The sequence below is a fragment of the Trachurus japonicus genome, chromosome 22, assembly GCF_045865225.1.
Source record: "Trachurus japonicus isolate A0001 chromosome 22, Traja_1.0".
In the NCBI taxonomy this organism is placed as follows: domain Eukaryota; kingdom Metazoa; phylum Chordata; class Actinopteri; order Carangiformes; family Carangidae; genus Trachurus; species Trachurus japonicus.
Window position 1 is genome coordinate 16294250 of NC_140928.1, and position 56911 is coordinate 16351160.

At 42.1% G+C, this 56911-nt stretch overlaps 1 protein-coding gene across 14 annotated transcripts; it reads left to right on the forward strand.

The window, feature by feature from the left end:
- The first annotated feature begins 2998 nt into the window (after positions 1-2998).
- Positions 2999-56368, forward strand: eml1 (EMAP like 1). 14 transcript variants are annotated; one of them, XM_085768309.1, is made up of 25 exons: positions 14544-15023; positions 33622-33804; positions 34885-34938; positions 38062-38200; positions 39414-39470; positions 40340-40465; positions 40674-40702; positions 42606-42632; positions 45484-45613; positions 46510-46659; positions 47765-47834; positions 48138-48248; positions 48341-48436; positions 49306-49440; positions 49606-49705; positions 50181-50332; positions 50803-50928; positions 51195-51326; positions 51540-51607; positions 51737-51825; positions 52165-52262; positions 52631-52718; positions 53778-53873; positions 53980-54110; positions 54216-56368. In XM_085768309.1, exons 1-25 carry the CDS (start codon positions 14957-14959, stop codon positions 54339-54341), a joined length of 2580 nt encoding a protein of 859 aa, XP_085624435.1. In that variant the 5' UTR covers positions 14544-14956; the 3' UTR covers positions 54342-56368. The 14 variants fall into 14 exon arrangements, with proteins under 14 accessions (XP_085624441.1, XP_085624442.1, XP_085624448.1 ...); XM_085768310.1 differs by having other exon boundaries at positions 48141-48248; XM_085768315.1 differs by lacking the exons at positions 14544-15023; positions 39414-39470 and adding an exon at positions 2999-3218.
- Positions 56369-56911: the final 543 nt, after the last annotated feature.

Consider the following 56911-nt stretch of genomic DNA (forward strand, 5'->3'; position numbering starts at 1 on the left):
AGGCCACGTTTGGTTGTGTGTAAGAATTTGTTGCAGTCAGGTAGGCCTTTGGTTTGGTTGGCTACATTTGATCTGTCAGGTGTGTTCTGCGCAACTGTCATGTAATACGTGGAACAGTCCATTAGGCTACGGGGGCGTCCATTTGCACAGGTTAATTTTGAACGGCTTTGGAAATGGCCAGAAAATGCAGATATTAACAATTTCACATAAAATCAATATCGTTTGCTAACCATAATTACAAACTTTGTTGACTTGGGCTTAAGCAGGAGCAGAGAGAAAATGTTTTTTTCCTATGGCTCCTAAGGGTTTAACCCCCCCAGAGAGGATTTAGTGGTATCACCCAATTTTAAACGCACCACCTGGACGTAAAAAAAAATGGCGTGCACGTGCCTAAAATCGACACGAAGCCTATTTCGTCTAAAGATACAAACAAATTTGCCATCTTCAGTCCAAAACAGACGTTTTGTAAACAAACAAACGTGTCCCATAGTTTATCAACACTACACAAAGCCCAAAGAGAGACAATAACACCACACCTGAGTGACAGGGGTAAATGCAGGTGCAGAGATGTTGTCGACTTTTGGAGGGAAAACACCGCCTCGACTGGTGTGTGGAGGTGTTTTGTGTTTGTCGGGGATCATCGGGGACAAGTTACCTGTTGAAATGGTGGGGGAACATCTCAAAGCTCTCCAAGCAACTCGAAGACCCGTGGCTTCACAGAGTTCAAGGTGAGTCCGCATCAGTTTAACATCAAGGCGTTAACTTGTTCATCGTTATTGTGTGTGAATTGCACTGTTGCCGTCTGTTGTATGGAGAGCTCTGCTGACATCTGTAATGAAGTGGTTTTGGTGCTGTTGTTGTTCTTGATAAATGCAACCTCACCACTTTGCAAGCTGAGTGAACAGGATCTTAAACATCACTGCATTTTTAATTTCTCACACATTATAAGTAGGATAAGCAATCATCAGAATGACTTTCTAGCTAGGTGTGTGCACCTTTAGTCCTCCAGCCCACAAGAATGTCCTCTTGTTGTTGCCATAGTTGTTTTGACTAATACTTTTCCCTACAGCCTCATGGCTCTTAATTGCTCCTTATTGTTCTGCTATCAGGGCTTTATCACTGTAGCACCAGTTTGTAATGTTAATGTTAATGTTCTCCTGGATTTAAATAAAGACAAAAGCTTTATCTGTTATACTTAATTAAGGTCAGTGTGTTAGCAATGACTCTTGATGAGTGCCATTATTTCTTAAAAAGGCTGTGTACTTTAGCAAGTAGTTGCCATAATCAGATTCTGGCTATGCTTCAGATATGTGACTGTTAACAAGTCTATGAAGCAAACTCTCCAACTAGAGGTGGGCAGAGGTTTTACAATACCCAGGTTATTGCAATGGGCACTGAATCGTGTTCCCAGATTTCCTGCTTCTCCTCATACCTACCGGACCTCAGTTTCTTGTATTCAAATAAACTGTGCAATGTTTATAACCACTGCAAGAACTGAAACCCCCATTAAGCTGCTTTACAACCTAATTGAGCATAATTGGCGCCACAATCTGGACTCTTGAGTAAGTTGCCTCAAATGAAGTAATTACGTGTGATCACTATGGTAAAAATAGTCACAGTGGTGGATGGTCCACTTTCTGTTTACCTGAGCATGAGGGGTCAAGAGGTCTCTTTGGGGTGAAGGCTTAGGTTACGTTTGCAGAAGGGCCTTCAAGCTCTTCTGCAAATAAGAGTTGGTGATCAAACATCAAAGTCCTGGTCCTGGGTGTGAATGCTGGGGTGCTGTGTTGGGTTTGGGGTGGGGGCTTGTGGTCACTGACAGGTCTGGGAACAGATAATGGATCAGGAACCCCCCTCTACATCTCTGCCCCTTGTGTTCCCTCTCAACTCTCCAGATAACACCGGCCCCCTAACACTAAATCCATAACCTCTGTGACACTGGTGCTGCTGGACAAGTCTACCATCTGACCCCACTTAGTCACATGCTGGACCCTTCCCTCGTGATAATCCTCTCAGTCAAGTGACAAAGGGTCAGCTGAGTAAGCTGAAAAGTAATGCAGGAATGAGTGTGTGGAAAAGGTCGGCGGTGAGCTTAATCAAAGCTGCACAGCGTTAAGTTTTTTTTTCTTTCTGAGGAACATTTTTGCGCTCTAGTGAGTCAGTGACCTGCACAGCATTATCAAGTGCCTGTTGAGCACTTTTCTTTGTCTCCTCTGTTATGAAAGGATTTGGAAGGAGAGACAAAGCTGGCTGCGATCTTCGATTTCCCTGCTTTTCCCCTTATGTTGCCTCTTAGCATCACATCTTTGCAAAAAAGAGAACTTAATCTGTGTTACTCTGCTTGTCTGGCTGTCTGAAGAAATAGCAACTGACTATAAACACGGCTCCTTTTTATTTAGAGGAAATAAAACAGAACTCAGAGATTAAGTTAAAACTGCTGTCCTAAGTACAGAGTTACTTGACCCAGGAAATCTCTTGGTAACCAGGACGCTTGAGGAGCTGAAGAAAACAAAGAATTTTTCTCAACATAAGGGAGAGATACTGTTCAATGAGACACTAGCGCCCCTGACAGGAAACAAAAGTTACTGCTACTAAAAAGGTAAAAGGAAAAAAACAGAACTTTTAGTCTCCAGTGCCAGGTCTGGGCCAACGTGTCCCCAAAGGGACATAAGTTTACTCTTTACTGTTACAGGCTTAAGGGAAAGGTTTGGGGAAAATAAAACTTTCATGCTGCGGTTGTGAGAGTGAAAACTGACTGAAAACTTGTTTTGCTACAGACTGTGAAAAAATAACTAACTTTCTTTCTTCCATGTGGCTTTAATAGTGAGATATGTGTGAGAAAGTGGATGAAATCATATCCAAAAATGCCTGCCATATCTAAACGAAACATTATCCCAAGTGAGAAGTGTTTGTTACAAATTTAGTAACCAATAGTACAGTGTGTGATGTTTGATTGGCATATCTACTGGCCACTGGTCAGACTGTTGAGAGAAGGAGAGAGGGGGAGGACAAGGAGACAGAGAGTAAAGCAAGAAAGCTAAACACGGGGAGAGCCAAACAGCTAATCGGCTAAAACAGAGAGTTTGACCAGAGTTACAAAAACAAGGAGGCACCTACACAAGCAACAGACCGCAGAGACTCAAGACAACAAGAGAAGACACTGTCCTGATCCCCCTCACCCTCTGTGACCATGTCTGACTGTGAGGGGCTACCAATGGGTGAGACGAAACGTGAAGTCTGAATGAGTCTTGTGCGTGTGTATGTGTAGATGTTCAAAAGAGATATGAGGTGCACGTTTGCATGCTTGTCTGAAAATTGTTTGGACTTCTAATCTGCGTGTGTGTATGAGAGTGTGTGTGTGTGTGTGTTTTAGGGTGGGGGTCTTTCTCAGCCCATCCTGTTTTAGTCTAAGCCGTCCACTGGGACAGCTCACCCAGCAAGCATTCAGCCCCAAAGAGGAGCCGGTTCGGTTTGGGCCCTTATATGGAAACTTGGAGCGATTCTCCTCTGGGTTCATCAAAAATAATGTAGAGTGACTTTGCATAAGTTTTAATCAGAGACATGTTGAGAATAAAATAAAAAAAAAGAAAGAAGAGAGAGACAGTAGAGGAAGGAGGCCCGGCTGGCTGGAGGTTCAAGATTCCTATCAAAGCTGTAGGCTACTACTTCTCGTCTGCTCTGCCGTTCCACTTGTTGCACAGTGTTGCATGTGACCTGGCTGTTCCAGGTCTGCGTAGCCAGAAGCTACAACGGTGTGTTGTGTGTATGTGTGCAGGTGCCTGAGTGTGCATGTGTGAGTGCCTACATGTGTGTGTGTTTGTGTGTTTGTGGCAGCAAAGCATTAAGTGAAGGGTCATTTCCCTCAAGTGCAGCCAAGCTGACAGAGGAGCTGGAGCATTACTACCACCCAGCTGACAGACGAACAGAAACAATCAGTTAAAAATAGAAACCTTTCCCTTGTCTAGTTCTTTCACTTGCTCATGTTTCACTCTCTCTCTCCCTTTCCCCTCCACCTCCGCCTCCTACTCCTCTCTATCTTCCCTCCCTGTCCTTTTATCCCCTCTTTTTCCTGTTTCCTCTCTGGCTAAATCCATGCATGGTTCCTTCTTCGGTGTAATTGAACATCACTGAGCAGTTTAAGAACTGTTTGATCTTTGTCAGTTACATAAACCACAGCCTTGGCGACAACAAACAAGTCTGTGGTAATTGCATTTGATAGGCAGCTGACCACTCTCTGACCGCACCTCGGTTATCACATCATATAATTCCCCAATGCATTTGCCAGGAAATGGTATCAAGCTTGATAGGCTGAATCACTGTGAATCTTGACTGACACACTGAAGCATCCTCATGTCACCTCCTGCCTTTATTTGCTCCACTTTAATGAAATGCTCTCCTGTGTAGCTTTACAGAGTGACACATTTAAAGTATTTTTCCACAGCCGGTGATGCTCCTTATCCCCTTCCGCATCTCTCTGATGTTGTTGTGCTGCAGCTTCCTCCACTTTCCTTTTGTGGTCCTCCTCTGCCTTCTTTAACCTCCTCTTCAGCACATGTTGCACACACCTGCACAGCCTCTTTCCATCCCCGAGGAGGATGTTGATGCTACTGGTGAACCTGGGTTTGTTTTTTGGAAAGCAATGTTTTATCTTATGTGGCTGCTTTATCGGGAAAAAAAAATCTAATGAAAGATATCAATTATTCATCTGTACAAGTACATTTTTTGTGCGATGTTTTAATGAGATGTCTCATTACTTTTATTCAAGCATTTGGTGAATTTGGAAAGTAGAACTCCACTCCCTACGTTTTTCTTTGAACCTGTATTAAAACCAAGTATTGTTACAGCATCACCGTGCTAAGTATAGGCCGAGGACTGGTTTAATGTGAAGTATTGAGGAAATAAAGAAAAAAAAAACAGATTTCTGTGCAAAGGTGGACCAAAAATCCAAGAACCGTTGGCATTGAAGAGGTTAACAGGAGGTTTACATGCTGAGGCCAGTCATCTGAACAAAACAGCACTTGTAGAAATAAACAGTTTGGAAATGTGGCCCAGCGGCTTGAGAGTCTAGAAAGTTTTTTAGCTACAGTTTCAGTGGGTTCATTGAGCAGTTCACAAACCACATTTTAGTCCAAATTGTGTTGTCAACACCTCTGTTGTCACAAAGTCAAAGTGCAAATAATCTACTGATGATTTAAATACTGTTTTATCCTAATGGGACATTTATCCTTTAAGATTTTAACTGTTTTGTAGTTATAGGATAGGATCTAATTAGGTCCTATTTGTGACGGTTTCGAGACAGTAATGTGTTAGTTCCAGATTTGGCTTTTATTTCGATAAACACATTTGGAGTCCTTTATACTTGCAGCAAAGCGCAATATAAACTTGCAGTTCAACATGTGTCCTGCAGGTGTCAGTATTAGCCTACTTTATGGATGGTATCGTGCTCACTGAGTGAAGGCAAGGCAGAGTATCATAAAAAGTGGGAAGTTAAATAGAAAAAAAGGATTAAATAGGAGCGGTTGATAGAAAAGGAGATAAGATAGTAAAGTGGAGAGAATGAGATACGACCAGAGAGGAGTGAGTCAGAAATGAATAAGGGATGTGGAGGAGTAGGGCGGATGAAGGGGACGAGGAGAGAAGCGGTGGCTGTCTCCAAGCCGATCAGTTCTGGTGGAAAAAATGAAAAGCTGCACTGGCTGCTGCATTTCATGTAACTGAGACTAATGGAGGTATCAGTGGAAGCTGACAAGTCTTTATGTGACAGAAAAACCATCAGCATCCAGTTTCCACCGCCTGCATTACTATATGTGTGTATAGGCTGGAGTGACTGTGTTCAAAAATGCAGATGAGAGATGAAGACAGCGTCATGGCCCACTGACGTCAGCCCTCCATCTGCGTCCCGAATATGAGGACAAGTAGCTGCGCTGATGTCAAACCTATTTCTCATGTTAACAAACTGGCTGAAAATGGGTCATTTGTCACACAGGTGTCAACACAGTCACCTGCAGTTGACAATGAAGACATAGAGGGAAACGTGACTGGCACAACATATGCATTGGAGCCAACTCTGCAGGAGAAAGCAGATGGCAGATCTCCTCAGCAGAGTTTATTTTAGGCGATATCGATTGGAGGACTGAGTTGCTTTGACTTTGAAAGGAACAGGAGAGGAGAGATCGGCAAGTGCAAGAGGAAAAGTCAATTGATGCAGGAAAAATTAAGTAAAGATAAAAAAGAAAAAAGAATAACATGAAATGGAAAGCTTATCAATTTAAGAGACAAAAGAGAATTTACGGTGCGAGGCCGTGGGTGGTGGTGCATGAAAAGTGAGTTAAAGATAACACAGTGCAGATGGTGTATGGGTTTTCCACCCATGGCCATTTCACATACATGTATGTTCTATGTAGCTTGTACAGAGAGAGATGGAGAAGGAGCAGAGTTCTTGGTTGTTCAGGAAATGGGGGGAAGGGTGTACATGGATGTTTCAGCGGCCAAGTCAAATGTGATTAATGTTGTAGACGCTTGAGAGAACACACAGCACACACTCTGCCTTGCACAGTGTGTGTCCATGTTACACGCCATAGCACTCTTGGATTTTTCTTGTGTTGATCACCATCCTTTTAAGATGAATGGATCATTTTCAGAAACGTAGGAGGTTGACGAATTACAGCGTCTCCCACTGAGATGCAAGTTGCTGTTTTTTCTGCTGCTTTTTAATGGTCACACTCCAGTCCACATTAGTAGATTCCCATCCCATGAACTACACCAATCCTATTCTACTTTTCCATCCAAGTTATGCCTCATTAACATATAGATTAGAGCTCGGTGTGGTTTATAACCCCTTTCCCCCACTTCTATGGCACCATTAGTGTGTAGGCGAGGAGGTCAGGTATGAGGTATGAGGGAGGAAGGCAGGAAGAGGTACCAGAGGTTGACACGGATGCAAAGCTCAAGTAATAAGCTTTGATACAGTGTCATGAATTTATACGGTATAATAGTCTCCTTGTGACCATCTGCATGTCAGTCCCTCAGAGTGTTTGCCTGTGCGCTCAATGAAAATCTAATCCTGTTCTAGGCACATGTGCCATATCTATTTTGCACGTCTGCCCACTCTCTCCTGGAAGACGGAGTCCTCCTCTTTTGTAGTTCGCTCCCTTCTCTCCCTCTTGAAGGAAGGATTTAGAAGAGTTTCTCCTAATCCAAATTGAGGGTCTAAATATAGAGGCCGTTGAACGCTGTACACATTTCGAGGCCCTTTGAGAGAGATGTGTGATTTTGAACCACATAAATAAAACTGACTTGACTCGAGACGGGGACTCAATGAGGGACTTACTGTGTGTTCTCAACAGAGACAGGCGTATTGATACGGTCCATAAAAGATGAAACTACTGTACGGCTGGAAAAAGAAAAGTTGGATGTGGAAGATTGTTTCCTAACACTGGGTTATATATTTTGTACAACCCACAGGGACTTCTTTTCTCTCCACTTTTGGATTAGGGGTTCACCTTTTTTAAAAGCACTGCCTTTAGTAATTCACTTAAAAGTCGTTATTCAGTTGTCAGAGAGTGAGTCACTCTTTGGACTCAGTGTTACTATTCAATGGCTTAGATTGTCATTTAAACCTTGTTTGAGTTTGTGTTCATTTTCTACAATTCTCAATCAGTCATAAATTGTAAACTAACCACAATTCATAAAGTGCTTAGGTTCATGTTGGGCTACTTGCACTTGCACTTAACTATACTTATATTTCATAGTGGAATATGGTACGCTGCTATTTACTCGCCCTCATCTTAGTAACAGCTACACATAACATTTTACACACAAAATCAATGATGACCTCATAAAATATGGTGCACTGCATAATATAGATTAAGTTACCCAGCAGAATACAGAAGCTATAATTAGCTCAAACGTCACCAAACACCAAAGACATACTGTAATCAGAAATATAATTTACTAACATCACACTGCAAGTTGCTGTTTTTCTGCACAGTAACTATTTTTGTTTTGTACTTGAGGAAAAATTTGAATGCAGTACACTTTCACTGTTACGAAGTAGTTTCTTTGCTATTTGTGATAAAGTAAAGGATCTGAATACTTTAATCACTTTACTCAGCATGTTATCAGGATCTCAGCAGAATCTTATACTTAAGATTACACTTTATATTTTAAATGAACCCTTGAGATTGCATCCTGTGTCTTTATTGACACGCAGTTTGGGGTTCTTGTTGCTCGCTGACTATGATGGTGTAGCTTCCATTAATGGACTCCATTCAATTCATGGTAGAGATGTAATTTGTCATTCAGCCAAGTTAGGTTTACCACAACCCGTAAATCAAAACTCAGTGCATTTGAAAAATGGCAAATATGTGGCTTTACAACTGCTGACTCACACTGAACACACCTATTGTAAAACTCAACAGAAACCAAGATGATACTAAGTATTTATTTTGGACAGTCCAAATAGGGTGTTGGATATTAACCCCGTGCCATAGGAAGAGCATGCTATGTTTACCCTGTGATTGACAGGGTTATACATACCACTCACAGGACAGGGAAGAGGAGCTGGAGTAGGACCTGTAACACTGCTCTACAGCCTCAGGATTAGCAGCTATTTACAGACCAAAAGCAGATTCTCCTCTTCTACGCTTGCATGCCTCCACTGTCTCTCTCCTATAAAGTCTGGCTTTGACGCAGCATCCATAGAGATTTAACAGGGGACAGGATTTGCTGTTTTTCATGCCTGAGCCACCAAACGCTTTGACTGTATTTTGTCTTACTGTGACTGTAGCTGCAGCACCACATCAGTGCCTGTATTTACTGTATGTATCTTTATTCTTAAGCAATGGTCAAGCATCTAGTCATAGAGGACTGATGAAAACACAAAATGATCCACTGACAGAGTAAAAATCAGTATCGCTGCATAAACGGGAAAAATATGGTTTCATTTAACCAATCTTGTGACTCTTGAAAAGTGCATCATATTTCCACGACTCCTTCAAATTCTTAAATTTGGGTAAATGTGGGTCTTTGTAGATATTACGGAGTCTGGCAGTGGAGTCCTACATGCATAATGCTATTAGGGGCCATGTCCAAAAGACTGCACTAAAAACACAAGTGGTGACCCAGTTTTACTGAATCATAACATCATTATTTGGCATTGCAGCTGCTTGTGTGGCCCACACTAGTACACTGCACTGTGAAGCTGCAGTTTACTTTCATGCTGTGGCCTTATCTTTGTTTTGCGCACTGAAAACAACAAAACACAACAAAATACATGATTTACAATCTACAGTATATAAGTCACCTGCTTCTGTTGGGAACTTCTGCTGAAATATTCATTTTTAGAAGAGTTTGGTGCAGCAGATGGCTCAATAAAGTATTGATACACATTTGCATGCAATATGAACGGAACATTTTTAGCCATGCAAAAAGCTCTGTGGCTGGTAGTATTGATCTGTTGGGCCACCACTTTGCTCCAGACTGAAAAGCCAAACACTTACAGTCCCCAGAGGATACATCCTGATGACTTTATTGATTCTCGAACTTTTCCTTTAGTGCCACTATGAGGTTTACTTTTATGGTAACTGCCAAATATTCTATTGATTGGCGTCACGTGAACTTCTGTACGTTCATTTCTCAGGTTGAATTTTAATAACTATGGTGATCTCCAAAGTTTTCATCTAGAGCCATCGTGATACACACACACAACAGTCTAATTTGGTGACTGTTTAGTTCCAATAAGCTAATGTTAACATAGCAACACCCTAAACTAAGATGGTGTGCAGAGTTCACATATGCACAGCACTCATTATAAGACTGTAAGCATGCTAAAGCTAAAGCTAGCCCTCAGCTCACTGCTGTCCCTACAGCTGTCTTACTTAATGAGATGATGACCTCACTGGGATGAGCCATGGAGCATGTATCAAATTGTTGGTTTGAATGCGTTGTTTATAATGCTGTGAGAGTCCAATGCAGCTCCAAGTGCTTTTTATTATGCAGAGCTGTGAATAAAATGTTATCACTCTGCTGGATCCCCCCCACCCCCATTGAAACTAGGTCACATTACCACCACATAATTCATGATGACAAAAACTTTCAACAAAGGCTCTTCTTTACGGATTCAAGTTGATCTTGCCGGGTTAAACAAAACTATTTGTCTGTCCTTCACACACACTCAGTCACAGCAGACAGGGTCATGTCAGTTTACCTCTAATTAATGTTGGGCTGGACCTGGATAAGTGGATCATGAGCTGAAATCACCACAACAGAGCCCACACATGTAGTCTCTTTGCCTTCTCTTCCTGAAGCTAATGATGTCCAACATGAGGGCATAAGAGTTAATAATCCAATGATAAATCTGGACTCTGCTCTCGATGCTGATAAGTATTAGAAACGAGAGGTTATTTTCTCCACCAGGTGGGAAATGATGTATTTTCAGGAGTCGCCCAGCTGATTTTCTCTGCGCTCTCACATTCAGTCTGTGTCTCCGTTCCTCTATCTCTGCTCTCCTGTCCAGACAGTTATTAAAAAGAGTGGACCTGTCAGTCATGGACAGAATTACATTCACTGCTGGGCTGGTTTCTGGTTTGTGTTATGAGATGTCACAGTGTCATGCTTTAAGAGTCGATCCTGGGTTTATTGACCAGCGCCTAGGGTAAGATAAGATATGAAAAGATAAAACTATTAGGTTTCTATGGGAGAAATGACAAAATACAAACAAGCACATGCTGAGATGCTTTCTGTTTTGACCATTGTTTACTAGTAGGCTAGCTACCATTTCTAACCAGCATCAATTACAAATACAGGGGGCTGATGATTAGTAATGAACCAAATTTCATGGCAATATTTCTGGAAACAATGAAAGATTTCATGGCAGTTGCCAAATTAGATGCTGAGATATGTCAGTCTCATGGAAAAACTGTAATCTGTAGAGCTGCACTATTGGCATGGATACAAAAACATAACATTGGGTCAAATTAAAATTGGCCCTCCAGTCTTTCAGTGCTGCTGCATGCCCTGTAAGACAATGAGTCGGCATTAATGACCAGACTGTTAATGTCATGAACTCCATGTGAATGTTATCATCAGGGAAATAAATGAACAACACTTGTTTCATGGTGAGGGTTTTCTCTCTCTCTCTCTCTCTGCTGCTGCTGGCTCATGCTCTGCTTTGGCACAAGCTCACACTGGGTGACCTTTGCTACCTGCTGCTACATTTGCATTTTAGATTTAACACGTTCGTCTCTCATTTTTCAAGTCCCTCAGAAGAAGATAAACACACGTTGTGCGCTCACTTCCTTTAGTCAGTCAAGAAGAAGCCCTTGTAAATCTTATCTGATAAGGTTGGCTACTCTATCACTACCGTATTGTAATGTGTAACTACGTCTTTACAGAGAAGCATCAACACATTGCCAGCTTCACTGACCATTTATTGTCCCGTGTGTCCCAATAGGTTTTGTCCATATTCAGTGTTTTGCATGAATCAGGTTTGGTTGCAGGTTGGATTAATCTGGTGTAAGGCACAAAGCAGCCCAATAATCAGGGCAGGCACACAGATGGTGACTGGATCGTACAAAGGATTGACCTTATTTCCTCCTCCTCAGCTCTGGATTTGATTGTGTGTAATCCTGGCCCACTGACAGACTGACTGATCATCTGTGGATAAAACAATGTCAGCAGTTTCTGTCTGGGGAAAAAAGGAGAAAGAAACGAGCAACCCACTCAGCTCGAGTACAACCTTGAAGTGTCTCCAAAAAAACAAAAGCTGTGAAAACAGCGTCAGCAGGGCAGGTGAGAAAGCTCAGGAGGTCCGATGCCAAGTCTTGTTAAAGTGCTCTTGGGCAAGCGACCGTCAGCCCCTGCCAGATGTTTATGGTACGATATCTAACCATGTACTCTGAACCTGCAGGTCGTACTAGTGGAGCGTGTGTGTCTGTGCACCCAGTGGATTCACTGACGGGTGGTCTGAACGGGGGGGAACAATGGGGAGGTTTGGAGTGAGGAGGGGTAGAGAGCAGCAGCGGTCCCACCACCTGCCACCCGCTGCTCGGTAGTTGGGGTTTTTAAAGACCCATGGGGGTGGATGTTGGAGGGAATATACCCTGGTTTTTAGCTGTCTCACGTGAGACACGGACACACGCACAAAAACCAGACCTGTCCCTAATCTGGATCCCAAATCTGCTCCCAGAATGAGCTTTACAGTAATCTGACCTTCTTAGACAAAACACCACGCCGCCTGCAGTCTTCAGAACAAAACACAAAGGATGTTTACAATGTGTGCTGCTTGTACTCTGGCCCCGGAGCTGCGTGAAATTCCTCCCTGTATCTGAATCAAAACACTGGATATGGTGGCTGCTGTATGGTTTTATGGATGGATGCAAATTGCAAATAAATGCAAATACTTTGGTGCATTTTTTTTTTTACACATTGCCACTGTAAGAGCATTAAGTCTAGGTGCGCACAAAGAGCAGCGTGTACGAATGCTGTAGAGGTCGACACTAAATCTTACTTTTTTGTTGTTTTGAAATTGTAATATCCGTGTGATCTCACAAAACAAGTGTTGCAGTGTGCAAATGCAACGTTGACCTTAGAGTACGTCACAATGAGCACCTTGTTTCCTCACATAATCCTGTCTGCTGCTGAGCTTGGTGGATCTATGGCCGGCTTGATGTTATTGTGTAATAAGTGCATGTGTGTTGTGTTTTCCTGAGGGCGTAGAGAGAGAAGGCTGAGGTCAACAACATGGAGGTGGCATTGAACCATAAACGCATCAAGGCTTTACTCGTCTACCGTTAAAAAGGTGCTGCGCTGCGTCCGCTTAATCCCCCTGTTAAAGGTCAAATGCAGCCGGGTCGCCTTTTTTGAAAGAAGAAACGACTGTAGATATTCTGACAGATACCTGCACAGAGAGAGCATCACAGAGACGGATTAGATCGCCTCTGCTGAGATACTTTAAAAACAGTGAGAAACAAATGTATCCTTTCACGCTGGTCTCTCCCGCCGCTGCCTTCAGAGCATCCCAGCCTTTGTGTGATTTCTTCGCCTCCGTCTTGTGATCCGAGAAGAAAGGCGGGAGCGTTTCCGACATGAATATAGGCCACAGACTCTGTCTTCTTTAGGCTTATTATTTCTCCCTGGAAGCTTGAATTATAAATAATGCAAAGAGGCCCCCCTTCACATGTATACGCAAAACCCCCAGTCAGAATTAAGAAGTACCCAGTTTCCCCCCTTTTTATTCTATGGGATAGCCCCCGTTTCTCCCCTCTCTAAACTCCCACCCTGTTCACTTTTTAATTTGAACCTCCTCGCCATACCCCTCACCCTCCTCAAGCACTCTCTCTTTCTTTTTCACCCTCCGTCCCCCTCCCCCTCTACTCCATTTATTTCTTTCTTTCATCAATCCCCTGGTCTCTCCTTCGTTCTCTCTCCCCCTCTTGTCCTTGTTTTAAGGATCCCCTCCGTCTCTGTGCCGTCTGCACTGGGCCAGATAAGACAGACAGAGGACAGAATGATAATCATGTTTAGCCACAGTCGAGCTCCTCTGGCTGCGTTCACATCCACCGTTTGGTGGCGGCCGCTGGAACGACGCGATGCCAGTTTGTTATGGTCGTGTCCCCGTGTGACTCCATAGCAGGACATAGTGTGTCTGTGTGTCGCTGAAATGTTTGGTGGCAACTGCTCTCCTCTCCTCTCCTGTATGGTTCTCTCTCTTCCTCTCTCCTCCCCTCTTCTCCTTTCATCCTTTCTTCTCCTCATCCTACCTATCCCCCTTCTTCTCTACCATTCGGCTCGTTCTTGTGTTTTCTTTTCCTCTCTCCTCCCCCTCTACCTTGTCCTTTCCTCTCTTTTCTCCCCTCATCTCCTTTCCTCTTCTCATGTCTCCTTTTCTCCCCTCTTCTTTCCTCTTCTCTTCTCTCCTCTCACCTTATCCTCTCCTCTGCTCCTCTCTTCTCTTCTCTCCTCTTTCCTCCTTTCCTTTTATATTACATTTCCAGCCCCTCCCTTTCTTCCATTATCTATCTCTTCCTCACCTCTTCTTTCATCTTTTCCTCTCTCTCTCCTGTCCTCATCATCTCTCTTCTTTTTCCTCCTCCTCTCCTCCCTCTCTTCCTCTAATCTCTCCTCTGCTCTCTCACCAACCAAAAGGAGGAGGATCTTTCCGACAGGCCCAGCCCCCCTGCGCTCTGACTCGTCCACGCTGTGTGACAGGGGAAGGCTGGGCTGTCCCGAGCATTATCTAAACACTCACCCACACACAGCCCCTGATACACACTCGCGCACACACACACACACACACACAAAAACACACACACATTCGCAGTAACTGTCTGTGCCAGAGCTTCCCTGTGCTCTCGGCTCAAGCCCTCTTAAAGCTGTTTTTCTGCTGGAGATCAGTGAGAGCTAACGACACACAGCTGCCTCTGCTGAAGACAGAGGAAGGACAAGAGGAGAAGAGAGGGAGGGGAAAAGAGGGAGGAGAGGACAAGCTTGGGAGGAAAACAAAACCACCAGCAGCCTCTTAACTCCTTGCCTGTGTGTGTGTTTGTGTTTGTGTGTGTGTCTCTGGCGGTCTGCGGGGCTGTCAGTTCAACAAGGAGTGGTTTTCTGCTGTAGTTCAACACTTTTTCTCTTTTTTTTTTTCATTTTCTTTTTTTGGAGTCAGAAGGGGGAAGGAATAAGAGGAGGAAAAGAAGAGGGGTTGGAGTTCACATGACATAATCGGAGTGAATGGGTTGCCATGGTGACTCACCCAGGGAGCCTGACCCGTGCAGAGTGAATGGAGGGAGCGCCTTGGACGCCAAGTGAACGATAAACTAACGGAGGGGAGTCACCACAGAGAGAGAGAGAGAGACAGCGAGAGAGAGAGAGAGAGAGAGAGAGCGACAGAGGAGTCAGGAGAGAGCGAAGGAGTGGTGGATAACAGAGGAAGCAGAGAGAAGCTGAGCAGAGGTTGAGAATGGAGGACGGGTTTTCCAGCTACAGCAGCTTGTATGACACCTCATCACTGCTCCAGTTCTGCAACGGTAAAACTAACTAATCCGTCTTCTTCCTCCTCCTCCCCCCACTCTCCATCCCTCTCTTCCCTTCAGCTGCCTGCATGTTGTTTCGCTGGACTTGACATGTCATCAGCTGACTGGCTCAACTTGACACCAAGCAGAGTTGTCTGTGTGTGTGTGTGTGTGTGTGTGTGCGTGTGTTGTGTCGCACCGTGTGTCTGTGTTGCAGGCATGAGCTATTTTGGCTCCAGCTCCCTGGGCTTTGGTGAAATGAGCTCAACCTTTTATGCTGCTGTGCTGTGCTGTGCACGACTTTAACATTTTACTGTTAAACCAAGGCTGCTCTTTATCCAGTGGATTTACTGTAGTGGACGGCTGATTTAAATAGAGGACATTTATCTGAAAACAAAACAAAACAAAACCCTGTAGCCAAAAGGAAGTTTCAGTGCCAGAATAATGTCAACAGTGCATGACAGCCAAAAGAAGGAGGACAGATGAGGAACAGTCCTTTGCTCTCGGTGCTGCTCTGATTACTCTGGCTCTGCTTGATGTCATGAAGGCTATGTTATGAATATGTTTCTCCCCTGCTGGTTGATTGCGATTGTTTTTGCTGAACGAGACAAAAGAAGAATGACAGAAACAGTACATGGCACAGTGCTGCTCATGTTTCTGCCCGTTGTTGTAATGTAATTTATTTGCTGGCAGAGGGTGAAACAGTACCTCGGGGTGCTAATGTTATGGGTGGGAGATGGTGACTCAGGGAAGAGGCAAAGCAGCATGACACATCAGAATGACATCAGTTTAGGAATAATGTCCAAGAAGCTCGAGTTTCCTCTTGAAAAGCAAAAGATTCACAACTTTAGATGAAAAACTCAGATTTCAAAAGGTCCCACTTTGATAACATCCTGTGATAACACATGCCTGTATCCCATTTCAACATGTGTGGGACGTTTACTTTAAAATAATGTATTGTTTTCAACTATATGTTGCCCAGTTGACTGATACCATCACTGCTGGCATACTGACAGTTAGTGAGCCCGCCAAACAAAGAGGATTATCTGCTACACAATAACCTGTGTCCCTAACAGAGATTACTGTAGCAGAGGGAGTTTAAAGCTGCTCCACTCAACCGGTTGACTAAAGATAAAATGAAATGTGTGTATCATGTGCAGGGTGGATCTCTCCTAAAAAATAAAAATCACCTCCTGTCTGCCTCAGTTCACATCTGCATTGTTTATGTTGTACATGAAGGATTTTTCTGTGTCTACTTCAGTGGCAGTGACTGTGTGGAAGCTGGTTAGTGAGCATAAACGGTCATTGACAAAGCATAGAGTAACGTAATTGCCATTGGTGGATAATGAAAAAATCAATGATATTTACTGCGCTGTGTAAGCACTTTGCTTCATGGGATATTATTGTGTAGCAGTGCGAATCATGAACAGAGGTGTCCCCTGCTATGGATACAGGCCACTTCTTCTATTTCCATGAATCACTGATGTGGTGAATCCAGTTAAAAGCTTTTACCCCTCATGGATTTCCCTCATTAAATTTATAGCAGTCCAAAAGGAGGAGATGCAGATGAAAGGAAACAGATGAAATGGAGAAGCTTAAAGATGATACAAAGCTGGAAGATGTCTATAGAAGTGATGTTTTCCTCCTCTGGTGCATTAAGTCCTTTAATGACAAATCATAAATGGTACATCGGCTTCATTTTTGATGGTATGGAGTGTAAAGAAACAGGGGTAAGTGAGGCGAGGCAGCAGATTGATTTCATTTCAGGGTTTGAATGTTATAAAAATATGTGCTGGTTTGTTGATAACCTAAAATGGCTGAAGGAAGAGAGGTGTGTATACAGGTATGCGCCTTTTCTGCACAGGTGCTGTATTCCTAGGTGACAAGCAAAGTGCTGATGGTAGCAATGATAACACGTGAGGTGGGTCGGTCGGACTGACCTGAAAAACAGGTACAGAGGCAGCTTCACAGTGTAAGACATGTAACAACTTTTCTCCGTGGAAATTATTGACCTTTAAAATTCTTGATAATTACAGTGTAATGGCAGGTACAGCGTTGGCAGCAAACACTGACTGTGTGCATTGCCCTCGAGGCTCAGTGGTTTGGTGAGAGGTGATAGGAGTTTGCTGTCAAAACTGTGAAACGAGACGAGAAACTTTAAGCTCTTTTTCAGATTTTGAAGAAACAATCCGAGCTACGCGTCGACTTGGATTCAGTTAGCGCTTCTCTCTCTACTTTTTCACGATGTCATGTCTGCGAGCAGAGGGAGAGTCTGTGATTTGTCTGACACAGGGTGGTTGTTTGTAATCCCTCACAATGTCATGTTTCCTCCCTGCGAGAGTCAATGAAATAAGACATGCTGCTGAGGGGCTGTTGCCAGGGATTTTCCAACCTCCAGCCCTCTGCTTTCTCTCTCTTTCTTTCTTTACTTCACACACACACATACATAACCAACACAGACTTAATGGCAAGGAAGCTGTGCCTTGTTCCAACAGACTGCTTAATTGGGTGAACCCAGTGTGTGCATTCGAGGCTGATGTGTTTATGTCAGTGGCAGTGCACCCACACATGCGCAGGACCAGTGTTGTATGCGTGCGTGTGTGTGTGTGTGTGTGTGTGTGTGTGTTTGAGTGTGTGTTGGGCCTGTAGGCCAGGGTGACTTCATACTCCTCTGCTGCTGTCGTCCAGCTGAACCCAGATCCACTCAAAGAAAAAGTCAATGATGTCATTCATTCCCTCTCTCGGCCCGTGTGTTGTGGAGCATCCAACCAGACTAATGTTCAGAGACTAGGTCAGCTAAACTGCAGAAACCCGCGCGGGGCTGCAAAGCTTTGTCCTCAGGAGGTCGGCGCTAGCTCAGGCTAACTGGAAATTAGCCCCATTACACACTGTGACACACATGCTGATTGCAGCTGATGGAGGAAGTGAATCCTTGAGAGAAGCTTTGTTTTTCTGTGTCAAATCACATTTAGAATCAGCCGGGTCTGGAGGAGAGAACCGATTTGATCGAATTAGTCTGTGTTGTGCAGCTGGTAATGAGATTGCTCTTGTTTTTATAGAATTTACTAATGTCATGATAACAGATTGGCGGGATTGTTGCCCATTTTAAGGGGGAAAAAAAGTGAACATTTGATGATATCATCACTTTAAAAGCGTACCCTGGTGTTTCTTGGTCTAAACTTTCCCAGAGCAGTTTCCAAAACCATTTTAAAGCCACCTCACTAAAGACTTGGCACTATTTTATGCAATAAGTAGATTCAGATGAGAATTTTTATGTGCTGTCTCTGTATTGGTCACTTTTTACCTTGAGTTTGCATTACAAAAGCACAGCAAGGCTTTTTGGAAGAGCAGTGTCCTTGATTGGAGCTCTATGAGGGGGGTGGCCTTCCCATGCATTGAAAAAACTCCATGAAAGTTTTATGGATGTTGTACATTTTTAATAATCTTTCAGTTCAATATTATTCAGATTACAAATGGCAGAAAGTAGTGGAAAAAATATCCTTCAACATTTCCTAAACTCTGACTTGTTTTGTTTGGCCACACGTGCAAAACCCAAACAATTGATATAAAATGATATAAAACAGATGTTTGAACTCATGGAACGAGTGGATGTTTGTCAGTTTTGCTCGATAAATGAGCGAAACAATTGTCAACAATGTCGCAGGTTAATTTTCTGTCAGTCGACAGATCTTTTCAGCTTCATCTTACTCATGTTAAAAGCAGCGGTTCTCTTTCTCAGCACAATCACATCAATCTCAAAACAACACTGACTGTATTTGTTTCTCTTTTCTCCATCCTACATCATTTACACCTCAAGTGCTTTAACAAGTGCAACAATTGCTGCAACCAATAACACAGAGCATATGGAAATGTGACCATTGTTTTAAGATGGACTTTCCTTCTATACATATATTATTCAGGATACAACCATGCATATATAATGTGTGATTGCATTCCCCAAGCCCTTAAAGAAGGCCTTGAAGAACACACTAATACAGTCTGTTCTTAGAGAGACTTGAAAAATGTGAATCTAATTGGCAGTCATGTTGAGTATGACAGATGTGTAGCTGTGATGTGCACAACCATTAGAGCAAAAACAGGGGTAAATGTGATTTCTTGTTCATTAGTTCCTGATGCACCAAAAGCTCCTGATGTGTTAATAAGTCAATCTGTTAATAAGTAAATCCGGCTCACTTACGGCGCTTTAATACTGATGATCACCCACTCATGTTCTTCTCACAGTACCGGGCCTCTCCATGCTAACAAATCCATTCTCCTGCATTCAGTCGTGTGATTCGCTCATTTACCTTTCGAGATAATGATGTCTGCCCAGATTTGGATCAAACACTCCTTTATCTTCCTGCTACACACTCGTGCTGTATGGCCACGGGCACGGTGGCACAGTGGCTCACTGGCACAGCCCTCACCCCACCAGCAGTCACACTGTGGCACCAGAACATGCCAGCAAGATCTCAGCGGGGGGCAAAGGGTGGTAGATGGAGGACAGGAGGGGGGGGGGAGGGGGAACAGCAGAGGAAGGAAGATTTTAATTTGAAAAACCAAATGTTGATTTAAGTAGAAGATCTTTCCCACCAAAAAGCAGAGACGGAGAGAAGACGGAGTGCAGATGGATGGGACGGACACATGGGACAGGGTAGAGGGAAATGAGTATAGACGCGGTTCTCGTTTGATGTTTGCTGGAGGTGTTTTTGATTCACGGTGAAGGTGGCGTGAGACTCCATCCAGTCTCCGCCCCTTTCTTGGCTGTGCATCTGTGGGTATCTCCATCCAAGCCCCGACTGATGATGACACGTGTAGAGGGATTAGGATTAAAGTCTCGCTCACATAGCCAAACACAGTAGCCAAGACAGGATGGAGGAGGAGGAGGAGGAAGAGGAAGAGGAGGAGGAGGAGGAGGGTGACACTGACATTTGTTTCCCTCGATTTATAAGTTGCACTGTAACTCCAAATTCGTCTCATGCAGTGAGAGTTCAGTGTATTTTTTTGTGTTGTGCTTCTCTATGGAGGGATTTCCCATCTTGAAATTATACCAGCAGATATCAACTCCTTGACCTTGTCTTCTCCTTCACCTTTCACTTTCTTTATTCTTCTCTTTTTCTCTCATTCTTTCCCTTTATCTATAAATGCTATATGTGTAAAAACCCACTTTCATGCCGACCTGCACTCTGATATGTGCAAAATTGTCAATGGAGAGACAATGAGACAGGGGAATATTAAGAAACTTTGTGTGTGTGTGTGAGAGAGAGAGAGAGAGAGTGTGTGAGTGTCTATTATCTGTAACTGTAACACGTATCAGAGCAGCAGTATGATACATATTGATCTGAATGGGATAACTCATCCACTACTGCTGGTTCATTTAAAGGCTCACATTGATTTCCTTTAGCTGTGTCAGCGTGAGCACTCGCATCGCACTTCTTTTTTCATCTCCCTCAACGTTACTGGATTTCTTCACTTTCTTAAACTCTGACTCTTTCCGTCCTTCAGCCCTCACCTTGCTTTTACTTTCTTTCCTCTCTGTCTCGAGCCTCTCATATGTTCACCCTCGCACCTACGTCAGACTCTCTCTCTCTCCTGAGCTCTGTTTGATCTTGAGCGAATGCCCCAAGTGGATCTCAGGGTGCTTTTCTTCTTTAGTTTCTTTTTCTACAGATATTGAGAAGGGCGGTTTGGGCTTCTGTAGTCACGAGTCATGCTGCCCCCCCCCCCTCCATGCCCATCCCCCCCTGCTGCTTCCCACCGCTCCTTATCTCCCTCACCCCTTTACTCCCTTTTCTCTCCTGATAAGGCTTCAACCCGCACTTTCTCTTTCATCCTGCATAGTGAGTCATTAACCGCTAACATTTACACAGACTGACAGTGTGTGCTGATTAAACATGTTCATGCTACAGCTGCGTTAAAGTGTCTGCAGCTACAGAGGAGCTGCCTCTCCTGCTCCGTGGCGCGTTGTCTAAAGCGGCAGATTGTGCCGCAGGAGAGTCAAGCTGTGTGTTGTTAGAGTTCGGTGAGAGCCAGCAGATCTGTGGCCGCCTTGTTGCCAGTTGAGAAGCGAAGATGCCACTTACGTCACGATAAGAGTCTGGTGTCCATGTGGTGCCAGCCTTGACAATGACATCCTGCCATCCCCTAATGAATTATCTCCTGGGCCTGTCTTAGATGTTGGCTGTGTCAGCAATATGCAGTGTGTTGATATTAATATTATGAACAACATGCATGACATAGCTGAGTGAAATATCAACTATTGGAACAAGTTTAATCTTTGCACATATCTTTGACGGTATTGTGCAATGTATCAGGGCTGTATCCAGCAATGTCTGTCTTTATCAGTGAATCTCCCTGTTGTTTTCTCATTAAAATCAATAAGTTGTCTTCTGAAAAACAGCCTGAAATTGAACGTGATAATCAACGTCCAACCACAGAAAACTCGGATAAGCATCATCTGAGGAGATGGAACCAGAGACTCTTGTTTTGAAGCAGCTGTGCTGTGAAGGTCTTCTCTGTACAAATTAATTCTAAAATAATCTAAATGTTATAAATATAAATAGGTAATGATATTAATAAAATCAAAATCTAAAGAAATTTCCCTTTGGGGATTAAAAAGGTTCTTATTCTAAAAGATGAACCACAATAGAGCTGACATGATTAGTCGATTGATTTCAGTTAAACACTAAAAGCCCTGCTTTAAACTTTGTGTTGTTTCCCAAACACAATCTAGAAATCCAGCTGTAGGAACACATGTATGTGTTTAAAGGCTGATTAAATGGCAAACAGCAAAGTTATTACAGCAACTTATCTCCAACAAGTAACGGATTGATTCACACAAAAGAATTATCACAGTAATAAATACAAATCTTCAGCTGCTGACCTTGTTTAAAAAAAAATGAAATAGCTTATCTTCTCCTCATTGCAAAATGAAATGCAACAATGATATCACAATTTATCAAATAGGGTTTGTTTATCACCAGTAAGATGATGGTTTAATGAGGCACTCTCTTTCACTTCTACAGACACTGTGTTATATATATTGCATTTTATTCAGGAGTAAGGTCAGGAGTCATGGAAACCAAGTCTCAGTGAGCCAGCAGGCACATGATGCCATTTGCTGTTGAACTATCAGTGTGTGTGCGTGTGTGTGTGTGTCCTGCTTGTCTTTTCCACCACTAACACACATCCATGCAGCCTCATGCCATGACCCACTAAAACAATCAGGCATAAACTAGAGTGAGTTCCTGTGCTAAATATATATATATACTGACTGTGTGTGTGTGTAACTCACGCTTCTGGCAGTGAAACATGAAAGAGAGAAGCGCCGTCTGGCTATATGTGTGCGCATGTGTCCATCTTCAAGTTCACTGTATGTGTGTGTGTGTGTGTGTTTGTGTGTGTGTGTGTTTGTGTACGCATACTATCACAAGGTCAGGGGAGGAGACACTCAGGCTGCATTACTCTTTGAACTGGATGTCATGAATGCATAAAAATACCATGAAAGAGCCAGAAACGGAATCAGTGTGCAGCCAGAGCAGCGGAGAGTGGGATGCTTCCACTGTGCACTGTAACATTAAACGTGCTCAGCAGAGTGTTAAACTCTACCTGTGGGGGAGGGTGACTCGTAATAAATCTCACAAGTCAGCAGAATCCCGAAGAGATGCCATTATTTTTAGTCATTGCTAGTTTCCTGATGCGATCAGTAAAGCTGCACTGTCCAGTCCAGGCAAAAGAAGAGGGACTGGATTACAGAGTTTTACATATGAAGATGCGCTAAAACACTAATTTATTCAAATGTGTCTCAAATTGGTATGCAAATGCTTTCCATCAGAAATCATCTGAGTGCACACAGGTATGTGTTGCTGCATTCATGTGTGCAGATGCATAAATTTCCCTTTTTAATCTCTCAGTACATCAGCGAACCATTTAGGATTAATTAAAGATGAATTCAATTACTATGACAAGTTGAGCGTCAGTTCGATTATATTTATGGTAATCATTTTCTTCAGCTTATTGTCTCAATGGGCCCTAAAGTTGTGGCCCTTCGATTTGGTTGCTCCTCATCTTTAAACCCAGGGCCAAGATTTCATCTGGCCAGTTGTGATGTGAACAGATATAATTAACCTCTTGGTGCCCGTGGTGCAGCTCCCACAGGCTGCTCAGCACCCTAATTGGTCTCTTACATCTGTTGTTAATGGAAGAACCAAGCGGGAAGCCCCACTTCTGTGTGTGCGCGTGTGTGCGTGTAACAGATGGAGAAGGAAAGGAGGAGAATCCCATTAGAAATTCCATTAAAAATCATTGAACACAGGTGCAGAGATGAGAGGAAAGAGGGTGGACATGATTCTTTGGTTTGTTTTCCCCTCTGTTATTGTCACTATGTCAGTTTCAGTGATGGGGGTAAAAGGAAAATGGGTTCTCCTTTGACAGTCCAGTGTTGTTGTTAAGCCAAGCAACTGCATAATGGATGACTGGTCCAATCAGTGAGCTATGGGAACAGTTGAAATGATGACATGACCTTGGGCCACTCAAAACCACTTAAATCAGCCAGAACAGATAGAAAGCAGGACTTCTTCTTTTCTCAAATTTATATATATACTGTATATATAAAAATGTTTTTCATCCTTCACCCATATCAGGTCAGGAATTTGACATTTGAACAGCTTGTTTTTCCAGCTTTACAATCAGATCCAAACCCACTTTGTGCCGAGTGACTTGCACAATTGTCTTATCAGATGTCCTTTATGGCTGTGGACAGATTATGAGACAAATGAGCCTCTGGGCTGTGGAGATATCTGAAAGGCCCCTGCACCTCTTCCCCACAACAGCAAGACCCCCAGACTCAAAGAGTTTTGTCTGTTTTTAGTGTCTCTTTGCTTTTATATTGTCTTTTTGTCATTGTTTTGTGTCTCTTTGTACTTGCTTCACTGTATGTCTGTTATTCTGTGGCTCATCTTTGTCACTTTTGATGCTGTTTCTCTTTTACTGTGTCTTCTTCATGGTCATCGTTTCTGCCTGTTTTGTTTAATTGTTTAGTTCTTACATATCTCTCTGTAGTTGTTCTGCATCACTTTCTTATTGTTTTATGTCATTTTGCCATCATGAATTGTCTTTGTACAGTAGTTTGTTTGATGACATTTCAGACAGGAATGTAAGTCCCAAGATTTTGGGCCTGTTCAGTTAAATTCCATACATTTTTGTGATTGACATAGATCTGTCCTCTGCATCTGCACTATGTCCACAGTGAGCAGAATAAATGTAATGGGCTTTATATCTAAACATAGCAGGATGCAGCTATGTCAGGTGTCTTCCAGGGAAATGTCCCAGCTATTCTTATTCTAACAGACTGCGTGTAGAGGCAACATGTAAATAGTAAATGTCACAGACACGTAACAGTGAATGGGGGTTGAATTTAAAAATAGAAACACATTTAAAAGTGAAACACTTCTTTTCAGTCTTGTTGTGTAATGAACTTGTCTCCCGCCAACAGTGTCACTGTATGCCCCCCCCCCCTCCAGATGGCAGATATATACAATTGGCCCACGTTCACTCTCTGGCACACAGTGTCTCTGTATGTGTGTTAGACCAATTCTCACACCAAAATGGTTTCCCATAACAACACTGTTACTGGATGGAACAACACCAGTGCACGCACACACACACACACACACACGTTGGATGGAACAAGCGTCCCGCCTCCTGTTCCTTCCTGGTTGTTTGTTACTGAGGGACAAAGCCCTGTTTTATGTGGGGAAAGGTTGAGACTGAGAAAGAGCTTGTGTCAGAGCCTGGAGGCGCTGCCAGGCATGACTTAGTGCTTCTGTTCTCTTCCCTAAAAGTCACAGCAATAAGAGGGATGTCTTTCTTAATCTGTTCATTACTTTCACTCACTTGGTTGAATGCAGGCACAGAGGTCGTATAGAGTTAAGCATGCTTTTGTTGCTGTTTGATAAGAGCTCTCAGATCACTGGTTTTGTGATCAAAATTGCTGTTGTCACAACTGTGTCCTTGATTTATTTCTGTCATAGGAAGGAGAGTAGCAGTAGGAGAGAGATGGCTCATGATTTTGAAAGGTTCAGTACAGGTATAGACATATTTGACATCTTACAGGAAATGGTTGACAGCATTTCTCAAATGTGAACAAATCCCATGTTTTAATGTCTCTTAAATATTCTCAAGCTATCCCAGCCTGTCTTTAAACTTTCGTTATGCTGTTTCCTTGTCTGTGGACAAGTGCTGAGTACAAGCTTGTTTTTTTTAAAAGGTTTTGACCTTTTCTGCATGCAGGGACAGAGAAATAGAGCAAATGTGTAGCCGTTACGCTATACTCCAGTCAGTATATACAAGTCTCAATTTTGGTATTTCCTTTCCTCCTCCAGAGCTCCACAAGACGCCCAAAAGACATTTCATTCTTCATCAAAGAATTAGCAGATTAGTTAAAATCTGCTTCAAAACATAGTGTCAGGTGCTGTGGGTGGGACTCAAGAGTCTTGCAGCAGAGCAGAGAACTTCCCAATCCCATTTAAAGTCATGGCTCATGGCTGTCACTCAGTATGTGAACGCAGGTCTGGGCTCCCACTCCTCTCACACTTGTATTAGCTTCCCAAGGCAAGTTTGTGTTGGACTCACAGACCAGCAGGCTTCTGGTTCCTGCATTAACTTATGCAGTGAACACATCAATTTCATATCTGCACATTGCTCAGCTCTGCAAGGATACTTTCTAGCCTCAGCTTAGCATATTGATGCTCTACTCTACATATCACATACACTGAACTCTGCAGATACAGTCTACCACTAAAGGGTAATCTCTAATATTAGGTTGGCGACTTAGACAAGGATAAATATTAGGGAAAGACAACAGATGTAGTCTTTTTTTTTTCACTCTCACATTTCATACATTTCTAATCTTGTTTAAAGACTTCACCCCGCCACTGTTGCATGAGAAGGAGCGTGGCAGACAAATAGTGAGAGAGGTGAACGAGGTTAGAGACAGAAAGTGAGAGAGAGAGAGAATACAAATCCAGCTTTCTGCTAAGCTCAAACCCCCTGAGTTTAGGGATCACTAGCATTGAGCAAGATCTGCTCCACATATCCAGCATAATCCGTCTGCCACACCATGAACACTTGCTCTTTGACGGAGGAGAGTGTGTGTGTAGTGAAAAACGTGTGTGTGTGTGTGTGTTTTGTAAAGCAGGGTGTTGTAGTATTGGTGTATATACAGTACGTGTCAGAGTGAGGAAGGAGTTATTCTGCCTCAATGGACCATGTCCTCCTACTGTCTCTTCTTTTTTTAATCTCTTACCTCTTTCTTTTTGGCTTTCAGATCTGGCCACTATGTCAGAATAATTTTAGGGACTGTATGAAAAGTAAAATTATAGATAGTAAAAAATTGTTTTTAATTTGGTCCTCCACAGCATTAATTGTATTCATTTTGACCCCAAACGTGACCTTAAAATCAAAAGGGAAAAGACCAACTTTATACGACACATTCAACTTCCATTGCAACATTCAACGTAAACGGAAAAATAAATCCCTTCAGGAGCCACTGTGCACACCGGAGCAATTATTTTTGACAACTTAAAGGGGAATTTCCGTTTTTCACAATCTGGACCTTATTTCTAGAATAAAATACGATAATTTACTCACCCAGATAACTTTGGTGTCATTACGAGTCCTTCCGACGAAATTAGATCCAGCCAATATATATTGGCAATATATATATCCATATAATGCGAGTCTACAGGGCAGCCTCTAAATAACACATTATCTGCTGCGAAACTCGTTCATTTCACCAGTATTTTGTTATGATACGCTAGTGCTATTCCCCTTTGAGTCCGGGGTTACCTGTTATCAATAGGTTGACCTACTAATCTCTGACCTGGATGATATCATCTCTGAGCACCGCACGGCTCATTCTGATAATAATCATTCCGCTTCGGCATTTGGGTCCATTTTTACCATTTTTAGACTTGCATTATATGGATATATGCGGCTCTCGGCTGGATCTAACACCAAAGTTATCTGGGTGAGTAAATGATCGTATTTTATCCTAGAAATAAGGTCCAGATTGTAAAAAAACAAAACAAAAAAAAAAACGGAAATTCCCTTTTAAAGGAATGCTTCTCTGACCTCGCCTCCTAATAATTTGATCACAGTCCCTTAGGAAGTAGGCGAAAATACAGATGGTCTTTGTTGCAGCATCTGATGGTGCACTCAGTCTGCAGCCAGTTTCTGCCTTCATACACCATTGGCTACAGCTTCTCTGCTCATGTATGGTGTGTTTCCATCTGGTGTGTATATGTGTGTGGATATGTCATGCTCTGTGACAGTGTGAGCATCAATGTGGGAGGGGGGGTGGTTCCCATTTGACCTGAGTTTGACCCCAGGAAGGATGTAAGTGATGGGAGGAAGGAAGGGTTTAAAATGTCTGTACAAGGACAGTAGGATCTCATCATGCCTCACACCATGCTTCTCTTTGACCCACACACTCTCTCTTTACGGCCCTACACATATCCACACATTCACCACTCCACCTTTCTCTCTTTAATCCCCCCTGTCAGTCTTTTTGTGACTGTTGTTATGACATGAAAACAAACTCCCTGACATGTTTATCTCCATTTTCCTGCACTGTGAGGGCTTCCCCTTCCCTGATCCACCTCTGTCTATTTATAGCAGCTAAGCCTCTGACCAGCAGGAGCTGCGAAGGCGGGCAGCTTTTACACCAAGAGTCCATCTCCCTCTCTAATCTGGCCACTTGATTAGCTAATACACCTCCGTCAGCTTGTCCACTGCTCCCTGCAGGTGACACACAGGATTGATGAGTCTTAGTAAAGTAACTTTTTCTCTTTCTCCTCCATCTCTGTCTTTCTTTTTTCTTTTCCATTTCCAATTTCTAACTCAGTTGGTTTTGTAATTTTTCATCCTGCTGACATGTGCTTGATGGATGATTTCAGTCATACTCAGGACAGAATGTCATTTCTAAACTCTGCAATTTCAGGCATGACATTTCCCTCGTCTCTTTCTGTGCATTATATCAGAAAACCCATGCACTTTCTTTCGCTCTCGCAGCTCTCTTGCCTGCCTGTCTGTCTCCGAATCACTAAATCATTTCATTACAAAAAAAAAAGTAATCCTCTGTGTGCCACTTGATTATGATTAGGTCCAGACTTCCATTAGTGAAGCCAGCAGCAGACTGAAGCCAGGTTGTTTAATAAGTGTGACTCACCGGTCTTGGGAGAGAAAGCTCTCCTGAAGTCTCAGTCTGCAGCAGCCGAACAGGCAACATGGCAGCGCACCACCTGGCCGTATGCGTTCATGTTATGAAATTAAAACCAGTTGGCAAAGGGCTGCCGAGCTGGGACTGTGCTATCTGCAACCAGTTGGTGGATGGATGTTGCCAGTAGTGATGATATCAGCTCTATTTTTTTGTCTCTGGAAAACAGGGATTGTTGTCATAATGTTGTGACAGGCCGTTTCCTGCAGCCTCTCGCTTCTTTGATCCGTTGGCTTTCTGCAAACACTGGTTGTGGTTTTTCAAAACCTCCCATTGTGGCGGCAGCTTAACCTGGCAGCTGAACTTTCCATCAAGTCAATTTAGCTTCATTGTTTGGCTCCTCTGCAGCCACCGGCCGAGTGAAAAGAAAATAGACATCAATCATCGTTTCTTGTCAGGGGATTGTTGTCAAAGTGTGGAGGGATGCTCGAGCTCATGGCGAGACAGCTGGTTTCACGGCATTTTCTCAGAAGGAATCACTTTAACGCAATTTCTCTTTTAGTCCCTCGTATGTGTGCGCATCCTTACATAAGTCTGTGTATGTGCCAGTAGTGAAGGAGTGAGTCAGCTAAAAAAGCCAGACAGCTCAGATCAGCACAGGGATGCTGCAGGAGATATTTTATACATGAGGTTGCTGTGCATTGCTCAAAATGTGAGAGAGCTCCTTCCGTGTTGATCAAAAGCATTTCTCCCTGCACTGTTTTAGTCTTTTTACTCCCTCAGTGTTATTGATCCTTATGAGTGATTAGAGAGCAGGGGAGGGGGGGGTGAGAGCATGTGTCCAACCTCCAGTGTTCATTATTGATGACTTAGAGGTCAGTGAATGACTGAGAAATGAGGTGGAGATGAAAGCAAGGGTGGGTGTGGTTTTTTTTTTTTTTCTTCTGCAGAGAGCCTGTTTTCTATTTGCTCCTCTCCGAGTCCCTGTGGTTGAAGTGATGGACACGCACTTAAGGAGGTAGAATGACATTGCCTCGCAGAGGAAGGTAATAGGGAGCAGTGTGTCACGATGCATTAGGATGAGCAGATAGATGGGCTCAGGAACCTGTCCAGGATTTGTGACCCAGCCACATATTGACCATATAATGAAACGAGGAGACGGAGAAAGAAAGTGAGGAGGATGCTGAGGAAGACTGACAGAAATGAAGTAATTTAAGCAGCTGGCTGACAGGTGTGAATCACACACGCATGGGAGTGGGAAGAGGGGGGGAATAGTTGGGTACAATGATGTTTTTGGGTGATGGATTTATTGCTGAATGAAGATTGACATCTCGCTGATGCAGCCTGTGTGGACAGACAGAATGTGACCTGAACCCCAGAAAGTGCAGTCGCATCAGGAGCAAATATAGCCCAATCCACACCGACAATATCAACACTTATTTTCTATATGAAAACAAACACCAAGTTCGAGCTTTCACTGACCTTTTCTGACGTTTCACCCTGCGTGTGAATGTGTGACTGCGTGTCAACTTGCCCTGGAGGTTTGAACCCAGAGAGCAGGGTGACAGACGGAGGATGTTAGCGCAGAACCGGGGTGAATCACAGCCGTGACAGCCAGTCATTGTATCTCAACGACTGATGGTATCATGCTGTCTTTGTGTCGGTGTTGGGAGCAGACCCACAACAGATGCTGAACAGATAATGGAAGCTTTATCTGTGGATATTCACTCTGTGACTCACATTGGCATGTGAATATGAACAAGAAAAGAGTCTCAGGTGAGCATAAAAGATATTAAGATCCAGCTTTATATCGGGGATATGCTTTGTCGTTGCATGTTCGGATGAAGAAGTGAGATTGGCGACGTGCGTAATGAAACAAGAAGGCATTTCCTCTGGGGGGAAATTCAGTGTGTAAGTGAATGTGTTAGTTTATTAACTGAGGCCGACATTTCTCTCATTCTGCTCGTAAGGTCGCTGCTGGGAGAGTAATGTATGAGATGGGTCACCTGCAGTTTTCATCTGACTCCATTTCTCCAAATGGGGAGAGGGGGAGGGTTTATTATGGGATTCTCGCATGGTGTGGAGATGAAAACATTAGACAGTGCATATACGAAGCGCAGTAGCGGTGTCGCTATCATAAAACTGCAGCCTGTCACACCTGGTGAACCTTGAAGTCTAATTTCACTCCGCAAATGTTTTCCAGCTCTTGTTTTAGTCACGCGGGCAGAGCGAGATGGTTCGATGTGACAGAGCTTGGTCAGTCCGCCACTGCGGTCCAGACTGAAACGTCTCAACAAGTTTTTCACAGATAAGCATGAATTTGTTGCTTCCCAGACGACGGAGGCGACTGACTTTGTTGATTCTGTGGCTTTATCTCATCTGCGGCCCCATCAGCATGTTGACATTTGTGGTTTTAGCTGAAATGTCCTCCACAATATAGATTGTAATAACCTTTGTGACCTTCTATCTGATGCCATTATCAGCTCAAAATGTTAAGTGTCCAGCACTTGGTGATTCCCAGCAGCCTCGGCTTTACTTTGTCCACATTAAACAGAGATGGTGAAGACTGTGTGGACACAGTTTTCGACTTTGGACGTTGGGTGTGATCCAAACTGGTCCAGCTCAGGTCTGAGTCCAACCTGTGGTGCTTTAAACCATCATCCCCCCTGTCTCTGTCTCTGTATTCAGAACTAAGGCAGTGATGTTCCTGCTGTGGCTCACTTGTTACTCAATGCTTTCAACTTCAAAGTCACAATTTGTCTTTGAACCAGTGCCAGCCAGGTTCACTTTTTGTTTCCTCAAAGTACTTCTGTTGAGTCGTGAGACTTAATCTGCAGTGCGTTTGTTTTATTTGAATGTGTTGTCATTTTCTTTTGAGCTGTCCGGGCCACCGTACAATAATGAATCCTGATGAAGGTGTGATTGTTACCCAATGTCGCCCCGAACCTAACCAACTAATTTTGTGCCTAAATCTAAATCTAAACAAACCTTAACCTTTGAGGGAAAAGACACATGATGTCAAATAATGCTGTGTCATTCTAGAGGACATGGACAAATGAAGTGTTTCATCATTTAATTTGAAGGATTTCTTGTTTACACCTGTTAACTGTTAGCATGTTAGCAATGTAGTTGTGAGTAGGTGAGCCTGATGATAGCAGTGTTTAGCATCACAGAGGTACTCGCATGATTGTTTTTTTGAGTGTGCAACAAACTATTAATCACAAGGCAGCAGCAGCAGCAATGCCTGTGACAGTAACTAAAATAAAACGGTACACTGGAGGGTGTGTGTGTGTGTGTGTTTATAGTTATAGCTGCTCTGTTTCTGTATGAAGTGAAATTGATTGATTCAGCCATTCTGAATCTGTTCATTTCCATTTTCTGTTACAGGCCTCAAGCCTCCCAGTGTGGTGCTTAATGCATCAATTTACCATCCTGTCTCTCGGAGGGTCTCCCTGACTAAAACAATTCATAACCAGTAAACAAGAGCGGGATTTAGTTCACTAATGGAATTTGTCCACTAAACAAATCTGTGAAATTGCTTTTCTGGCAAGTTCTGCCAATTAAATGAACGTGGCTTCACTTGACCTCAAGGGACAGGATACCTAAGAACACTTGTGCTGCAAAGGATAAAAAGTATATCTGAGCAAGACTGGCAACGTTGCAATTACCCAGACTCAAGTATCACATTACGTCACAAACTATTTAGTAAAATTAGCAATTCAGTTAAGTGATTTAAGTGGAAAAGTAGCAGTATGAAGTGTTGTTTAGATTGGCTGAAATTGTTTTTTAATACCAATAATGCTTAATCTACTGTGTGTTATTAATTAGTACAGGGATATTATGGTGCTTAATTTTATTGAATATAGTTTTTTTTCAGTTGAAAACATTTGTTTTAGTAACTGCAGAGGGGGATATTATGTTTTTAGTGATTTAATGCCTCTTTTTCCAAGTGTATGTTATTGCAGCAGTGATTGAATGGGTCCGTATTTAATTTTCTCTACAAGCAAATATTTGAGGAGCAGCTCTGGTCAGGGAGGCCCCGAGGCCCTCGAGCAGTTGTTGTTTACCTAAGAGAATCAAATGCTCATCACACCACTTTGTCTTCAGATGCACTTCTCGGAGCATTCGAGACATTATTGCACTTGATTGTTTGAGAGTGTTATTTACTGAAGTCAAGAGCTTCCCCAGATTTCAATAATGTTAGCAGGCAGTGAGGGTCTAACGCAGATTCACAGGGGGAACGCACAGTGCAGATCTGCCTAATCACCAGATGCCTGCTCTCTAATGCATAATGCATCAGACTGTTATTACAAGTCTGCGGGGAAAACACAGCAGTGATTTACATTAATATTTCATCAAACCTCTGTGACATCAAAGTCTTAATGGAGGAGACCCTGAGTGTGTGTCTGTGTGTGTGTAAATGTGTGTTATCATTAATGAAGTGGACCCCGGTGGCCGGTGCTTGGCCTCCATCAGGGTGTCAGGTGGAGGGGTGATAATAATGTGTTAAGTTAGTTTAAACTCAAAGAACAGACAGACAGACAGACATTAAAAACAGGCTCATGAATGAAAGGTTCACTAAAGAAGCAGCCTGCTCTTTGAGTTGCACAGGGCGAAGGCTTCAAAGACAAAGACGTTCAGACAAAGAGTCTGAATGTATGAAAGGATTAAAGTGAGCTTGTGTTTTGCTGCGTGTATTCCAGTCTTGGCCTTTCTCTTTCTTTCTCATTTTCCCTCAGTGAAACCTCTGTCAGACTCTGATTCTTCTGGTTCCCATAATTGGAAGAAGAAAACAACCTTGAAAAAAACATGCTCTGAGAAAAGACATTTGGATTTTGATCATATACTCGTTACTAGTTATTAAAAAAATCAGAGACAGTTTTTTTTTTTTTTTTTTACAATTGTTTTGATTTCTTTGTCCCTTCTACATTTTTTATCTGTAGATTTTCAACATGCAACAGTGAAATATGTCTGTAAAATACTGTAACTGACTTCTACTAACGTCCTGTCTTATGCTATAACTGTTCCTTGGGTTAACATTTTAATGTGATATTGGTCTTTTTAAGTCTTGTAAAAAAAAAAAGAAAAAAAGAAAAAAGAAATAAGGCACTATAAAGCTTATTACTGAGAGGCATTGATTTAACTGCTCATTTTGGAGACTGTTTGTGGTGATGTAAACTGAACTACATTAGTCTCATCCAGGTGTAGCCTACAGTATATAGGAAATTGGCCACTGTCCTATTAGCATCTCATTCTGCTGTAAATAAATCCCATCATCCTCTCTGGCACATTGGAGAGAACTAACTGACTCATGAAGCCACTTTTGTATCTTTAATATAGAAACTATAGTGTGACATTTTTCCGCATCTCTGACATCGGCTCTCTGCGTCTCCTCAGATGACAGTGCGTCAGCGGCCAGCAGCATGGAGGTGACTGACCGCATCGCCTCCCTGGAGCAGAGGGTCCAGATGCAGGAGGACGAGATCCAGCTGCTGAAGTCGGCCCTGGCCGACGTGGTCCGCAGGCTCAACCTGTCTGAGGAGCAGCAGGCCATGGGCTCACGCAGAGGACCCACCAAAGGTAACATACAGAACAGAACAGGAGGATGTGTTTTATGATGAGTTTATGAGCCAGGTCGTCTGTTGTATGGCAAACAGATGAGACACACCCATATTTGGTAGGACATCCTCTCTGTCCTCTCTCTCTGTCTCTATCTCTCTATCTTTCTACATGATGTCTCCTTCAGATCTTGTTTTGTTCCTTTCTCAATCAATCAATCAATCAATCAATCAATCAATCAATCAATCAATCAATCAATCAATCAATCAATCAATCAATCAATCAATCAATTTGTTTATTTCGGGCTTGTCAATTTAAATCATCATCATCACACTTCATCTTAGTTCAAATAATACAGTACACATGGCCTCAAAGGGAAAGCGGGAGAAGCAAAAGCTTATCTAGTCCCGCCCCCATTACCCACAGAATAAAAATCAAATCAAATAAAAATAAAAATCTTAATTTTTTCTTTTTTTTTTTTTTTTTATTATTTTTTTACATTTTGATATAACATTCTTTTACTTATGACATTTTGACATAACATGTTACAGCAGTAGGTAGTATACAGATCATATCATAATATTTTCTTTTGTTTTTTGCTTTTTTACATTTTGATATAACATTCTTTTACTTATGACATTTTGACATAACATGTTACAGCAGTAGGTAGTATACAGAGCTGAAGTTTAGCTCTAGACAGTACATACAGATTACGTGTGTGTTTGCACATGTGTCCATATTTGAATTTATTAAAGGATAGCCCCTTGAGATGTAGCATCTCATTTTCAAGGGGGTCCCTATTTGTCCCTATTTGTCCCTATTTGTCCCTATTTGTCCATCATGAGTGAACAACAGTCTCATCTTGTAGCTTGGCATGTCACAAAGTCACAGAATGGTCCAATTGACAGAGAGCAAAGTCCAGTGTATTTATTATTTGTTGGGATGGTGTGAGAGCCCTTTTTTGCCATTTTCTTTTATTTATCCATCTCCTCTGCAGCCTTCGCCGCGTTTAACTCTTGCTGACTAGTTGTCGATCTCCTGTACTTTCTTCTCCTGGACTGTGTTGTGTTGTGTTAAATGTATTGTGTGTTACATGTATAGACCCTGCTTTGATGAGAAAGTCTCCCTCAGCAGACAGCAATGTTGGGAAGCCAGGTAGGCCGACTGTGTATATAGTCCGTCTGCACTAACCAGGCCTGCTGTCGTGTGTACGAGCAAACACATCTCAGTCACTGCCTGCTAGTGTTGTGTTGTAAGTGGTGTAGTTTTTCACCAGGAAAGAGAGTGTTACTGTCCGAACTGCACTGCCTGAGGTCAACGCACTGTGATCTGAGATAGAAATAATATAGTTAACCAAGGAAAACACCCCACGTACCTCTTTTTAGTGTTTTCGAGTCAAAGAACTCTTTGATTGTATTAAATTATGAATTGTAGGAATAAGTTTCTAGACGCATGTTCAGTTTGTGTATGCAACATTTTTGATAAAGGACAATTCCCCCTAATGAAAAAGGAGCTGTTCTTGATGTATTTTGTTTCATTCCTAATAGAGAAACTGCAGAAAATGCAACGATGTGTTGTCACATGGATATTATACCAGTAACACATAAATGCAACACAATCCACCACAAACTGCGGCCTTGGGCTCAAAGGCAGACAGAAATGAGAGTGGATTTGATGTTCTTATCTAACCCTTGGCAAGAGAAGGAGTTAGTCAGAGGGAGTTAGTCATTTCCCCAAAATGTCAAAATATTTCTTTAAGTCAGAGTCAAACCCACAGGTTTAAGGTGAAGTCACTGTTGGAAATGGAGAAAAGGGACCTAAACTAAGTTAAAAAAGCAGCACATGATCACAGAATAAGAGAAGTAGAGCGCCACAGTTTGAGTTGTGGTTTTGATTGGTTTTCCCTTTTTTTTCTTTCTTATTTTGTAATTTGCCGATTTGCAGCGGAGGAGTATTTTATGATGTGTCTGTTTAATAGCAACGTTACAGCTGATGAAGTCTGCATGTGAGATCATTTGCACTTTGTCCAGTGTTTTATGCACAAATACGTATGCGTTTGTGCCATGAAACAGAAACAAAAACAGATTGTGAGCTGCTGCCAGGTTCAGTCTCAGTGACTCTGTGGATGGAGTTTCAGTTTGATTTGGGAGCTGGACGATGATGACTCAGACTCAGAGCTGCTTTCCCTCATTGTTCTCCACTTTGAGCTGCAGGGAGCCAGCAGCCTGCTCGACTCTGCTGAGGCACAGTGATCTGCTGTGGAAAGCTTAACGCAGACCCACAGTCTGTGTAAAGAGAGTCATGGACACACAGGAACGCACACATTCATCTTCTTTACCATGCTAACAAAATTACAACTTCAGTTTGCCCCTCCTGCTACATGAAAGATAACAGAGCAAAATGTCTGTGTGTAGGCCTGAGTGTGCCTGCATGTGTGTGTGTGTGTGTGTGTGTGTGAGTGGATGTGTGTCTCTGCTGGATGAAACCATGTCTATTAAATATTTATCACTGCAGATGAAGCTGCAGCTTGGATTTGTTATTCTGGGCTTGCCTAACTGGCCTGTGGTGTGTGTCTGGGTGTGTGCGTGTCTGTCTGTCTGCGCGTGTGCACATTTGACGTCTGTATGTGTGCATGCACCTTTTGTGTTATTGGACCCCCCTTCTACAATGTGAACATGAAGCATGTACATAGAACAATGATTGAACCAGAACAATATTCTCAAATGAAATGACTAAATTAAATTAAGCTCATTCAGATTTGGATCACAGACTCGACAGACAGTGTATGTGTGTTAACGTGTCTGTTATGTATATGTGTGTATCTCTTTGAACCCCCTCACTGAAGAGCATGGTAGCACTGCAGGGTGAGCACTGGATATGTGCATTGTATAAAGAATATACAAAATATCTCATCTACAGATAAAATAACAGTGAAGGCTCAATATTAGTTTATTATCAACAGTATTTTTTATAATAGGGCTGCAACTAACTATTATTTTCATTATTTCATATTATTTCATTGCCCAAACCACAAGATGACATCCACAAATGTCTTGTTTTGTCCACAAACCAAAGAGATGTTCAGTTTATTGTCATAAAGGAACAAGAAACCAGAAATATTCACATTCAAGAAGCTGAAGGCAGAGAATTTGGACTTTTTTCTTTAAAAACTACTCAAAACTGATTATTCTATTATCAAAATAGTAGTATACTATAATAGTTGTATAATTTAATAATCGATTAATTGTTGCAGCTCTAATAATAACGCGCAAAAAACCTCCACTTTTGAAATCTGAAGATTATTTTTATTAAGAATATTTATTTCAATTAAATATAATGTTTTTTGTGATTCTCATTACATTATAATGCCCTTTGAGTCAACTAACTAAACAGAGTAACACCACAACACTCCCAGTCTAACCATATACTATTCTTCTTTCTTCTTTAACTGAATTGAGAGATGAACCAATGCATGCTGGGAGACTTTGCACCACACATACCCTCCTGGGACACCTCAGTGTGTTAATATAAAATATATTTTATAGATGAATACTTCATCTTACAGTAGTTAAATCACGATAATACTATACACCAAGGAATGCAACCTCCCTGACCAGCATGCTGCATCGCCTTCTTCTCTGATGTTACTTTAATGTCACCATGGCAGCTGATGTTGATCACAGCCCAGTACCAAGCAGTTTTTGTTTGTTGGTTTTAGGGATGTCACAATTACTTGTTTTCACAATTAATCGCGGTATTAAACGCCACAATTAATTGATCGCAAAGATTCCTAAATACCGTCACTCTCCAAAAAAAGATTATGTATGAACCGTGTCAGCAGATGTTGCGCCAAAGTAAAAGGTAAATGCACAGATACTGGTCCATTTACCTAACGTAGCATTGAATTGGTAGGAGTTTAAATGCTAGAGTGTCATTTGTAATAAAAAAAAAAGATTAAAATTAACTTAAACATTTGGTATCGATGACAAGTTGAATATTTCAAACACTTCCCCTGGCGGATTAATAATTGGTCATATTTTAATAGATAGAATATTTTATAATTAGTCATGTATATTTGAACTATATTTGATTTTACACATTACAGTAATAGTGTTGTGAAATCAATTAATGCATAATAATTGTGATAATCGTAATACCGTGATTATTTCTCTGACAATAATCGTACCAAAAAAATCTATTATCGTGACATCCCTAGTTGGTTTGTTTGTTTGTTTGTTTTTCTCAACACGTCCCGCCGTTGTTCTTTTTTTCTTCCAGCCAGGCCAATGATTGCCACCCTGCCGTTACGGCCCACAGTAAACAACGGGACCATCCTACCAAAGAAAGGCAGCGGCACTCTGCCCTCCCCGTCCGGGTCTGGATCCAGGAAGGACACCAACACACCAGCCAGCAAGAGGTGAGGAAACGCAAACTGCAAACACTGCAGCTGAAATAAATCGAGGCGGAATCGAGTGGAAGTTGTTGTTGTGCTCCCTGCCAATTCCTGAAGAAGCCAGGTTGTTTTCATCACAGACATTTAATTTGTCTCGAGACATTTGTTTTGTCAGACCTCAGCCATAAACTGTCACATTTCTGGCTTTTTATCAGCCCAAGCCCCTGACATTGAACAAGGCTGATAAACAACAGAGAAACAGTATTGTCTCTGCTTCTCTGCCATGTGTGTGTGTGTCTGTGCTGTGTGTGTGTGTGTGTTTATACGTGAATGGGGAGCACAGGTTATCAATCTTGTCTGTCAGGGGAACAATAGCCTTTTTCCCATGTCTGGATGACATTACCATAATCAGATGAAGCCGAGCAGACAGAGGGGACCAGCTCTAGTCCAAACAGATGTTAACTCTCCTGAGGTGCTGTTTCCTTGTTTTTCCATATGTGTGTACTTTTATTTCTCCTTTGGGGATATTGTAAGACATTGAGAGATGATACTTTTTTAATGATCAGTCTTTCACCTTGAGACTTAGTGGAGAGGACAGTAAAGACATAGTTCCTGCAGATTGGAGTATAACCAGTATGAGGCTGGTGGATAGAAACAAACAGCAGGTGGGACAGTATGAAAGCAGGAAGTGTGATCAGGTCTGCTGTATTTCCTTGTTGTTCCTGGAGTCGGATTGTATTTCTCTGAATGGATTCAAGCTTAAAGTAGCTGACTCTTTCTACTAAGGTTTTCTGAACTTTGAACTTGTTCACAAAAATCATTGAATACTTCTTCAGCTAAAAGATTTTTGACTTTATGTTCGGTTATATAGTTATAATACCCACACAGAGGCACACAGAGGACATGACCTCAGCGTCCTAAATGCTTGGGTCTGAGTTTTGACTTCTGACAAAATGTGAAGGACATCTTCTTGACGTCTGTCTGTGATAACCACATTATCAGACGTATGCCAATGTTCATAAATCAACTTGAGATTGTAGATGACTGAGTTACAGCATCGTGGCCCGTCTCCCCTGTTTATCTTTACGGGCTGTGTCGTCTGTCTCTCCCATCTTTCCTGTCTGCATGTCCGTTCTCTTGTATTGTCCCTCTCTGATAACTTCCTGTCCTTTCCCCTATGATGTTATATCCTGTTTATGTCCCGTCCATCTACTGTGTGATGTCCCACTCCCTCCAGTCTGTCCAGTTTGTCCTCTCTGTCTCGCTCTACCAGAATTCTCTATCTGCCCCTGAGGTGAGAGGTTTCACCGAGTCACAGTACGACGTAACATCATCGCTGCATCACAGTCACGGCACTTAAACCACCATCATCATCATCATCATCAGTCATGACTGCAAATCAGCCAGAAAACAACATGAAAATTGTGACATTTTTCATGTTTCTATCATTTATCTCATCAGTAACATTCACTTTATGTCGTTTAAATCATCAATCTTCGCTGCAGTGTTTGTGTTTTTTATTGTCTGTAACTGGGATTAATCCAAACTGCAGATTGGTCACAATCCCATCAGTGTTGGCACACACACAGCAGCTTTCCCCAATGCCCTGTGGCCCAATTACTATGATTCCTCAGGGGATAACACAGCAAACAACAGTCTCTCTCACTCTTTTTTTTTACTCTGTTCTGCTCTTTACTGAACAAACACATGCAGGCTCTCCATCAGGGATAACAGCCACCAGCCAGTTTTAGGATCTGAATAGACTTTTCTCCCATAGGGTGGATTAGGTGACAGTGCCTACTGGCCATTGGATTGCTGATGGGGCCTTTTCATTGTTGTGAATAGGCAGGCTGTCGGCACCACCAATATGCAGATCTGCACAGGTCTGCACTGACACTGTAGCTGTAATCGCCAGTGGAGTAAACAGAGTAAAAGTGTGAGGAAACAATGAATATTCACATTTCCTCATTTCTTCAATAGTGCCAAGACTTCCCTCTAAAATGCTGTTAATATTAAGTAAGATCTGAGCTGAATCATCAAATAAATATGTGCTTTCAGAAGCCGTTTCTTACATAAAAACTTTTACCAGAGGATATTTTTAGAAAAGCTGCGTCAGGTGCTTTTATGACCCGTTTCTTACCCTGCCCCTTTCTTTCACCACAGCACTGTGAGGAGAGCCAACTCCAACGAACACGTGGGAACTCTCACGCGGAAAGATTCGGGCGACAAGAGCAACCGAACTCGCGCCGGATCCACCGGCAGCAATTCAAGCGGGAAAAGAAGTGACAGGTAACACAGACAGACATAATGATGTATCAGTTCCCCCCACACACGCTGTACTGTATGTCACTGACACTGTCCAAACAAGATAGTAGCCAAAGTGTGTTTTATATTCGATTTTCCCAGATAACACACCACTGCACTGTTTCAAATCATTGACGTACAGCAGATGTCGTTTGCTGATTGACAGCTCTGTGTTTACTCATTTACTTTGCAGCAAACAGAGGGACCCAGTGTTCAACGCAGGTAAGATCCACGGGCTGTTTTACGGCTCTGTAGCCTGACAGATATGGTAGTTTTCATGCCATTGATACAACCCACTGAGCCGTCACACCAGAGGCTCAGTGGTTCTCTGTGTCAAGGAGAACTGTAATTTATCGAGCTTTTGTATACTCCCAAAACAAGAAAGGGAAATCCATGATCTCAATTACACTTTGTGTCGGTGACGTGAACTGTTATATATCATGATTCATTCCTTAACTAGTAACCAGTCCACTTCATCCATTACTGCATCTTCACATTTAAATGTCTGTCTTTTCTTTTTAATACACTCTTTCTGCATCATTTAAGTCAAACCCCTGGCTGCACAGATTGAGATTTTCTCAGTTTAATTCAATGAAAGGTTAATTCCTGTATTTTCTCACCATCGTTAGCACTCATGAACCTTGAATTTGTCACCTCTGCTCTGCTGTATAGAGACAGAGCATAAGAGCAAACTGGACTCCTAAAGAGCATCCAAATTGTAAATGAACACTTGTTCCTGCGCTTTACTCAAACACAGAGACTCCTTAGATTAGCTTTTGTAGTTTACAGCATAAGGATTTCCAATGGCAACTAATTAACCTTACATGTGACCAATATCACCATGTGAAACTGAAAAAGCTCACCTTGCTTCCTTTGATGTGCAAATTGATTGAATCTCTACAGTAATAATGATTACAATCATACAAATAAATCAGAATTTCCTTGACACTTGAACACATCACCCTGCAACGTAGTCAGCGTAGGTTTTATACTGTTTCTTATCTTTTATCTGATTTTAACAAGAGTCCAGCCGTTTGTTGGTCATTTACAAGTAAAGACGGGAACAAAAGAAACAAGAGCATCTGAAAAAGACAGAGAGTCGACTTCCAGTTTACTGTGAGGTTATATTGTTTCCTCAGCCAGGCACCCGACAAGTGAACCAACTCCTACACAGTTTATTCTTTAAGCGAAAAGCAGGAAACACATGGTAACACGACAGGGGGGCTGAATATGAAATGAGATGAGTATTGATCAGAATTTCCATCTCTAGCATGGTATTGATTTTTGTGTAAATTGAACTGCTGTTTTCATTTAGTTTGCACACCTGGCTCCAGATTTCCCTTTCAGTTCAGGCTGCAAACACAACAAATCTTATTTAGACTCAGCTGGCTGGTCCAGTGTATGTAGTATTCTTCTTTTTCTAAGTTTGACGTCCAAATCCAGCAAGTGTGATCCACGCATGATCTTTGTATGTTCTCAAACAGTAGCCATCAGGTTATGAGATAGATCCAACTCTGGTAATAAATCATCCTGTCTTTGTGACTGTGACTTTTAAATATCTGCTGCTTCTGCGTCTGGCACAGGATGCTGACTAGGAAAACTGGGCTACGAGGATAATTGTATCTGCTGTACAGCAATTAATGGACATTTGAATTCATTATAGACCAATAAGCTCCTGCAAAACAGCGCCATCGGGGCGGTATCATGGACATAAACTACCGCTGGGTGACAATTAACCAATACACATGCTAATTGCAACAGTTACTTCTGCCAATATTATGTTTAGCTGCAATACATGGGGAGATTAAATGCAAAGTGATTTAGTTGATTCAAAAAGTTGAACCAGTTGAACCAGTAAGACTTTAAATTGAAAATGTGCATCAGAAAAAGTCAAAAATCTTAATGTAGAGAGAAATTTAATAATCTACTCACCACATAGGAGCAGAGGGTGGGACACCGTCACCCAGGAAACGGGCATCGATTGATTAAGAGCATTCAGGACAGATCCTGCGGTTCATTAACACCAGGCAGTGCAAGTGCACTGATTTTAGGACAGACCAGGAAGTGAGGAAGCCATGCCACCCTCACCTGGTGCTTGTGTCTCTCTCTCTGTGACCTTTACAAGGGATGCGACGTGTGACCCACTGCAAAGGTAGGCTGGCCCCTCCCCCAAACCCCGCTCATGCCCACAAAACCTCCGGCCTCCACAGCTCTCTGAACAGTGCAGATTTTGATGTTTGTAAATACAATACCTCTGCTCTGAGGAGAACCTGGACTTTTATTTTTAAATTTTAATTCATATGTTCTATTTATTTTTCATTTTTTTGCCTTTTTTTCCCGAGATTCCTCCAGTGCAGTGATCAGAGAGCTGTCCAGACAGGGGCAGGAGTGGGTCGACAAAGTGTGTGTGTGTGAAGCTGCCCACCCTTTAATCGTTTTGAGACTGAATTAACTAACACACCAACACCCCCCCTAACTTCACTCAACGCTGCATCAGTGTGTGATTGCAGTGTTTGCCGTTCACTTGTGTGTCTCCACACATGTTGTTCGACTGCGGAAGAAGCTTCTGCTTCCCCAGACGTGTGTCTGTTTGCTCACAGCCTCACTTTTCGCTAGTAGGCATTTAATCCTTGTCACCATAGTAACAACACAAAGATTTCTGACACTGGCTTCCTCGCAGTCGCTTTGAGAATTTCTGCGAACTCTTTAAATCCTCTCTTCTGAGATTCCTCGCTGCAGTTCAGAGCAAGTAGATTTGCCACAGCTCTTATTATCTTCCTGCCCTTTAAAATGAATATTTGCATTACAAACACATTCAGTCTCTTTTTGGAGGTAGTTCCTATTGCAGTCTGTTTGATTTTACTGCTTGTAGTTTTTTCACGCAGCCTGAAGTGTCGTTTGTTTGTGTGTAGGCTTAGTCCCCCTCAGCAAAGTATTCACAAAGCTGAAAAAAAAGAAGAAAAAAGACTCTTTACATTAAAGCCAAGTTCATTTCCTCACAGAATATTATTGTTTACTCAGTTTTGTTACAGGACAATAAACCCTTCAAATAACCAACCCCAGCATTTTAACTCTGAAAGCTTCTAGACCATTGGTTCCCAACATTTCTGGCTGATGACCCCTTAAAATGAAACACACCCTCGTAGCAGGACACAAGACCTCCGTGTGTTGAGTTTGACACAAAATGTTTTTTCCCTCAGTATCTCAGATTGTTTCATCTGAATAAAGAAGTTAAAGAATAATCTGTATTTGTTAAACATTTTCCTAGGAGTTTGTTCTTTGGTGCTCCTCAAAGGGAAAGTTAAAACTTCTTTAGTCAAACCCTGAGCAGCTCTTTGTTACTGGAAACCTTATTCTCTATATTTGTGAAGATTATAAATTCCCCAAATGACACACTTCTTTCCAGCTTTGTTTTACTTTTAAGTAACAGACAAGTAAAATGAATCATAACCAAAACAATAAATGAAATAATAATCTCCAATAGTAGCATATTATTATTATTCTTTTCTCCTCCATTAATTATCTTTTGACTCCTTGCATGGATCCTGAGCAACATGTTGGGAACCACTGATTTAGAGCAGCGAGGCAGGATGTTACTTGCTGGTACTTTAAACCAAATGCTGCTTTTTAAGAAGATCCCAATGAATCTATGTTCATTATTATTGATAATATTATTTATTTTAATAAGCGACATGCTGGTGGTTTATAACAGGAGTCACTTCCCCTAGTTTCCCGTTCATAGTTTGTGTCCTTTAGTAAATATGACACAAAAGAACGACCATTACATCTGTCTAATTTATGATATTATATCTCTTGATCCTTCCTGTCCCCTGCCACCCAACCGGCCCTGACAACCTCCACCACCCCTCTCCATCATCTGCTCCCTTCTCACCTACATTTATAGTCACAGTACAGATTTACCTCAGCCGCTCTGCCAAACAGAAGGAGACCAGCAGCCCTGTGGCTTCAGCCGTGACAGCCCGTTCTGCTGCCAGCCCCCATCAAACCTCAGAGAGCGTCAAGGCCAGCGTGGCCAGAAAGGGCGGCGCCACCAAGGTGCCCCCGGTCAGAAAGACCCCAAGTTTTAACCTTCAGCTCAGGAACTCAGGGAGTTTGTCTTCATATTCTGCTCTTGATACACCAAGCTACCGCAGCCCCATCAAATCCCCCAGCCAGTACTTCCAGATTTGTTACTAGTTGTTGTTGCAAGTTTATTTCAGTCAGCAAACATCTGTACCATTGAACCCACCGACCGTATACAGGTCTACTGCCGTCCACATGCCCTCTGTTACCAAGGACTCTTCAGAGAGATCACAGGTTTTATAGCATCACCTAATAAACAAGTGTACAAGCAAGTAATGGACAAACAACTGAGTAAATAAGTCCTTTACTGTCGTTATTTTCTTCTTACCCGTTTTGAAGAAAACAAGGTTCATTTTGTTTATTTATTTCTGCATGATTTATTTTCAGCGTTAGCATGTTTTAAATTGAAGAGGGTTTCTTATTATCCCATTTTCTAAGCTTGAATCTGTTTTTTTTTTCTTTCTTGTTTTGTGTACTCATAACAAATCCATTTGCTCTGCTTGTGTCCGCACTTTATGTTGGTTAACCTCTGCTGTGAGCTGAATATTTATGAGTTGTGGGAGTTTTTAACAAACTGTTTGCAGTTGATTTTGTGCTCTTTGTTGTCATAAAAATGTGTTGAAAATGACTAATAAAGTCAGTGAAAAAGCTGATTTGTTTGTCTTTGCAAATTCTGTCATTTGTTGTCTGTAATCAAGACTTCATTGCAGTAAAAAAAAAAAAAATCACATCATCTCATTTCACTCCATTATCCCCTAATCTTGTCATCCATTCAACATTGTCACCTTTATATTCACATCATAATGGCACATTGTGTTAGGATCTAGTGTTAGATACCATAGAAACTGACATAATTCCACCATATTTGTGTGTTTCTACATGTATATCATCTAATTCACCCTTGTCTTTGCTTTTTCTAGAGGAGGGTTATGTGAAAATGTATTTGAAGGGTCGTCCCATCACCATGTTCATGCCCAAAGACCAGGTGGAGGGCTACTGCCTGGAGGCCAGAGGAGAGCTGCCCAGCAACAAACTCAAACTGGACTGGGTGTATCCTTACTGCAGCAGAGTCATATTACCTGTGTAATACCACCTTCTTTTATTATTTTTTAGCTCTAATAAAAAGTTAGAATACTATCCTATTTTTGATTGGGAATGTTTTCGAAAAGTCGCCGTCTGCAAAAACTAAAATCCAGGTTGTCCCTGTGATGTAGGTGAGAGAGGAAACTACGGATGTGATGTCTCAGATATATTTTCACCGTGAAGCGCTGGCACAGGCAGAGCCCGGGCTCATGGCTCTGTCGCCTGCAGTCAGTAATAACCTGCATAAACAGTCAGCAGCTCCTCTTGTGCTCTTTTATTTTTATTTTGTTTCAAGTCTGGCTTTCTCTCTTCCTTTCATTTGTCGCTGAAAGAATGGATGTAGTGTGCTGTTAAATTCAGCAGAAACCCAACGGGGAAAAGGCTGTAAGGGAAACAAAGAAATGATTAAATCTATGAAGGAAAGCGCACACACACACACACACACACACACACACACACACAGCGAGAAAATAGAACTATAAGCTGCATGTATTGTGTATGCTGAATCCTCTACGATGACAGTTGGATTATGAGAATAAATGTGACATTACACCTGCTATTTCAGCTCTAGGCAACACAATAGATCTGTAACTTTTTCACCCATAGTTTTGGGGCTGCAGTTATTTTCATTATTGATTAAATTGCCAGTTATTTTCTTGATTAGACACTTGGAAACTGCAAAATTCCTGAAGCTTTTCTTGGATATCTTGTCCAAACATCAGAGATATTTAGTTTGATATTAGTCTGATATTCTGCTTGAGAAACATTAAGTTACTGAATTGAATAGTTGAATAGCTGCAGATGGATTCATTGTACCAGCGCGACTTTGGATGTTACTTTTACTTGACCTTCTTGATATCCAGCTACGGTTACCGTGGTCGAGACTGTCGCTCCAACCTTTACCTGCTGCCCACCGGGGAAACGGTGTATTTCATTGCCTCGGTGGTCGTCCTCTTCAATGTGGATGAGCAGCTGCAGAGACACTACACCGGACACACAGACGACATCAAATGGTAAGAGACCCATGAAACTGAAGAGCTGGCTTCCATGTAAATGTGCTGCTGCAGTCCACGCTGCACCTTTCATCTCTTTTCCCCCCGCTAGAGTCGATATTTTCGCCCCACCTCTACAGTCCTGACAGCCTGTGGAGGAGATTCACAGCTTTTCTTTTCCTCATGCCTAATGAGAGCACAAAAACAGGTTGCAGTATGCCACAAGGAAGATTTCACAAAGATATTTTTGACTGGTCTGTAGTTGTGTACCAGTCTTGGTTCTGCTCCTCTCAGGGTATAACTATGAGGAAACCACAGCCATTCTTTTCCAAAATCAAATTTTCTGTTTGTCATTCTTTGTTTTTTGGGAAGAATTCAATAGTTACAAGGACGATTTACTTGAGATTTTCAGCAAACATTTTCTGTCGGGGAATTGGAGCTGAGCGGTTGGATGCAGCGTCTCGGTCAGCCAAAAAGTGTCAATTTACTGTACCCAGAATTCATTGTAACGCAGTCAAGCTGAAGATAGTCAAGAACTAAACTACTTTGTGCAACAGATGAATTCATCCCCTGTCTATCCGAAGTCTGAGTATTTGTTATATTTAAGCCTTAATCATAGCTTGTGTAACCATAGCATCTGATTATTGTTGCAGGAAAAACTAAAAGTAACAGACAAACAGGTGTATTCATGTTTTCTGTGCAAGTTATTCTGCACAGACGTCTCTCTGTCTGAGAGTATCCTTGAGCTGGCTCTGTCATAACTGTTACCACACACTGAGGTTAATAAAGTTTCTAGTTAGTAATCAATCATGGCTTTGGATTACAGCACAAAGGGTGGGCTGCAGACAGATTCTCACTCTCACATCCTGCGAGTGTTGCTACACTGCTACAACCCAAAATGGGATGAATTCATCTTAAACTGTTTCATTTCCCCTACACATTAGTACAGACAGCGTGTGGTAGCAGCGGTGAATATTATATTCAGAGCTTTAGAAAGCTCACTCACCAGACGCTGGCTTTCATGTTCTGCCAGCACGTTGCTCATCTTTATTCAAATGGTCCTTTTGATGTCGAAAGAGCTTTTAAATGTTTTCATGTCTGTTTCTCGCGTCCTTCTCTTCTCCAGTCTGGCCGTCCACCCCGACAAAATCACCATAGCAACTGGACAGGTGGCGGGCACCTCTTCAGATGGAAAAGTAAGTGAGAACTCCTGCAGATTTTTTTTATCACTTAAACTTTCAGGGTCTGATTTATTGTCATAATAAGGAGTTATGATTTAGATATCTTCTTGATGCAGTGACGTTCAGGCAGTTCTGCTAAATAAATAGACTGAGAAATTGAAACACTTTCGCACTGCGCTCACTTAAACACTCGCTGAATCCAGTTAACGCCTCAGTAACTTCCTGCATAATAAACCTTGCATCGCATCATGCTGATGATACATCTCTCCTGCTGTTGTGCCCATGTGTGTCCGTATGTGTGCGTTTCTTCCTTGACAGCAGCTGGCTCCTCATGTTCGAGTGTGGGACTCAGTCAGCCTCAACACCCTCCATGTTCTAGGTGTAGGCTTCTTTGACCGAGCACTGGTCTGCTTGTCTTTCTCCAAGTCGGTAAGGATGATCCACTGACACCTTTAATAAAGACTTTTAAACTCCTGTGACTTTGTTTTCTGGCTCCTCACCTGTCTGCTTCTGTCTGTCAGAACGGAGGAAACACACTGTGTGTTGTAGACGACTCCAACGATCACGTCCTGTCTGTTTGGGACTGGCAGAGAGAAGACAGACTGGCCGAGGTCAAGGTACGGAATATTTTTTTTAGGGCCGGGACTTTAACGCGTTAATTACGATTAATTAATTACACAAAAATTGACGCGTTAAAAAAATTAACGCATTTTAATCGCGAGAGAGGCGGCAGTTTGAGAGGCTGACTGGCAGAGATGAGAGCTGGTGAAACGCTAGCATGGTTATTTAAAACACCATCTCTGATCTCTGCCTGCACATAGATACACAGACACGGGCGCACGCTAAATGCGCTATATAGCGCTAATTGCTCAGCTGCAGGGCTATATCTATGACCTGTCACTGTCACAGGTGCATCTCATCTCATTATGATAGGACTTCACCCTCAGAGCTGTCTGTCTTCAGACTGTCCTGACCTGTCCCTGAACATCACACAGAGACAACATGGAGCTGCTGTGTGATTGGTTACTGAGTTTTATTAATGTTTACATCAGGCTGAGTTCAACAAATCAGTTTATGCTGCTGTGATTTAAGCAGCCTAGTTAAATACTACAGTAATCATCATAGTGTATTGGAAGGAAAGACCATTTAATCAAATATCGATTAATGAATTAATCGATAATTTGCATCCCTAGTCTGTTGGTCTTGGTTAAGTACCACCTTGAATGCTTAAGCTTATGTATTCAGTCATTCAATGGTATACTAAAATCCATGTGAAAAAAAAATGCTTCTCACTGTTCTCAGGTCAAATATTTATATGCGATTAAAATGCGATTAATTGCGATTAATTAATTACAAAGCCTCTAATTAATTTGATTAATTTTTTTAATCGAGTCCCGGCCCTAATTTTTTTGTATGTGCAAATATGCACACACTTCCAGTTCCTCTCACACCAAACGTATTTTTTGTTTTATGTGCTTCGGTTTAGAGCTCCAATGAGTCAGTGTTTGCTGCAGACTTCCACCCGACAGACAGCAACATTGTCGTCACCTGCGGCAAGTCACATCTGTACTTCTGGAACCTGGAGAAAAGCATGCTGGTCAAGAAGCAGGGCCTGTTTGAGGTAAGTCACCTCATATGTCAGGGTCGTAAAGCAATAAAGTTTCATACGGAGACACAAATTCAATCATGGCATCCTGTGATGTGATGTCCATGTATAAGGACACGTAGAAAACAAATGCTAGTCTGTAGCAAACATTAATATGATGCGTGTGTTCTGGTTTTGCAGAAACAAGAGAAGCCGAAGTTTGTGCTGTGCGTGACCTTTGCAGAAAATGGAGATGCTATAACGGGAGATTCAAGTGGGAACATCCTGGTGTGGGGAAAAGGTAAACAACGTTCCTCAGAGACACAGTGTTACAACCCGTGTGTTTTAGTGGCAATGAAGGCAGAGGCAGAGAAACAGGGAGTTTATAAAAGGTTTCCAGGGTTAAAAATTGTCTCCAGAACATTTTTTTTAAATGAATCAAGAGACAAAACCTCAAAAAGAAAAAGCCAAAGAATGTGTTTGTGGTGATAAGCTCAAAGATGTCTCATTGTGCTGGAGCTGTCAGGAGATCAGGGATCAGGACGAGGTCAAACCAAGGATAGAACAAGAGCTGGATCTTATGAGCGAACAATCAGAGGAAGAAGTGCACCTCTCTTTTACCCTCTCCAGCGCCATGATCTCTCTGCCTCTGATTTATCTATCGATCACTCTGTCTGATCGTCTGACAGACGACACTTAATCTGCCCCCGTCGAGCAGCCGACCTTTGTGTCCGACCGTACCTTCTCATCCATCTCATCCCATCTCCGTCACGCAGGCACTAATCGTATCAGCCACGTCATCCAGGGAGCTCACGAGGGCAGCATCTTTGCCTTGTGCATGCTGAGGAACGGCACGTTGGTGTCTGGGGGTAAAGACCGCAGGCTCATTTGTTGGGACAACAGCTACCAACAGATACAAACGGTGGAGGTGAGAAAAAGTTCAATAAAAAAATATGAAAACCAAAAGATTTAAAAGTTGAAAACATAAATTAAGTTTAGTTTACTTTAGTTTGAAGGTGATTTTTCTTCTGCTCAGCAGTGAAGCTCTACAGCATCCTAATGATCTGATCAGCTCTAACCTCATTCTGTTATTTTGGATTATTAAGTTATTAACTGCATATCTGTCTCCTTTTGAAGTAGATCTCGGTCTCTTATTTTTGCCCCCCGCCTGAGGCAGCACACTCTGCATTCTGCACACTTCACCACATCATACATATTTCAGAAGATGAAATGGTTTTGCACTCTCAGTGAGATTCATAGGCATTTATAGTGATGAGAATTATGGATCACTCGTGTCTTATTTGCTCTGAGGGGACCTCATTGTGCAGTTAAATGGTTTTTTTTATGGCAGATGTCCAGGTGAATAGATGGTTATTATGATATTATTTTCTTCCGCAGGTGCCTGAGTTGTTTGGTCCCATCAGGACCATAGCGGAGGGCAGAGGGGAGAGCGTGCTGATCGGGACCACCAAGAACTTTGTTTTGCAAGGCAGCTTGGATGGAGAATTCATACCAATTACACAGGTGGCCCACTGTCAAATGTTTTATTTCCTGACAAACAGTCCACAACTACAAAGAAATAACAGGGAAAAGCAGCAATTTGATTATCAGTTATAATAATTACTAATTAGGTTTCTGACAGATCCGTTAAACCACTAATTGTTACAGTTCTGCTACAGTGTGTTCAGGCTTAATTACTTGTGTTTTGAAGTCTCTGATGTTGAAGCATATGAAGAATTAATAAAACTTAAAGAAGAAATCTTAAAGAGACCTTCCTCTCTCCTCACCAGGGTCATCTAGATGAGTTGTGGGGTCTGGCTGTTCATCCCTGGAAGCCTCAGTTCCTCACCTGTGGGTATGACAGGCAGGTCAGCCTGTGGGACTCCAGCACCCATCAGCTCATCTGGAACAAGAGCATGGAGGTAAGATTAGTCAACACTGCCCCCCAGGGGTCGGTCATGTGAAATACACAGTGCCCAACAAATGAAATGCTACTGCGAGTGGATCAGGAACTACTTAGTCATTTCTAAAGACCTTGAGAACCTTCACAGATTTTACATTTTGCAGCCAAAGCACCATCAACATGACTTCTCCTGTCTTTAAACATCATCCACTGTGCTTTTTGTTTCTGACAGGATACTGTCCAATCAGCAGGCTTTCACCCATCTGGAGCTGTGGTTGCCATAGGAACCCAAATTGGCAGGTAGGGTAGACGTAATTTATTTTATTGGCTGTTCAATCTCTAAAGCGTTACAGTCAAAGGAAAGTTACAAGAAAGCAGATTTGAATGATGAGCAGCTGGTTAAGCAACAGTCTGTCACTAATCCTGCAGGTGGCTGGTGCTGGACACGGACTCGAAAGATTTAGTCACGGTGCACACAGATGGGAATGAACAGCTGTCTGTTATGCGCTACGGGCCAGGTATGTTGATAACAGTATGTTTCCCCTGAGCATGCAGAGTGCTGGCCACACAGTCAAATCAAATAACAATTTAAATTTCAGAGAATAATGTTCCTAAAAGTGTAACAATGTGGCTTTGGCCTGAACATGAACCCCAGTGTTACCTAAACAATATCAAATGATTGAACAAAGCATTTAACGTCCTACTAGGATGATATCACACTGTGGCCCTTTCTCCTGAGTGTGAAGAAATGTGTGCAAACCCATCAACATTGATTATGGAGTTCATACAGTTATACATGATGTAAACATTTGTCTTTTGATACCAATGATCCTCCTGTCCTCTTTCATTTTGTTTAGATGGTAACTTCCTGGCCATCGGTTCCCATGACAACTACATCTATATCTACGCTGTGGCAGAAAATGGGAGGAAGTACAGTCGAGTGGGGAAGTGCTCGGTGAGCACCTGTATTTATACTCCCCCCTACTTCCATGGCTTCTTTATTTTTAGTTCCTCCCCACATCCACTTTATATTTAGTTCCCTCCTCGCCTCTATATCTGGGCCTCGGCTCTGTACACTTTGTCCTCACTGTGTGTTGATGGAGAAGCTTTAAAATGATAAATGACAGCGAGCTGAGTCATGTGGTGCTGTGTCTATGTAAACACAATGATTAAGGGCTGCTGTATCGACTTGGATCAGCATTTCTAGGATTATCTATGGTGCTTGAAATACCACATTTACTCCACTGCAGCAATGTTGTCGAGTTAGTTGTGTTGCTATGAATTGTAGATCGTCTGACTTGGTCCTGTTGTGTCTTATCTCAGGGTCACTCTAGTTTCATCACCCATTTGGACTGGTCAGTGGACTCCCAGTATCTGGTGTCAAATTCAGGAGACTATGAGATACTGTACTGTAAGTGTGATCCCCACCATCCTCTCACACACAGGTCGATGTTTGTGTGATATGTGTCCGATAGAATAATGAGGGAAAATGCTGCAACATGCATTAGAGAGCAGCAATACAAAAGTTTTCTGCATATGTTTTCTATTTTTGGCTTAGTATGTTCTGTATAATAAAGGAAACTTTTCATATAGATAAACAAGTTTTAAAGGGATAGTTCAACATTTTGGCAAATTGGCCCATTGCCATAATCGCTATAGTCATAGCAGTAGGTTCATTACCTTTAATTGTAGGTGTAAGCTATTTTCAGTACGGCGGAGCGCAGCAGCAGGCTGCTCAGAGCTAAGCTATGGAGGCTAACGGAATTTCTTGGTTTCCCTCATTAAACTCATCAAATTCAACATCCCAAAACTCCACAGCGCTTTTGTAGACAAGTTGTGACCTGCACAACCACCACGCTATGAGATAATGACGGAACGATACGAAACGGAGCCGTTTTCAAGGTAAATACAGGGTAAATACGGAGACTGCTTGCTGAAAAACTGTCCCTGAACGCAACGCGCATCAGCGGTTTTGTATGAATTTACCTCGAAAACGGCTCCGTTTCGTATCGTTCCGTCATTATCTCATAGCGTGGTGGTTGTGCAGGTCACAACTTGTCTACAAAAGCGCTGTGGAGTTTTGGGATGTTGAATTTGATGAGTTTAATGAGGGAAACCAAGAAATTCCGTTAGCCTCCATATCGTAGCTCTGAGCAGCCAGCTGCTGCGCTCCGCCGTACTGAAAATAGCTTACACCTACAATTAAAGGTAATGAACCTACTGCTATGACTATAGCGATTATGGCAATGGGCCAATTTGCCAAAATGTTGAACTATCCCTTTAACACTTTTTAAAAACTTTTAAATTTCTTGTGAAGCAAGTGTTGGCAATTACTAGATTAGTATCAAATTATCAAAATCATGTCAAAATGACTCATGCATGATTTTAAGCATAGTGCACAGAGGTGTTAAATTTAAAAGCATTTGTGCCCTTGATGCCGATTGGTTCGTGTGTGTGTGTGATTTCCCAGGGATCCCATCAGTGTGCAAGCAGGTGGTCAGTGTGGAGACCACCAGGGATATTGAGTGGGCCACTTACACCTGCGCTCTGGGCTTCCATGTCTTTGGTAAGACTGAGCTCCCTCCCCTCTGCTCCTCTGTGTGTTTTAATGTTACGTCAACAACAGCACTAAACAGGACACTCTGCTGCTTCCTCCTCCTCCTCCTCCTCAGGCCTGTGGCCCGACGGCTCAGACGGCACCGACATCAACGCCGTCTGTAGGTCCAGTGACAAGAACCTCCTGGTTACAGGAGATGACTTTGGGAAGGTCCATCTCTTCTCTTACCCCTGTTCACAGTTCAGGGTAAGATATGCTAGTGTAGTATGATGTCATGCATAATAAACATCTCAGTAATATTGAGAGGGAAACGCAAGTTCTTGTAAAACGTTTTCTTTTCGTTGTTTGCAGGCTCCAAGCCATGTTTACAGTGGCCACAGCAGTCACGTGACCAACGTAACCTTCCTGCATGACGACAGCTACCTGGTGTCGACTGGAGGGAAGGACATGAGCGTGATGCAGTGGAGAATAGTCTGAGTAGAACAGAAACAGACACTGTCGATGAAACTGCTGCTGGGGACCTGAAACCCAGCCGAACCGAACTGAACTGCACTAAACTGAACCGAACCAAACTTAAATTAACTCAGATGCTAAAAAAGAGGTGGATCTGACTGAACTGAAAGTGAGGTGACAGCAGAAGAACTTGCGTCCTGAGGTTTCCTTCCTGATCTGCTCTCACATCCCAAATGAGATGAACTGGTAGAGGTGTTATGTGCGGTTGCTTGAAATACAAAAAATCCTGAATATTTCTCCCATTTTCTTTATTCACACTACATGTCAAACAAAAAAAAATCTCTCTCTCTCTCTCGCACTGTAGCCTAGTCACCAATGACACGATATGAAACAAACGGATCAAATCCAATGAAACAGAACCAAAGGCTCTGACTTTCTGACTGCATTTGTACAGTTTGGCTTTCACTGCTCTTGTATCGTGCACGCTCCTGCCACAGATAACGGACTGAATAGGTTTGTTTTTGCTGCCTGTTCCAGACTAGATATCACTAAGCTGGAGATCCAAGAGCCCTGGGACAAAAAACTGTGTACGGAAAGAAAGAAGATAGAGATTTTAAACTTTCTTTTATTTTGTATTTAACAACTCAGGAAAGCCCTAGTGAAGCAGGACCCCTCCCCTCTTATTAACATTGACATATCAGAGCAAGTCTCTGGCCACCCTACTGTAAAAACATTCACTAAAATATTCAGACAGCCAGGTATTTGAATCAGACATTACTGATTTATTTGCATCAACTAATTAATTATTAAAGCTACATAAACAGTCAGGGCTGATGCTGAATTTGGTGCAAGGAGAATAATATAGTTGAACATGGTTTTATTTCAGTCAGATATGATGTCATTCATCATTGTGTTATTCATGGTGATGAAAAGTTGCATTATCTGGGTTAAAAATTAGGATTTTAACCGTTTTCAGCAAAATTATTGGAACTTTTCTAATTATTTGTGCTTCCAGGTCTTAAAAAAATATGCTTTTCCTATTATTTATTGACCATGATTCAAACCCTCCTCTGCCAACATCAGTTCCTCTGAGTTGTTGCCCATGATAAAAAAACCCCAGTTTGTCCCAGATGTGTAAATATACAGAGAGGCTCAACAGATATGAGAAAAACATGGGTGAACATATGGTATTTGATACTGTTTACAGTTGTTGTTGTTTTTGTTATTTCTTCTGAATGACTTGTTGAACGTTTCCTTTGCTGCGAGGTGTAAGGAGAAGGAGAATCAGAATCAAGCATGTACTGGTACTGTTTTGTTTTTTTTGTTTTTTTTTTCCGATGATGTGAAGCCTTTTCAAACCTGTTATCTCCTCACACTTTGTTGCACCCAGATCAGTTTATGAAGGAGAAAGATGAGACCATTACACTGTAACTGTTGAAGTCTGATGTGCTCCTCCTCAGGTGTGCACCATCGGTCACTGGCAAGATATTTAACTGAACTGAACCCTCTTGAGGTGTTTTATTGTTTTTTTTCTATTTTGCACTGCTTCAGCCTGATGAACACACAGCAGGTGGATCAAACAAATCACCACTTCACACTTCCTGGAGTTTCCCATAAACTGATGTCTGCTTTCTCAACTTTCCAAGCTGTGTACCATCCCGTCAGATCGTCTATAGTGTGGTTCATAGCCTGTCTCACTGTGTCACATCGTATGGTTAACGACAAACCCGGACTACTCACATGCATGAATAACTACAATAACGTGATCATTTATCACAGGGTTAAGCTGACTTTAGTGTGACCACCGCTGCCGCTGATACGAGGCACGTCGGTGTTGTTTTTGAATTCCAGGTGGGTTGACTGATTTGTTGGAGTTGTATTTATCAGGAAAACCACTGACATCAAACAGCAGTGATAGAAAGTCACCACTCCACAGAGTGAATGTAACATGATTTGTCTTACCACTAAACACTTTGGGGCTGCAGAAACAGAGCAGCCTTCCATTGGACACTTAACATTTGTCTGAAAGTAAATGCAACATGAAATTCCTATGATGCTGTGTCTTATATTTCCCAATTTCTGATTTTTGTTTTTTTCATATTTGAATATGTTGTCTGTCATCAAAGTCCAAAACAAGTGTTATGAGTAAATATAGTGCACTTTAATGTAGTTGCAAGATGTTTTTCCTTGATAAAATGACATTATATAGTGCTAAAATACATTTTTCAGAAGAGCACACTGTATAAAATATTACATAGGAGTATATACAGCTCTGGAAAAAATTAAGAGACCACTCCTAAAATGATCAGTTTCTCTGGTTTTACTATTTATAGGTATGTGTTTGAGTAAAATTAAATTAAATTAATTTTTGTTTTATTCTATCAACTACCAACAACATTTCTACCAAAATTGAAAAAAAAAAAAAAAAAGGTAATTTAGAGCTTTTAATGGCTAATGACTAAACTAGTCTAAATAACAAAAATATCAAGTCTTTTTAGACCTTGAATAATAATAATAATGCAAAGAAAACATGTTCATATTTATTCCTAAAGAACACAGCAAGAATATTTTAACTCAGGAAAAGAAAAGAATGA

Excerpts from the sequence above, each read along its gene's own strand:
- eml1 (XM_085768309.1), top strand. The coding sequence starts at position 14,957 with ATGGAGGACGGGTTTTCCAGCTACAGCAGCTTGTATGACACCTCATCA. Across the intron at positions 40,703-42,605 it reads GGACCCAGTGTTCAACGCAG|GGATGCGACGTGTGACCCAC; the intron begins GTAAGATCCACG and ends GACCTTTACAAG. Across the intron at positions 52,719-53,777 it reads AGACTATGAGATACTGTACT|GGATCCCATCAGTGTGCAAG; the intron begins GTAAGTGTGATC and ends GTGATTTCCCAG.